Source organism: Triticum aestivum, chromosome 1D (assembly GCF_018294505.1).
Source record: "Triticum aestivum cultivar Chinese Spring chromosome 1D, IWGSC CS RefSeq v2.1, whole genome shotgun sequence".
NCBI lineage: Eukaryota > Viridiplantae > Streptophyta > Magnoliopsida > Poales > Poaceae > Triticum > Triticum aestivum.
The window spans coordinates 249,544,924-249,617,012 of NC_057796.1; the positions used below are offsets into that span (position 1 = coordinate 249,544,924).

Here is a 72,089-nt window from a genome sequence, read left to right on the forward strand (position 1 = left end):
AGCCTCTGTCCTGCGGATCATCCAAGGTCACCAAGGCCTTCGTCAGGTCCTACAAGAACCTACATTTCTACTGGATCCTTGGCGCTGGCCACTTCGTAAGTCGCAGCACACCACATTTCTACTGGATCCTTAACTGAACATAATATGCTTTGCTTATTTCTCGTGTGATCTGTGGTGCTTGGCAGGTGCCGGCCGACCAGCCTTGCATTGCGCTGAGCATGATCGCTGGCATAACCCAGTCTCCAGCCAGCTAGGTGAGGAGACCCGGATAGAGCAGATCCTGTCTGTCGGATAGGAAAAGGAAACTGACGATAGAAGTATAAAAAGAAAGGCTGCGTACTTTAAAGGGCGATGAAATTGATTGTAAGGTGCGTTGGTGTGTGAGTGGGGTTAAAGCTCGTCCGTTTTATTCTCCGAATAAAAGATGACACCTTTTAGAGCTTCTTTCACAGTTTTAGTGTGAAATTTATGTTTCCCTTTTCTATAGATATTTGTAAAAATGCGATGTTCACACATCTCACACAACGGTATAAAAGGCCAAAAGGTATAAAATCAAAATGGAAAGAGCATCTCCAACGACAGCCCTATTTTAGGGCACCAAAAAGCTGTTGCAGTAAAATTTGAGGCACCGAAAGGTGAATTTTAGGGCATTCAAAATTGTTCATCTCCAACAGCTGCCCCAAAATAGGGCACTTCAACATGCAAATATTTTTTTTGAACATCCAAACATTGCAGAATTCACTTCCAAGTTCAAACATTCAAAGTTTTGAACATCCAAACATTGCATAGATTAAACGAACATCCAAACTAACTCCGACGGACAACCTCCCCGTCAATGTCGTGGGACTCGTCACTCTCCTCGCCATCACTCTCACGCGCAAGGTCATCCCAATCAACGTCGAAACCCTCATCGTAGGACTCCATCTTCACCACCTATGAAGGCCATTCTTCTTGACCTCCGCCTTCTTCTTCTTCTCATGATCACACTTCCAGAACCATTCCGCGTCCGCCTGCATGAGGTGCGGATTCTTGCTCGCAAACCACGCCATCGCCGTCTCATCGCTCACCCGTGTGTTCCTCTGCTCCAGGACGATGCAAGTCTCCCTCTTCATCGGGCGGGACTCAATGTTCATCAGCGGCCCGATGAACTCTGCATCAGCCAGCGACTCGATCTCTAGGAAGTTGAGCTCATGCCGCGGCTGGCCGAGCCTCCATGTGGCAATGTCGTAGGCGTGTACAGCCATGTCCGCCGTCTCGAAGGTGCCGACCCAGTACTGTCGTCCATCGCACTGAAACACGACGCCGAAACGACTGAATCGTCGCGGCCGAACGCCATAGTAGCCGGACTGGCCCTTCGTGCTTTTTGGCGCCATCAGGCTGTGCAGTGGCGGATGTGGCGGCGGAAGTGGGGTGGTGGCGGTGCGGTCGATTGGAAGAAGGGCGGTGGATCCAGACGGCGGGATGGTGCAACAATGGCAGTGGTGGCCAGATCTGGCCGGATTCGGTGGGACGGCTGCAGCGTAGTTTCCGTTTGTGGCGGTCATGGGATCCAGACACCTTCCCTAGCTTTTGTATAGAAATTATTTTTTATAGACCATAGACAGAAACCAGCTTTCTAGCAACTAAAATAGGGTTGAGATCCTCTGTAGTACCGTACGGTGTTGTAGTGCGGATGACATGGGCCACGTCCCACATGGCAGCTACCTTCCCCCAGGAGTAAATTGCATAAAACCACCACTTTGAGGGCTAGGTTTGCGAAAAACACTAGGATACAGTTTCTCTGCAAAAAACACCACATCTTGCGTAATTGTTCTGCAAAAACCACTGATCGGCGGATTTGGCTCGGTTAAGTGTGTTTATGACAGATGGGGCCCCTTTTTCGCTGACATGGCATACCGTTTTGCACAAAGTGCGCTGGATGGGTCAAAAAGCAAAATCACCCCAACATTCTTTCCCCTAACCGCCCAGGCCCTTGCCCCGTCTCCCTGGACTTCGTCAACCTCGCTCCCGAGCCGCCCGAGGAGAGGATCCCGCACGCTGCTGCAAGTAGGAGCTCGCCGGAGCAGACGAAGCCGGCGAACTGCGGAGGAGGGTGCACCATGGTCCGGTTCTTGGACTTGAAGTCGAACACCCACAACGCGTGCCCGCCGCAGCGTTCCTCGAACTCGATGGCGCCAGTCACCACAACGCGCCCGGCGCTGCCACCGCTCGACTGCGCATGCCGTGCTGGCCTCGAGACCAGGCGGGTAAGTGCCCACCTCGAGCCAGCCCCGGCGCTCCCCGCTCCACTCCACCACGGCAGCGTTGCCCTCGATGCACCACGCGGCTGCGCACCACCACGTGAGTCGTCGCCACCTCCGGCGAGGGAAGCTGCGTTGTCGCCCCGATTTCCCCTCCAGTTTCGCCACCTCATCCGGGTCCGGCGAGGGATGCCGCGCCGCCGCACCGATTTGGCCTCACGCGCGAGGAGACGCCTAGCGCGGGCTGCCGGATCCGGCGAAGGATGCCGCACCGCGGCCCCGATCTGGCCTCCAGGCGAGAAGCCGCCCAACGCCGGCTACCGGATCCGGCGAGGGCTGCCGCCCCCTCCCCTCGATTTTGTCTCCTGCGCGAGGAGGCGCCCGACGCGGGCTGCGTTGACCGACCCAACCAGTGGCGGATGCACGTGGGCTGATTGCATTTTTTATTATTTAGGGGTGTCTATGTAAAAATCTATGGACTAGTTTGTAAAATTATATTAAAATTGACCTGGCACGAAATGTTACGCCACGTAGGCAAAAAAGGGCCCCATCTGTCATAAACACACTTAACCGAGCCAAATCCGCCGATCAGTGGTTTTTGCAGAACAATTACGCAAGATGTGGTGTTTTTTGCAGAGAAACTGTATCCTAGTGTTTTTCGCAAACCTAGCCCTCAAAGTGGTGGTTTTATGCAATTTACTCTTCCCCTAGCTTTTGTACAGAAATCAGTTTTTAAGACCATAGACAAAAACCAGCTTTCTAGAAACTAAAACCGATGGTTTCCTAAAAAAACGATGGTTTAAAAAAAAGATCTAAACGGGACCCTAAAATCTGAAGCTAATCCAAACAACCCCTTATGTCGGATGGTTTGGTCGGTCTGTGCTGATCGGATGGAAAATTTATTTCAAGGCTTCCACAAAGATTCGATGATTCCGGAGAAAAGATGTGTTTCTACTGGTTGTTGTAAAGATGGACACATAGTTTGTTCAAGATTTATATTGAGTGAGAGCAATGCAGTCATGGTGTGCTGAGTGAGAGCAATGCAGTCATGGGAGCCTTAAACTGAGCCTCAATTCCCTTGTATCTAAGGTTTTTGGGGCAAATTTTATGGGTTCCCTTAACTAAGAAAACGGTTGGCGGGAAGAAACTTTCAGCTACAGTGCCTTGCTTCCTCGCCGAGCTCCATTCCGGCCATGCCCACCGCCCCCAACTTGTGGGGAGTGTCCCTCGCCGCCACCGCTCCAATTTCAACACGGAACCGCTCCCGCTGACGCTCCTCAAACCGCTGCCTGCTGGCCGTCGCCACGTCCTGCCGCAAGGCGGTTGTAAAATCTGCCGCGCTGGAGATGAAGGGCACCGTGCGCTCGCGGCCTGCCCAGCAGCTCCTTGCCAGCTCTTGTACTAGCGCGGCCGGCTAGGACTCCTACACTAGACTATTGATTCTTGCACGCCCATAGCCCGAGACGCTGCAGCGGGTTCCTGAGGCAAGCAGGCAGCAGGAAACAACGAATCTGTTGAATAGGGTAGCCAACAACAAACAGAAATGATCCTCTTTTCTCTAGTGTGCAAATAACTTTAAAAGTTGGTCGTTGGATGAAGCCAATCCGACAGTGCAGAGATGGCAAATCCAAGTACTACTGGCCGTTGGATATCATCTACATTTCACCAGATTCTACCACATGCATGCATGTACAATCTAGAAGACTCCATGTTGAACTTAAGCATAATGCACAAACCTCAAACACACAGGCACTTCTCTTTTGTTCTCTAGAATCTTCCATATCTTAATTGCCCAAACTTTTTTTTCTAAATGAATTGTCACTTTTTGTTTTTACCTTTACAATGCATAATTCCATGAATCTTAAAATAGATTTTTTATAAAACTAATTGATTTTGGATGAGATGAACTATAAGAATTAAACGAACATCTACATCATGCATATATGACTCAAATTTTACATGTTATAGTGTGATATTTATTCATAATTTGGTTGCCAAATCTCATGCGTGCAATGCACGCGTACCTTACTAGTATAAACAGAACGAAAATCATCTTCATCTATTTGCAGAACCTAAAATCCACGCACCCTCCAAGTGCAAGGCTCATAAAGAAAGGTTGAATAATCCATCAAAGAAAAACATGGTTCACTTATAATAGTAACATAATTAGATTCAAGTGACAACACATTTCGCCTTCAAAATAACTTATCCGATAATCCAAGAAACAAAGCATGGTATCAATCAAATCAAATTCAATAAATGACCATACATGGCGCAATTACAATAAGATAACTTATGACATCTATCAACCACCCTCCATCACCATATCACCGGCTGCAAGCTTATGACTCGAATGACACCGTGTGCAAGGCTCCAGGACACTCAGCTTAGCTGTAGGCGGGACTTGATCCTCAATGAACCTTCTTATAGCCACGACCGCTCTAGAGGCTTCCTCGAGAACAGTCTTGCTAATGGGCCTACACTTATTTTCCTCGAGAACAGTCTTGCCAATGGGCCTACACTTATATTCACCACAACACCTATCACTACCATCAAGGGTGTCCAACACAAGCAGCTCAAGTGAGACTGCCTTCTTGACAATGCAACGTGTGAGCTCACCAAGCTCTTTGCAGAGCTGAACCCTATGATCTCCACACGTTTGAGTTTGAGGCGGACATGGCGGTCTTCGGGCAGCTGCCTCAAATGTAGTGAGGAACCTCCAAAAACTGATTCACGATCCACATATTCCTTATCCTTAGATACCTGAATGAAGATGGAAAAAAAAAAGGAAATTGAATCGATGGACGGACCCAACTGAGTAATAACCAACCCAACAGAATGAACGAACAGTGACTTACATCCAAGAACAAAGTCTCCAAGGAAGGAGATGCATCCAAGAAAGAAGCCAGGTGAAAATAATCATCGGATTCCGTAATTTGAATATTCAGGTGCTTGAGGTGGATGAATTTTGTAGGCAGCATTGGTGTATTAACCACCTGCACAACAAATATATGTCATCTTCAGATTATTAACAATTATCTCATCCGAAATAAAGTCTTATGAGTAGTATTACCTCATCCTCTGAACCTATTTCAAGAGTCTCAAGAGTTGGCATAATGGACGGCAGCTCAGCAAGAGCATAACCGATGACGTTGGGAAAACACATGCACAAGTCCTTCATGCACAATGCTTCTGAGAGTGAGAGTTTTATATTTTCTCCACTAGCGTAAATATTGGAGAGATTTGGAGCTTTGCACTCTATCAATTGAAGCATCCAGCATGAAAAAACACTCAGGCACCTGAGCCGCTGCAGCATGCAAGGTATCTTCAGGAAAATTATCTCCTTGCAATCATAAAGTTTCAACTGCTCCAAAGCAGGGGAGTTGGAAAGAAAGCACCCTACTTCATCCCCAGTAATACGCACAGAACACAGATGCAGAGTTGTTAGGCTTCTCAAGGGGCCAAGTTCAGCCATGGGACGGAAGGCACTACGGCGAAGTTCAAGATAACGAATTGAGTTTCTAACTCCATCAGATAAAAGTGAGCATGGGAAGTTGTACCTTTTATATAGTCCAAGGGTGAGCTCCTCAATCCCTGGTGTGACAGCAAACTGGAGCCAACTGTCGATATAAGGCAAGGTACGGTCATCATCAAATATATCAAGCTCCAATCTCTTCAAGCCAATTCCTGAGTGGTTTCTAATTATGCTGTCAATTTTGCGGCTAAAATTTCCTCCACCTCCCTTGGACTTGGAGCAAAGCGTTTGCCAGTCCAAGGTGAGGTTGGGATGACACCTCCAGGAATGTAGAAAGGCGCGAGAAAGGCAAGCAGCACGAGCAGCATCACGCATTGGCATTAGGGAATGTATACGATGCCAGATGTCCTGCATGCAATGGAACTCCAATCATCAGAGAAAGAAAAACAGTAGAACCACATGGAGTATTGTCTACCTCAAGTAGCTCTCTATGATTGCACATGGTGCGCTGTGTTACATATGTAGATGGTGCAATTGTTGTAACAGTAGTAGGTAAACTACGCATTGCACGGAGAAATTTTCTTGACAGTGTCACTAGTGGCTTTCTGACAATTATGGTATCTATTCTTACCTGCATTAGAGCACAGAGTAATCAATGATACAACTTTCTGTGCATTTGTGTCAACCAAAATGCACAGTGATGTATTATTGTGCAATAGCATGTTATAAACTGGTCAGCATAGCAATGAAACAGAACTATGCAACTTCTGCATTGGGTACAAATAGAACACCTAAACCAACAGAATCCCATGAAAGAGAATCAAGAAGTTTTGCTAAATACGATTAAATAGAAAAGGACGTCATGAAATAACACACAATTCAAACAGTCATTTGTTAATCAATGTCCTAGCACGAATAGTGAATCCAAAGGATAAAATTTTCTAACTAGACTTAATATGCGAAATAATGTTCACAGGAACTTTGTTACAGCACAACATTTCAGCATCGCAGCACTAAGAGCATCTCCAATAGATGATGTAGATGTATAAATAACTGATTTTTCCATCACTTTGGCCCAAAAACTTGCTCCAACAGATGATGTAGATGTTTAATTTTTTACTCAGATTTTGCTCTGGATGTAAAATACGTCACTTGGTGATGCAAATTTGCATCACCAGCCGCCGCCCGAGCAAAACACGAGTAAAAGCCTGCACGCCCAACTACCTCTGGAAAGTTCCCGCCGCAGCCGCTCCTCCACCCCGGTGGCCACTGCCTCCGCTCCGCCGCCTTCCCCCGGCCCCGCCGCTTCACCCTTCCAAACCCGGAGGACCGCCGGAGCCCCGGCGGGCCCGCCGGTGCTCGACCCCGAGCTGCCATGGCCATCTCCGCGGGAGCTCCAACCCCCGCCTCAAATCCCGCATCAAGTTTGGTTCAAACAGAAGCAGGTGACCATACAGATATAGATGCAAACTGAATAACAAGATACGTAGCATTTTTCCAGTACTGAACGATCTACCTCTGCTGTTTGGTGGGTGGACTCAGGTATATGGTCACCTGCTTTCACAGTATTGAAATAAGAACTTAGACAAAGGGTACACTAACATTTTGCAGTGTCTACACTCGTGTAAGAACTCAAAACGAAGTTACAATCAATTATTCATAGCTGAAACATGCTGTTGCTGCAAGCTTCCGAACCTGATAGAATAGTGTATTCACTGTTTGGTAACCCCTTTGGTGCATTGCAGGTTGTGATTATGTTGTTCATTGATAAAGAAAATTATTGTGTGCTCTTAAGTCGTCAGTCAAGATTTGTACCTCGAATATGGAGTTGTCTTGCTGGTTTAATATAGATGCAAAATAACTCCTCTTGTCTTATTTACCTAAATTCATACATCTTGTGCATATTGTTATGTGTTTAGTTGCATCCTCTTTTTAATTTTAGTGCCTGTTTTGGATCGAATAGAGGGAATTAAAGTTGTTGATTCAGCAACTATAAACTATGTACGACTTTATGTGGCGGACATCATCCAAATTGTAGAGAGGGCCAATTTAACAGATCATACTTTGCATTTGTGGCCACTGCATAAGTGGTGCAGTTTGGTGTTTGATTAGGACGTGAGTGGTGAGCAGAATACTAATTAACCGATAAGTCCAACGTTTTAACCCAAAATTTTCTAATTAGTTAGTTTGGTGGCATCAACCTGAAATTCTTTTTGTTCAGCATGTATCCAAGGTTGATGAGGATACTGAGAAATTGGGATATTGTTTTCCAGAAATGCTGTCGACTTGAAGATGGATCTGGGATATTGCATGAGCTACATCACAACTTGAGTTGGCTCCTGCTTTTGCTACAGTATACAGGGCAGCATCAAAGATCAACGGGTATATTATGCACTACTTCATGCGGCATTTCTAAATTTGATGCATGTTCCATCTGTGAATTTCATCGTTGCTGGGTCGCAGGTGTTCTGGTTGGCGTTCTAATAGATGGCAACTGGCTTTGTTCCGTAGATCCGTGTGGTCAGCAGAGTGTGTGCTGCGGTGGAACCCGTCCTCCAGTAGCCCGGCAAGGCAGTCATGCTCACACCCCCGCAAGCTCCCTCCTCCATGCTTCCGTTCATTCCAACCACGACGTCATCTCACCTCTCCTTGATCTCACAACGACGTAGCTTAGTCCACGCCGTAGCATGCAGCTCTAGTTCTCCGTTGCTGTGTAGTTGGTGTTCTTGTGGACGTTTCCATGATGAGTATTTTGGTAGATAGAAAATGGCATTTGCTCCGTAGCGAAGCACATGTGTAATACATATTTTCTTAAATTTGAATATACCTCAATCTTTTTGTCCCATTGCAACGCACAGGCATATGTGCTAGTCATACTTAAGCTATTAAGTCTGACCATTTTTCATACTCTTATCAAACAAATATGCATTGACATGATTAGGATTGCTCAATCTTATGTTCTAATCATCTGCACTTGGCATGGCTCCCAATTGTTGTATCAGGGATCACATGTTACAGTTGTTGGACCTAAGAGGATAATGGAATTTATTGATGGCTGCCATGCCTTATGGCCCTTTTTTCGAGAAACCGCAAAAGGTGCGTTTCATTTCATGAAAAGGGAGGTGGAAAAAGCCTCCTAGGAGGTGAGTTTTACAATTGGCGAACATAAAAAAGCAACCATATTGCTAGGCTGTACCTTTTAAGGAAGCTAGATTTAATGGTAAGTGCATCAATACAGAAGCAGCTGACAATAATTTGACATACTCTATGCTTAAAGATATACATTAAATACATATTTACGGGGAGAAGACAAATGCAATCTCAATATGTTTAAGAACAAGTGCTATATAACTGACTTCAGAAAGACTGGTGGGGCTGTTAGTTCAAGGCTGGACAGCTCACATAAGATCCCAGGCTGTTATAATTATATTGTATGCTTTATCAGATACAGCACCTTTATTAACTACTATCAAACAGCATAAGCAGTCATATGTGTCATTTTAGAGCATCTACAACCACGATTACCTATTTTGCTGCCCTATACACCTGCGGGCGCATCCGGGCGTGTCCGCTAGCAGTGCCTGGACAGAACCCATTTTACCCCCTCCATAACCACAAACCACAAAAGTCGGAACCCTATTTCATATAAACCCATGCATAGTACGTAGATCATAGGAGATTAGCATAAAAACTTAGCAACTCGGACATCGGACATCGCATTAGTTCATCCAAAAGGGCTGGCGGAGTTCAAATTCAACCTGAAACAAAAATAAAAACAACTAAAATATAAACATAGCAATGGGGGGCGGCCGAAGTTCACCACTTCTTGGCCAGGCCCTTGCCCTTGCGGCCGGCGGCGCGGCGGTCAATCCCCTCCGTGTACGCGTCCGCGGCAGGGATCGTTGTCGTTGTCCGTGCTGGTGGTGCCGCTCTCCGACGCCGAGGAGATGTAGCCAAACAGGAGGCAGATGGCGCGGGCCTGCTCTCCCGCGTGCCATGCCGCCTTCGCCTTGGTGCTCTCCTTCTCCCTCGTGAGGCGCTGGAAAGCTTCGAGCCCGAGCTGGAGCGCCTTCGTGTTTTTTGCGCCGGAGGCACCTAGCGTCGGACTTCACCATGGTCAGCAAGCGCCGCATGACCTCGCGGAGGAGCACCTCCTCCAAGTTAACGGGGACGGAGCGTGCGCGTTGGCGGGAAGAGCCGGGCTACGCCGCGGTCGGGCCACCTTCGCCTCCGATCCGGCATGCGCATCCGCACAGCAGCCGCGGGCACGAGCACCCCGCGGGCAGGTGCCAGAGTAGAAGGAGAGACTGCCGCCCTGCTCCGGATCTGGAGCGGCGTAGAGCGGGACAGGCGACCGCGGCCCGCATTGGCGCATCGCAGCGGCAGGACCCAGAGGAGCTGGCGGCAGACGCGACAGAGCTCGAGGTCTCGCCGGTGTCCAAACGCGAGTGCTGGATGGCGATGTGGAGCGTGAGCTTCTCATCGTCCAGCGCGTCACTGCCGGAGCCAGCGTCCTCCTTCACGAGGCCGTCCCAGTCCATGGGATCGTCTCGTTGCCGGAGTCATGGCCGGACTTGGCCATGGTGGAGGAGGCAGAGAGATTGGGAGAGGAGGTGGAGAGGACGGGAGGGGAGGGGAGAAGGCGAGAGGACTGAGAGTGACTAGGGTTCGTCCGTCCAAGCATTTGGGCAGGCTTTAAGGGCGTGTTTGGTTGCCTGCATGAGGCCCAACCAGGCCCGCGCGGGAAGGAAACGGACTGTTTGGCTGGCTGCATACACTGTTGGGCCTGCATAGCACGGAACTTAAAGCACCTCTAGGCCTGGCTCGCTGGAAACGCTCAGATCGGCAGTTTCTTGCGAGCCAGGCCGAGGCGAACGCAAGCAAGCAGGCCCTTGCACGAGTGGAGACTGGAGGGATGCGAGGTGATTACGTTCTTCAACCTCCGGTAAGCTTCTCTCTAATCTCCTCTCTTCCTTGTCCCTCTGATCTACACAGCGGTGCTTCGATTCGAGGTAAGCTCTACACAAAAGAGATGCACCTCGATGCTACGGTTCCATTCAGGCGATCGGTTCATAGTTTCGTCGGCCGGAAGTTCTTTATTTCGTGTTCCCGTTTGGAGCTATTCTAGACGAATTTTGTCAGATTCATCGCACACGATCGGTCGTTTGAAATTTCCTTTGACCAGCAGCCTAATCTCGCAGTTCCGCACAACATTCGTGTCATAAGTTTTGGTTTCGACGATCGTAGCTTCATCTCTCCTTGAACAGCAGTCTAGTGCACTCACGCCACCATGTCGAGCTCCTCTGTCCTCTGCTCAGAGCCCTCCTATTCGTCCCTCTCGACGCCGATGCCCTTCCCCTTGATCTCCTTGCCCGCGTCCTACTACACTAGAGTCGTTTCCGGCGTCGCTCATCTTGGCCTCCCCTCTCTCGTCCCACTACACTAGAGTCGTTTCTGGCGTCGATCATCTCGGCCTCCTCTCTCGTCCTACTGCACGAACGATACCATGGCGCGAGCATTGCATTCTCCTCGTCTGTCCACTGTCTTTGCGCGAGCACCGCAACTAGTTCGCCGCCTATGTTGATCGTCGTGCCGCCGACGGGGTCGCTCGCCCACGACTCCATGCTCGTCATGTCGGACACGGCGCCACGGCCACTATCCACCGCAGTCGCCATGGTCCGGCGCACACTGCATTTCTTCTCCCCCTTCCTCTGCTAGCTCTTAATCCTGTGTGCTAAGTGCAAGTGCTAGCTCTTAATCATACCCCATGCGGGCAACCAAACAGCGTGTAGTTGTATGCGCCGAGACAATGCAGGCAACCAAACAACGTGCCAAAGTTGATCCCCTAATGCAGGAAGTCCATATGCAGGCAACCAAACAACTTGCAGATGTCGCATATGAGGTTGTTTTTCCATAGCCAGGCTGAGTGGAGAAGGGTAAGCAATGCAGGTACTGTAGCCGACGGCAACCAAACACGCCCTAAGTGGCATGGTTGGGTGCAGTTTTTGCGTCCGGGCAGCCCACCCGGGCATTTGGGGCGGGTATGGGGGGTCCGGTTGTAGATGCTATTAGTACCCTTCATAGATGATAAAATAGAATGTGCATAGATAATATTAATGTGATGGTGATTACCAGCCTTTGAACAGAGAGGTTAGAACAAAGCAAAGCTACCACTCACTCCAGTCGTCATTGTATGACGTTAGGACAACATGCCAATGCACGCACGCACTACAGATCTGATGTCCGAACTTGATAATTGGAGGGCGTAAGTCCCTAGGGGTGTATGACCGTGACCAATTGAATGAAGCACTAAAAGTAAAAGATAAATACTTCCTCGGTATCAAAATATAAGACGTTTTTTGGTCTAGATTTAGACTTAAAAACATCTTATATTTTGATACAGAGGGAGTAATACACAGCTACCAGTGTCCTATGAATTAGTGTGGTTACAGCAGTCGCAGCGAAATTAAACTTGCAATATAAGGCATCATCAGAATTTTATGCTGCAGTACCTCTGGAAGGTATGGCATTGAATATGTCAATGTTTCGCCATTTTGAGAATCACCATCGCCAACTTGTTGATAGAGCGAGTCCTTTCTTCTATTCACTCCATCTGCAACCCAACAAGCATGGTTAATACAGTACTTAATAGCGCATCTAACATTTATGTTTTTGACGAGAAGACTGCATGGTGCAGCATTTCATTGAAATTAGAGAAGAGTTTTACAGGGGTATAGCAACTAGCAAGTTACCCAGGATACAAAGTTAGGAAGAGTTTTACAGGGGTCCAGCCACCTTATTAGAGTCTGAACCCCGTTACTAGCCTACCAACAGCACAAATATTAATCTGGTTCCCTAGGTCTGTGAATCATTAGGGCCACCTAGTATGCCGTAGGCATCTAACATAAGAGAGAGGGAGAAAGAGAGTATAAACAGGCAACAATCTCTTGAAATCTCCTCCCATAACCGAATTTTTAGTACGAAAGTGTGTGGACTCACCTAGTATGCGGTAGGAAAAAAGTCTTTTAGAGCTCTTTTTAACGAACAAACATGGATATGGTTTAAAAGGAACTCGATTGGGACCTAACCGACCCAAAAGACAGTTCAATCTCAAACGGATTAAAATGTACTCTCTCCGTCCGGATTTACTAATCGGAGAAATGGATGTATCTAGATATACTTTAGTTCTACATTCATCTACTTTTATCCATTTCCGCAACAAGTAATTCTGGACGGAGGGAGTACGTAGTGTCCATCTGACACTAATCTAAACAATCGATTACCGAACTTACTACAGATAAAAAGAGAGCCATTTTTCATGACTGAAGAAAACAGGAACTGAGTGAAACGAATCAGAGAGAAGGCGAGCGAGTTGAGGCTTACTCCGGGCTAGGTTTTGGCGGCGACGCCCCTTCTGCCCCATGGTAGTAGACGCCGGTATCTCACCCCCAAGGGATCTTCTTGTTGCCAAGAAATAACTTCGGATCCGTTCTCTCTCTCCGACTCCGATCTACCCCTCTTCTGTATATATAGTCCGTCCTTGTCCGTCCTCCCGTCCCAAACTCGAACGAGTAAATCCGCTCAATTTCCTTGTGATTTCTTGCCCGATCCGATCCCCGCAAAATTCCGCCCATACATAGCCCGTCTAATCTGGGAAATCCTGCTGAGGCCCGCGCCAAGCTCCTCCGCACCTCCGGCGTCCTCTACCGCGACGGCTGCTGGGTGGAGACACGAGGGAAGGCAGCGGTCAGCTAGTGTCATTATCTTCAGATAACGGACGATCAGGATCAAGGTGATCGGACGGCTCACGTGGCTCGCCTTCCTCCGAACGTTTTACCGGCTGCTGTACCATTTCCAGATTAGGCCTCTTTGGTTTGAAGGAATTTCATAGGAATTCTAGAGGATAGGATTTTTATAAGATTTTTTTCCTTTAGAGTCCTTTGCTTCATAGGAATGGATTCCTATTTCTACATAGGATTGGTTCCTATCATTCACATTTCATAGGAAAATAAAAATGAGCCTAGACTCAATGAAAAAATTCCTTTGTGTCAACCAAATGACATCTCGTTTCCTATTCCTACTCATAGGATTTGAGATATATGTCATCTCATTTCCTACAAGATTCCTATTCCTACGATAATCCTATCCTATGAACCAAAAGAGGCCTTAACTGTTTCGTTGTCGCGGATGATTAGATGAGGTGCTTAGTAAAATAAATCGAGTTTTTCTTTAGTATCTATGTTTATTTTTATAGGATGGTTGCTTAATTAAGTGTATACCCTATATAAATAAGCATCAATGCGTAAGAAAATTTAGTTTATTTTTCTAAGCACCTTGCATTGTACAAGGCCTTATAAGCGAGCTCCCCCGCTTCCGTAAAAGCAATTCTGTTTTTGATCTCCATTCTGTGAACAAACATACATCTTATGTTGTACTCTAGCGATCGACGGAAGGAGTAATATACATCTAACGGAGGAACTTTACCCTCTCTAGCGATCGACAAACCCTAGCTTTCCCCTCTCGCAACCTCGTGAATCTAGATCGGGGCGTGACAATTGGTATCACGAGCATGGTTTTTCCTTGGTAGCGTGACAAATCGGAGAGGCAGCCATAATTTAACCTTCATTTTGGCAGCGGCAGTGGCGATTTTCCCGCCCTTCCCTCCCTTCTTCGACGGTGGTGATTTTTGGGAACGGCGTAGGAGGCAGAAAGCATCAAGCGGCGTTGGTGGCGGTAGACTAATTCGGCAGCAACTCACGGGACTCGCCTAGTTGCTTGAGCACATCGCTCAAGTGTGAAGTCCCAAGGTGACACCGAGTGGTGCTGCGCTCAGGGGCGTGGATCTACGGTCGGAAGAATAGAAGTCTCGGTTCGGGTTACCGGTTAACTCTGGTAGTAAAATTCCTCTCCGAGAGCTTCTGTCACCATTGGGTGTTCGAAACCTAGTTTGGACAATGCGGAAGTGTCGGGTCTCTTGTCCATGGAGGGTGAAGTGGTCCAAAATTGCGAAGAAACAACAAAACTGTGTGAGAAGGTCGAGGGCATCCATAAAGATCTTAATGTAGTTAACATGAAGTAAGACACCATGGCCACAATGATGAGTGGCATTCAAGATGCAGTTTCTGCTCTTAGTGCTCGGCTAGCAACCATGGCCGATGTTTTTAAATCATTCAGAGCTACTGACGCTTCTACATCTGCTCAGCCAGCTCCAACCCCAACCATGGATAAAAAGGATATTACCAAATCACCTGCATGAGCAGAGCAAGCTCACAAACCTGTAACTGACTGTGAGAGTCTGGCTTAATAGGATGATAGACTACTCATATCAATAAGAAATTTTTTCTTTTTCAGGAGCCCATTCCAAAAGAACTTTAAAGTTAAGTGTGCTCAGCGTGGAGCAATTTCAAGGTGGGTGATCGTCTGGAAAGTTGGTCCCAGGTGCGCACGAGTGAGGACAAAGTGCGCAGGAAGATTAGTGTTGATTTGTGGGGTCAGTCTAGATCCCGCCAGGAGTAACGGCCAGTAACCGACGGGTGTGTCCACGGCGTTACAAGTTGGTATCAAAGCTGACCCTCGCGGTTACATAGATGTTTGCGGGTCAGGTGCGCGGTCATCTTGTGCATGACGTGTGTGGCCCATCGTGGCACACAGCATGGCACATGTGCCAGATTGAACACACAGGCGTGTGCCAAGAGCGAACGTTCCTCTGGCTTGACAAGGACGTCGGTTCCTTTGACTAGGGGTGTATGTGAGAGTCCGGCTTAATAGGGATAATAGACTACTCATATCAAGAAGGAATTCCTTCTTTTCCAGGAGCCCATTTGGAAAGTTAAGTGTGAAGGAAATATGCCCTAGAGGCAATAATAAAGTTATTATTTATTTCCTTATATCATGATAAATGTTTATTATTCATGCTAGAATTGTATTAACCGGAAACATGATACATGTGTGAATACATAGACAAACAGAGTGTCACTAGTATGCCTCTACTTGACTAGCTGGTTGATCAAAGATGGTTATGTTTCCTAACCATAGACATGAGTTGTCATTTGATTAACGGGATCACATCATTAGGGGAATGATGTGATTGACTTGACCCATTCCGTTAGCTTAGCACTTGATCGTTTAGTATGTTGCTATTGCTTTCTTCATGACTTATACATGTTCCTATGACTATGAGATTATGCAACTCCCGTTTACCGAAGGAACACTTTGTGTGCTACCAAACGTCACAACGTAACTGGGTGATTATGAAGGTGCACTACAGGTGTCTCCGAAGGTACTTGTTGGGTTGGCGTATTTCGAGATTAGGATTTGTCACTCTGATTGTCTGAGAGGTATCTCTGGGCCCACTATGTAATGCACATCACTATAAGCCTTGCAAGCATTGCAACTAATAAGTTAGTTGCGGGATGATGTATTACGGAACGAGTAAAGAGACTTGCCGGTAACGAGATTGAACTAGGTATTGAGATACCGACGATCGAATCTCGGGCAAGTAACATACCGATGACAAAGGGAACAACGTATGTTGTTGTGCGGTTTGACCGATAAAGATCTTGGTAGAATATGTGGGAGCCAATATGAGCATCCAGGTTCCGCTATTGGTTATTGACCGGAGACGTGTCTCGGTCATGTCTGCATAGTTCTCGAACCCGTAGGGTCCGCACGCTTAAAGTTCGATGACGGTTATATTATGAGTTTATGTGGTTTGATGTACCGAAGGTAGTTCGGAGTCCCGGATGTGATCACGGACATGACGAGGAGTCTCGAAATGGTCGAGACGTAAAGATCGATATATTGGACGACTATGTTTGGACACCAAAAAGGTTTCGGACATTTATCGGAGTACCAGGGGTTACCGGAACCCCCCCCCCCCCCCCCCGGGAACTAATGGGCCTTGTTGGGCCTTAGTGGAGAGAGAGAGGGGTCGGCCAGGGCAAGAGGCGCGCCCCCTCCCCTTGAGTCCGAATAGGACAAGGAAGGGGGGGCGGCGCCCCCCTTGCCTTTCCTCTCTCCCACTCCTTCCTTCCCCCTACTTCTTGGACTAGGAAAGGGAGGGGCAAACCTACTTGGAGTAGGTTTCCCCCTCCTAGGGCGCGCCACCCCCTTGGCCGGCCCTCTCCTCCTCCCCCCCTTTATATACAGAGGAGGGGGCACCCCATAGACACAACAATTGATCTCTTGATCTCTTAGCCGTGTGCGGTGCCCCCCTCCACCATAATCCACCTCGATAATATCGTAGCAGTGCTTAGGCGAAGCCCTGCGTCGGTACAACATCATCATCGTCACCACGCCGTCGTGCTGACGAAACTCTCCCTCGACACTCGGCTGGATCGGAGTTCGAGGGACGTCATCGAGTTGAACGTGTGCAGAACTCGGAGGTGCCGTGCGTTCGGTACTTGATCGGTCGGATCGTGAAGACGTACGACTACATCAACTGCGTTGTGCTAACGCTTCCGCTTTCGGTCTACGAGGGTACGTGGACAACACTCTCCCCTCTCGTTGCTATGCTTCACCATGATCTTGCGTGTGCGTAGGAATTTTTTTTGAAATTACTACGTTCCCCAATAGTGGCATCCGAGCCTGGTTTTATGCGTTGATGTATTATGCACGAGTAGAACACAAGTGAGTTGTGGGCGATATAAGTCATACTGCTTACCAGCATGTCACACTTTGGTTCGGCGGTATTGTTGGATGAAGCGGCCCGGACCGACATTACGCGTACGCTTACGCGAGACTGGTTTTACCGCCGTGCTATGCACACAGGTGACTAGCGGGTGTCAGTTTCTCCAACTTTAGTTGAACTGAGTGTGGCTACGCCCGGTCCTTGCGAAGGTTAAAACAGCACCAACTTGACAAACTATCATTGTGGTTTTGATGCGTAGGTAAGAACGGTTCTTGCTCAGCCCGTAGCAGCCACGTAAAACTTGCAACAACAAAGTAGATGACGTCTAACTTGTTTTTGCAGGGCATGTTGTGATGTGATATGGTCAAGGCATGATACTATATTTTATTGTATGAGATGATCATGTTTTGTAACCGAGTTATCGGCAACTGGCAGTAGCCATATGGTTGTCGCTTTATTGTATGCAATGCAATCGCCCTGTAATTACTTTACTTTATCACTAAGCGGTAGCGATAGTCGTAGAAGCAATAGTTGGCGAGACGACAACAATGCTACGATGGAGATCAAGGTGTCGCACCGGTGACGATGGTGATCATGACGGTGCTTCGGAGATGGAGATCACAAGCACAAGATGATGATGGCCATATCATATCACTTATATTGATTGCATGTGATGTTTATCTTTTATGCATCTTATCTTGCTTTGATTGACGGTAGCATTATAAGATGATCTCTCACTAAATTATCAAGGTATAAGTGTTCTCCCTGAGTATGCACCGTTGCGAAAGTTCTTCGTATTGAGACACCACGTGATGATCGGGTGTGATAGGCTCTACGTTCAAATACAATGGGTGCAAAACAGTTGCACACGCAGAATACTCAGGTTAAACTTGACGAGCCTAGCATATAACAGATATGGCCTCGGAACACTGAGACCGAAAAGTCGAGCATGAATCATATAGTAGATATGATCAACATAGTGATGTTCACCATTGAAACTACTCCATCTCACGTGATGATCGGACATGGTTTAGTTGATATGGATCACGTGATCACTTAGAGGATTAGAGGGATGTCTATCTAAGTGGGAGTTCTTTAAGTAATATGATTAATTGAACTTTAGTTTATCATGAACTTAGTCCTGGTAGTATTAGCATATCTATGTTGTAGATCAATAGCTCGCGTTTAGCTCCCCTGTTTTATTTTTGATATGTTCCTAGAGAAAACTAAGTAGAAAGATGTTAGTAGCAATGATGCGGATTGGATCCGTGATCTGAGGATTATCCTCATTGCTGCACAGAAGAATTATGTCCTTGATGCACCGCTAGGTGACAGACCTATTGCAGGAGCAGATGCAGACGTTATGAACGTTTGGCAAAGCTCAGTATGATGACTACTTGATAGTTTAGTGCACCATGCTTTACGGCTTAGAACCGGGACTTCAAAAATGTTTTGAACACCATGGAGCATATAAGATGTTCCAAGAGTTGAAATTGGTATTTCATACTCACGTCCGTGTCGAGAGGTATGAGACCTCTGACAGTACTTTGCCTACAAGACGGAGGAGAATAGCTCAACCAGTGAGCATGTGCTCAGATTGTCTAGGTACTACAATTGCTTGAATCAAGTGGGAGTTAATTTTCCAGATAAGATAGTAATTGACAAAGTTCTCTAGTCACTATCACCAAGTTACTAGAACTTCGTGATGAACTATAATATGCAAGGAATAACAAAAGTAATTCCCAAGCTCTTCGCGATGCTGAAATCGGCTAAGGTAGAAATCAAGAAAGAGCATCAAGTGTTGATGGTTGACAAGACCACCAGTTTCAAGAAAAGGGCAAAGGGAAGAAGGGGAACTTCAAGAAGAACGGCAAGCAAGTTGCTGCTCAAGTGAAGAAACCCAAGTCTGGACCTAAGCCTGAGACTGAGTGCTTCTACTACAAATGGACTGGTCACTGGAAGTGGAACTGCCCCAAGTATTTGGCGGATAAGAAGGATGGCAAAGTGAACAAAGGTATATTTGATATACAGATTATTGATGTGTATTTTACTAGTGTTCGTAGCAACCCTCGGTATTTGATACTGGTTCAGTTGCTAAGAGTAGTAACTCAAAACGGGAGTTGCAGAATGAACAGAGACTAGTTAAGGGTGAAGTGACGATGTGTGTTGGAAGTGGTTCCAAGATTGATATGATCATCATCGCACGCTCCCTACACTTTCGGGATTAGTGTTGAACCTAAATAAGTGTTATTTGGTGTTTGCGTTGAGCATGAATATTATTTTGATCATGTTTATTGCAATACGGTTATTCATTCAAGTTAGAGAATAATTATTGTTCTATTTACATTAATAAAACCTTCTATGGTCATACACCCAATAAAAATGGTTTGTTGGATCTCGATCGTAGTGATACACATATTCATAATATTGAAGCCAAAAGATGCAAAGTTAATAATGATAGTGCAACTCATTTGTGGCACTGCTGTTTAGGTCATATTGGTGTAAAGCGCATGAAGAAACTCCATACTGATGGGATTTTGGAATCACTTGATTATGAATCACCTGATGCTTGCGAACCATGCCTTATGGGCAAGATGATTAAAGACTCCGTTCTCCGGAACAATGGAGCGAGCAACTGACTTATTGGAAATAATACATACTGATGTATGCGATCTGATGATTGTTGAGGCTCGCAGCGGGTATCGTTATTTTCTAACCTTCACAGATGATTTGAGCAGATATGGGTATATCTACTTGATGAAACATAAGTCTGAAACATTTGAAAAGTTCATATAATTTCAGAGTGAGTGGAAAATCATCGTAACAAGAAAATAAAGTTTCTACGATCTGATCGTGGAGGAGAATACTTGAGTTACGAGTTTGGTCCTCATTTGAAACAATGCGGAATAGTTTCGCAACTCACGCCACCTGGAACACCACAAGTAATGCTGTGTCTGAACATCGTAACTGTACTTTATTAGATATGGTGCAATGATGTCTCTTACCGATTTACCACTATCGTTTTGGGGTTATGCATTAGAGACAACTGCATTCACGTTAAATAGGGCACCATCTAAATCCGTTGAGACGACACCTTATGAACTTTGGTTTGGCAAGAAACCAAAAGTTGTCCTTTCTTAAAATTTGGGGTTGCGATGCTTATGTGAAAAAGTTTCATCCTGATAAGCTCAAACCCAAATCGGAGAAATGTGTCTTCATAGGATACCCAAAGGAGACAGTTGGGTACACCTTCTATCACAGATCCGAAAGCAAGACATTCGTTGCTAAGAATGGATCCTTTCTAGAGAAGGAGTTTCTCTCGAAAGAAGTGAGTGGGAGGAAAGTAGAACTTGATGAGGTAATTGTACCTTCTCCCTTATTGGAAAGTAGTTCATCACAGAAATTTGTTCCTGTGACTCCTACACCAATTAGTGAGGAAGCTAATGGTGATGATCATGTAACTTCAGATCAAGTTACTACCGAACCTCGTAGGTCATCCAGAGTGAGATCCGCACCAGAGTGGTACGGTAATCCTGTTCTGGAGGTCATGTTACTTGACCATGATGAACCTACGAACTATGAGGAAGCGATGATGAGCCCAGATTCCGCGAAATGGCTTGAGGCCATGAAATCTGAGATGAGATCCATGTATGAGAACAAAGTATGGACTTTGATTGACTTGCCCAATGATCGGCAAGCCATTGAGATTAAATGGATCTTCAAGAGGAAGACGGACGCTGATAGTAGTGTTACTATCTACAAAGCTAGAATTGTCGCAAAAAGGTGTTCGACAAGTTCAAGGTGTTGACTACGATGAGAGTTTCTCACTCGTATCTATGCTTAAGTCTGTCCGAATCATGTTAGCAATTGCCGCATTTTATGAAATATGGCAAATGGATAAACAAAACTGCATTCCTTAATGGATTTATTAAAGAAGAGTTGTATATGATGCAACCAGAAGGTTTTGTCAATCCTAAAGGTGCTAACGAAATATGCAAGCTCCAGCGATCCATCAATGGACTGGTGCAAGCTTCTCGGAGTTGGAATATACGCTTTGATAAGTTGATCAAAGCATATAGTTTTATACAGACTTGCGGTGAAGCCTGTATTTACAAGAAAGTGAGTGGGAGCACTACGGCATTTCTCATAAGTATATGTGAATGACATATTGTTGATCAGAAATAATGTAGAATTATTCTGCAAAGCATAAAGGAGTGTTTGAAAGGAGTTATTAAAAGAAAGACCTCGGTGAAGCTGCTTACATATCGAGCATTAAGATCTATAGAGATAGATCAAGACGCTTGATAATTTTTTTCAATGAGTACATACCTTGACAAGATTTTGAAGTAGTTCAAAATTGAACAATCAAAGAAAGAGTTCTTGCCTGTGTTACAAGGTGTGAAATTGAGTAAGACTCAAAGCCCGACTACGGCAGAAGATAGAAAGAGAATGAAAGTCACTCCCTATGCCTCAGCCTTAGGTTCTATAAAGTATGCAATGCTGTGTACCGGACCTGATGTGTGCCTTGCTATAAGTTTAGCAAGGAGGTACCAAAGTAATCCAGGAGTGGATCACTGGACAGCGGTCAAAATTATCCTTAGTGGAATAAGGATATGTTTCTCGATTATGGAGGTGACAAAAGGTTCGTCGTAAAGAGTTACGTCGATGCAAGCTTTGACACCGATCTGGATGACTCTAAGTCTCGATCTAAATACATATTGAAAGTGGGAGCAATTAGCTAGAGTAGCTCCGTGCAGAGCATTGTTGACATAGAAATTTGCAAAATACATACGGATCTGAATGTGGCAGACCCGTTGACTAAACTTCTCTCACAAGCAAAACATGATCACACCTTAGTACTCTTTGGGTGTTAATCACATAGCGATGTGAACTAGATTATTGACTCTAGTAAACCCTTTTGGGTGTTGGTCACATGACGATGTGAACTATGGGTGTTAATCACATGGTGATGTGAACTATTGGTGTTAAATCACATGGTGATGTGAACTAGATTATTGACTCTAGTGCAAGTGGGAGACTGAAGGAAATATGCCCTAGAGGCAATAATAAAGTTATTATTTATTTCCTTATATCATGATAAATGTTTATTATTCATGCTAGAATTGTATTAACCGGAAACATGATACATGTGTGAATACATAGACAAACAGAGTGTCACTAGTATGCCTCTACTTGACTAGCTGGTTGATCAAAGATGGTTATGTTTCCTAACCATAGACATGAGTTGTCATTTGATTAACGGGATCACATCATTAGGAGAATGATGTGATTGACTTGACCCATTCCGTTAGCTTAGCACTTGATCGTTTAGTATGTTGCTATTGCTTTCTTCATGACTTATACATGTTCCTATGACTATGAGATTATGCAACTCCGTTTACCGGAGGAACACTTTGTGTGCTACCAAACGTCACAATGTAACTGGGTGATTATAAAGGTGCTCTACAGGTGTCTCCGAAGGTACTTGTTGGGTTGGCGTATTTCGAGATTAGGATTTGTCACTCTGATTGTCGGAGAGGTATCTCTGGGCCCACTCGGTAATGCACATCACTATAAGCATTGCAAGCATTGCAACTAATGAGTTAGTTGCGGGATGATGTATTACGGAACGAGTAAAGAGACTTGCCGGTAATGATATTGAACTAGGTATTGAGATACCGATGATCGAATCTCAGGCAAGTAACATACCGATGACAAAGGGAACAACGTATGTTGTTATGCAGTTTGACCGATAAAGATCTTCGTAGAATATGTGGGAGCCAATATGAGCATCCAGGTTCCGCTATTGGTTATTGACCGGAGACGTGTCTCGGTCATGTCTGCATAGTTCTCGAACCCGTAGGGTCCGCACGCTTAAAGTTCGATGACGGTTATATTATGAGTTTATGTGTTTTGATGTACCGAAGGTAGTTCGGAGTCCCGGATGTGATCACGGACATGACGAGGAGTCTCTAAATGGTCGAGACGTAAAGATTGATATATCGGACGACTATGTTTGGACACCGGAAAGGTTCCGGAAGGTTTCGGACATTTATCGGAGTACCGGGGGTTACCGGAACCCCCCGGGAACTAATGGGCCTTATTGGGCCCTAGTGGAGAGAGAGAGGGGCCGGCCAGGGCAAGAGGCACGCCCCCTCCCCTTGAGTCCGAATAGGACAAGGAAGGGGGGGGCGCCCCCTTGCCTTTCCCCTCTCCCACTCCTTCCTTCCCCCTCCTTCTTGGACTAGGAAAGGGAGGGGCAAACCTACTTGGAGTAGGTTTCCCCCTCCTAGGGCGCGCCACCCCCTTGGCCGGCCCTCTCCTCCTCCCCCCTTTATATACGGAGGAGGGGGGCACCCCATAGACACAACAATTGATCTCTTGATCTCTTAGCCGTGTGCGGTGCCCCCCTCCACCATAATCCACCCCGATAATATCGTAGCAGTGCTGATGAAACTCTCCCTCAACACTCGGCTGGATCGGAGTTCAAGGGACGTCATCGAGTTGAACGTGTGCAGAACTCGGAGGTGCCGTGCGTTCGGTACTTGATCGGTCGGATCGTGAAGACGTACGACTACATCAACCGCGTTGTGCTAACGCTTCCGCTTTCGGTCTACGAGGGTACGTGGACAACACTGTCCCCTCTCGTTGCTATGCATCACCATGATCTTGCGTGTGCGTAGGAATTTTTTTGAAATTACTACGTTCCCCAACAAAGTGTGCTCAGCTTGGAGCAATTTCAAGATGGGTGACTGACTGGTAAGTTTGTCTCAGGTGCGCACGAGTGAGGATAAGAAGCACAAGAAAGACTAGTATGGATCTGTGGGGCCAGTTTAGATCCCGCCAGGAGTAACAGCCAGTAACTCGCAGGTGTGTCTGGAGCGTTACACTGACGGACTGCAAAAGATATTTGAGTTGGAGCAAGAGAAAACTAGATTGTTGGCAACACAAGTGCCACCAAATCTAGCTCCTCTCAATATCAACACACGTTCAACTCCACCTAGTTCTATATACCTAAGAGATTCATCCCCACTATCCTATTTATCTTAACATGCAACCTATCCACATCATCAAGTAGGTCCACCATGTTAAAATGCTTTCTCACTAAGTCTTCATGCACATGCTCCCACTAACTCTTCATGCACATGCAGACTTGCCACAAGTAACCAATAGGTTTTTTTATGCACCCTCAAGAAGCCACATCATTCTAGGTTTCTTTTGCTATCTATATATGTATTGATGTCATCCAATCCACTCTAGAGATCTAGCACGAGTCCCTGCTCAACCATTTGGTTAGACTTCACGTGTTGTTAATGCTATTGTTTGATCCCGAAAAGCCCAAACGACCATCTATTCTCGTTCCAGTTCTCTTGTGCTTTCTGTTCATGTCTCTTTTACTCCTAATGGACCACAAAATTGTGCTAGATGACTTCATTACCTCGAACATCCAGTGTTCCAAACAACCTTATAATCCCAGTTTGACTCCGTTGCATACAAAGAGGTAGCTCATCAAGTTTTTTTTTAAGAATCCACTATTCCCATGCAACCTTTTAATCCCAATTTTGTTCCATTGCATACACCAAGGTAGTTAATTTGCCTTTTATGATGGAAATATGCTTCACCTAATGAGGAATCATGCATGGTTGCACACCAGACAAGACAAACGAAAGAATTTAAGCTTCCTTGGTATATTGTGATGAATGGCTGCAATACACTACACATGGTTGATCCGGTGAGAAGCATGATTTACTCAACAATGATCCTCATGATTTATAAGCAATCTTTTTTAATAGAAAATCAAATTATGAGTGAACTCATGTTTTTCTAAGTACTGAACATTTGTACTTGTCATCGTTATTTTAGGTTTAGCCAAGGGTTGAGATATCTCCACTGTCTCTACTCAACGTAGTTTTCATCTCATGTCACTTCACTGATATATTGTCAATGTAATAAATTAAAAAAAACTCACACTCATTTTCAGCTTTTTCATCAATTTTTTCTTAGATGCTTACTCTAAACAATATTTCTTTCAGACAAAGTTATTTGTCATAAAATTATACTATGTTTCATAAACTTTCTAATGTTTTTAAACATCAAATTATTTGTTAATAGTTCCGTGGCAAAGCGCGGCCGGGTGTCATCTAGTTTTGGCAACATTTCAGTCCAAGACATTTACTCAGGACTCCTATTGCACCAATTAGAAAACGGCACACCAAGATTTCATAACTTCCAGCCACCACTTGTCAGAACACCATGAGAGGATTATTACAGAGAGTATGAAAGAGAAATGATAACAAAATTTCTGAAGTTCATTGCTAAGGGACCCAGAATGGAATTCCCAAGGTTTGATGGCACTAATCCAGGAGGATGGATTAGGCAATGTGACAGACATTTCCAGATGACAGGAGCACCAGCTGAGTACAAAGTGATTTAGCACAACTCTATGCAACTGGAAGAGGCTTAGAAGATCAGGGCTACTCAAGAAGTAGCTCGTGTGGTCCCAATTTTATGCTAAAATATTACATAAATTCTCAGCCTCTACTTCATATGATCTGGATGAAAGGTTTAACACATTCAAGCAGAACAACCTGACAGTGGAGCAGTATATTGAGCAATTTGAAGACCTTATGGAAGTTGTTCAAGAAGAAAATCCAAATAGCACAGAACAATGGTTTGTTAAATGTTATGTAAATGGGCTAAGATCTCACCTGAAATACCAGTTTAGGCCCTTGAGACCCACAAATATCATTGATGTTTACTCGTTAACTGTTGATTTAGAGAAAGGAGCACTTGCCAAAGCAAAGTATACTCAGTTATCTTCCTCTGGCAAGTATGCAACTTCTTATACAAAATAATTCACCAGCAACCTAGATAAACCAACTAAAACAAAACTTCCAATAGTAACTCAGAGACCAAGGGAACCAATAAAATGTTGGATATGTGGGGACCAGTGGCACCATGGACACAAATGCAAGCAGGCTCCAGTTATACATCTGTTAACTCATGAGGACCCCATAGAAAATCAACAACTACCAGAAGAAATAGAACAATAGGAACAAGAGGAGAAATCACAAGGGGAAGATCACTGCATGAATATACCCCTTAAAGCTATGCAATCTAAAAATGTTTGTTCTATTCCCATAGTACTAAATATTGGGGGCAAATAAGAAATTCACTTGTGGACTCTGGTAGCAACTCTACCTATACTAAACTTGAAATTTGCTCTCCAAACAAGTTGTACAATTATCAAGGACGAGACTAAAGTGGTGTCTGTAGCTGGGGGAGGCAAACTCTGGTCAAGATCTTATATACTTTTCACTTCCATTACTGCCGGTACACATTTATTTCAGCAAGCATTCGGAATTTTAGATCTCCCTGGCCATGACATAATACTGGGTTGTGACTGGCCAGCAAAGCATAGTCCAGTATCTTTTAGTTACAACCAAGACAACTATCTCTCCTAAAGGACAAAAGACACTAGTAACCATTCCAACTTGTGATAACATATCTACAACAACAGGCATTGAGCTTTGTGAAGTGAAAAATGTCAGAAGGGGGAGCTCCTACATTTTGTACTCATACATGACACTACCCTCAAGATCCCCTCTGCAGCTCAGTTGTCAAAAATAACACAGCTACCGGAACAATACCAAGAATTTTTCAAATAACCTACTGGTCTTCCTCCAAAAAGGGATTGTGACCATACCATTCCACTCAAGGAGGGCACTATACCTCCAAATACAAGACCTACAAAATATCTCACCTGCAAAAGGATGAATTGGAAATACAAGTGAAACGTTTACTCATGTCTAGGATCATAAGAGAGATCCACAATCCCTACTCTTCTCCAACAATCCTAGTAAGAAAAAAAGATGGATCCTAGAGGTTGTGCATTGACTATAGGTGATTAAATGCTGCCACAATAAGAAATAAGTACCCAATACATGTACTTGAGGACCTCCTAGATGAACTCCATGGAGCAACGGTTTTCTCCAAACTGGATCTTAGATCTAGTTACCACCAAATCAGAATGCATGACAAGGCTATCCCTAAAACTGGATTTAGAACCTACTTTGGGCACCATGAGTTCCTAGTCATGCCCTTTGGGCTAACTAATGCCTCTGGAACCTTTCAATCCCTCGTGAACAACATCTTTGCAGATGTGTGAGGAAATTCATATTGTTTTTATGATATCTTGGTTTTCAGCAACACACATGAAGAACATGTGGACCATCTATATGTTGCTTTGGACCTTCTCAAAGAACACAAGTTGTTTGCCAGCTTTTCAAAATGTGTGTTTGCAGTGCCCCAAATGGATTACCTTGGACACATAATTTCTGCTGAGGGGTTACTACTGACCCCTCAAAGGTTGCTGGTTAAGGGCATTCCTTGGTCTCTGTGGCTATTACAGAAGATTTGTTAAGGATTTCGGCACCATTGGTAGGACCTCCATGATGTGTTGAAGAAGGAGCAATTTTACTGGACCGAAACACAAGGGACAATATTTCAACAACTCGAAGTAATTTTTACATATGTGCCCACATTGGCTATACCTGATTTCTCAGAGCCTTTTGTGTTAGACACTGATGCTTCAGGTACTGGTATGGGAGTAGTCATGATGTAGAGGGGGAGACCTGTAGCATACTACAACTCTAGCTTATGCCCAAGAAATGTTGCACTTATCTACCTATGAAAAGGAGACCCTAGCAATAATTGAGGCATTAAAAAGGTGCAGACGAAATTTCCTTGGAAATGAATTGATCATTAGAACTGACCATCAAAGCCTGAAATTCATGACAGACCAAAGGATATCCTTAAGTATTCAACACAAATCAATGTTGAAGCTACTGGAATTTAATTTCCACCTGGAATACAAGAAAGGAAAATAGAATATTGTGGCAGATGCATTGTCCAGAAGAAACTCCTTAATGGCCATTTCCCTAGTTACTCCTAAGTGGATAAAAGTTGTCGAAAACTCCTCCGGACCACGCACCTAGGCAACACGCTGTCCACCTCCATCACCTGCCTCCGTGGCGACGACCTCTCCCACGCAATAGTGGCACTGCGACTGCCCGCGGTCGCATTGGAGAACATCCGCCTCAAGATCTTGCTGGCTACCAGCTAGGTCAAGCCAGTACACACAACGTCCGTCGTGCGACATAAAACAACGAACTTATAAAAAACACAATCATCTTAAGGAAAAGACGAAAACAACCACGAAACATACCGACTTGACACACACCGGCTAGCACAAGCTAGGCTTGGCGGCCGGGTCCGTTAAACGATGAGAGAGCACACAGCCGGGCGTACGGGCATGCTCGACTCAAACAGAATGACTCAACTGGCAGGAGCGAACCACCCCAACAGAGAGGGCCCCTGCCCGCAAGTCAGTGTCAGGGGCGGCACGCATGACCCGCCTATCATGAACGAACGAGCCTGGCAAGGGGCGAAGACGCTGATAGGCGGGCATAGCCGGCCCATCGCGTGCGGGGCCATGGCAACGCAAGGCCCGTGAGTCCGACCACCCAACTAGAGCCCAAGTAGAGACGATGACGCTGATAGGCCAACAAAACCTGGCCGTCTAGCCCTAGGGGGCGGGATGCATGCCTCCACGCGCGAACCGGCGGGGGCGACGAACGCCCCGCCTGTCGCGACTGAACTAGCCCAGCGCAAAGCGATGACGCTGACACGCGGGTCTGGCTGGCCCGTTGCGCACGGGGCCATCCCAACGCAAGGCCCATGAGTTGGACCCCAGCGAGAGACAAAGACGCTTACAGGACAACGAAACCTTACCACCTAGCCCCACAAGGGCGTGATGCACACCTCTGTATGCGAGCCGGCGTAGGCGGGTGCGACACCCCCCTCCTATCGCGACTGAACTAGATCGGCGCAAGCGACAACGTCGACATTTGGTCCTGGCTCATGCGGGCAAAACACACCGCGACCCACCCGTCGCGATCAAACATGCCCGACGTAGGTCGAAGACGCCGACTGATGGGCCGGGTTGGCCTGTCGAGCGCCGGGGGGGGGGGGGAGGGGAGGGCGCGCGCGGGCGCGACCAGAACCGGCCCATGGCGGTTGCCCCGCGCGCGCCCGCGATCCACCCGTCATGGAGCTCCGAAGCGGGTTGTCCGGGTGGGGGCTGTCCGGACAGATCGGATGGCACAGAGAGCCCCTGAAAGACCTCGCAGCACGCAGGACGGTGAGGGTACTCTTGCCCTCGAATAAGACAGGTACTGCAACATTATTTATATATATAGGAGTATTATATATACAAGTAGTAAACGTAGTACAATTACAACATACGGAGTATATGATTATGATATATATTCCACAACAGGAAACAGCGATAGTAAACTGAGACTCAAACCGACACGTACACACGCGTGGATATTAGTAGGAGTAGAAGATAAACGCACTACCATCCACAGAGGTAGTTTTATTCTGTTATTTGTTTTTTGCAGGCTGTTTTATTCTGTTATTATACGAAGTAACTACTCGACAAGCTACCTACCCATCGAGATTGACAACGACACTCACACTTCAAGCGTATACATACGTACGTACCCAGGGCCAGGAAACAGCTAGAGAACTTTCCCACGCAACTGGCTTCGAGCAACCTGGAATCCATGGCCGGGGAATACATGGTCTCAGGCGTCGGACCATGTGACGGGCACCTCGCCGATGTTGCTGTCGAGCCCGAGCGCCTTCCACACGGCTTCGGAGGTGTCCACGATATTGGTCTTGCAGCCGTGGTTGGAGTCGCACTCGTCCACCACCTTGGCCTGCACGGTGCGCCCGTTATGCTTGCTGGTGATGTTGATCATCTTGCCGCACCGGCGTCCGCCCGCGTACCACCTCGTCGACAGCGCCACGATCATGTCCTTGTTGCTGTGGAACTTGCCGTCGCACTCCGACGGCGGGCCGCCCTCCTGGCCCTTCTCGAAGCCGTTCACCGTCATCACGCCTGGGGTGCCGCCGCGGCCGCCGCCGCCACCGGTGCCGCCCGGCGAGGGGCAGTGGGGCTTCTTGTGCTTGTGCTTGTGCAGCATGCCCGGCACGGAGTCGTCCTCGCTGGCGCACGGGTCCGGCTTGGCGTGGTGCCGGGCCACGGCGCACGTCGACACCTGCAGCAGGATTACAAGGATGGCCATGACTACAAGCTTGGCGTTTGCCATCGCTAAACCTCCTGCCTGGTAAGTACTAGTAGCATTTGCTAGCCTAGCTTTGCACTTGACTTGGCGTGCGTACTTGGTTCTGATCAAGCTGCTTCGAGGAGTTTATATAGGCGCATGCACGAGAACCAGCTGCAGTCCAAGCACGGGATGCGCCGTACTTAATTAGTCACACGTGTGCATGGCGGCATTTGTGTGGCTCCTAACCTGTCCGGTAAGAGACCCCAAAATAATCGTTTTGTGTAGATAGATGAGTTTTGCTGAGTAGGATACTCGCTCGGTGTTCTCGATACAGAACAAAAATGGCTGCGTTAGAAGACAACTGAATTGTAGAGAAGAGTTCGTTTGGATTACGTGGTGTCGCTGGTGTTACAGCGGTAATAACCGAGGGCAGAACAGAGCAGGTCGCTCTTGGCAGAGAGATCGTACCAAGGAAATTACAGGATCCAAGCGGATTAATCGTCAGGTACTACGATAATACATTAATACTACTAGATAACAGAGTCAAGTGTATGGTAGTTGTTGGTGAGTCCAATGTGTAACTGTTGTTTAATAATCACGTGAGCCGTCTTAGGGATGTTACACCAAAAACTACGATACACATTGGACACGCGAGAGCTTGCACTTCATGAAAGGGAGAACGAGATTTTTTATGTCAGAATGGGATTTTCAAAGAAATAATTCAACAACCTCAGCTTGCACATAAGCAAGAAAACAAACTACTCCAAAATGCAATAGCTACTACTCAAACATCTCTTGAGCCAAAAAAAAAACTCATCCTAAATAGACATAGCCAACCATTTGGCATGAATGGTCATCTATATAAAAAACAATGAACAAAAAATAGACATAGCCAAACCGCAACGACCTAGGATGACATGCTCTAGGAGGGCCACTTCTCACGGCTGCATGTAAACATGTTGGGAAGATGCACCGGTTACGCTCCTTCCAAAAATTCCGAGTGAAATCCATAAAACCACCATAATGCATGCATCATTAGCAAAAAAAAAAAATGCACACCGCATATTTGTGACAAATTGCACATAACGCAACTTGACAACATAGTTTAAGAACAGGACTGGACCGCCGGTCCGACCGGAAAAATCCCCTCCGCCGGGCATGAACCTGGACTCCGCGCCCGGCTCAGATGGTTTGCCGGTCCGCTTCTTCCAATCTTCCATGAAGCCCGAGGTTATTGGCCATGTTCGAGGAGCTCTATGTGGGTGTCCTCGACATTTCCCAGCAAAATGTTGGCATTATCTCCCTAGTTCCTAAGGTGTCTGGAGCCTCTGACATTTGCGAGTTCTGGCCGATCACTGTCATTAATGTGATTCTCCGAATCTTGTCTAAGGTGCACGCCAATAGCTAGGGCGCCCCCTTGGCTGATCGTCTAACTCATCCAAACCAATCGGCTTTCATCCAAGGTTGTTTAATCCTCGATGGGGTCCTCGTTTTTCACGGGGTCCTCCATGTGGTGAAAACTAGGCGTCGGAAAGCCGTGTTCCTGAAGATTGACTTCCATAAAGCCTATGACATGGTCCACTGGTCCTTCCTTCAGGAAGTTTTGCTCTGGAAAGGGTTCACTGACCGATGGGTGACCAGAGTGATGTAGTTGGTCTCCAGTGGACGCACGGCGGTCAACATTAATGAGCAAGTGGGTCCCTTCTTCCCCACCTTCTACGGGGTTAGATAGGGCTTTTTCCCCATTCTGTTTAACATGGTGGTTGACACTCTTGCTGTCATCCTTGACGCTGCAAAGCTAGCCAGCCATATTCGAGGGGTTGCCCCACACCTCATCCCTGGCGGTGGGGTTTCCCTCCTCCAGTATGCCAATGATACGATCATGGCCAAGGGCTCGAACCTTGATATTGTGAACCTCAAGCTCCTCCTGCTGTGTTTCCAACAGATGTTTAGCCTCACCGTCAACTTCACTAAAAGCGAAGTCATGGTGTTAGATTATTCTGATGGCGAGAGGCTTAGCATCGCCAATCGTCTGAACTGCCCACTGGGATCCTCCCCCACGTCCTACCTGGGGATCCCCATTAGTGATTCCTGGCTCTCTATTTCCGATCTTCGGTCGTCTGTAACCAAGATCTAGCAGAGGGTTGAGCCTTTGCAGGGCAGGTGGCTCTCCAAGGCTTCTCGAACGATGTTGATTAACTCGTCCTTGTCGAGCATCCTCATGTTTATCATGAACTTGTGTAGCCTACATGAAACCCTCCATCATGAGATTGCCAAATTCCAATCAATTTTTTTGGGCAGGTGATGGCAATATGCAAAAATACCATATGTTACGGTGGACAGAAATATGTAAACCCAAGGACCAGGGTGGCCTTGGATTATGCCGTAGAAGCGCATGAACATCATTTTGTTGACCAAATGGTTGTGGCGCATTGCTAATAAAGATGGGGGACTATGGTTGGACATTATCTGGGCGAATACCTTCAGGGCCAATCGTTGGCCTTCTGCCAACGATTGTGAGGCTCCCAATTCTGGCAATGCATAATCTAACTGCTCCCTATCCTTTGGATTGGGTTGTTGATCTCGGTGGGGTCCGGATCATCGACCCCTGTTTTGCTTTGATCGTTGGGCTGGTGCCCAGCCCTTCACAACTAGATTTTTGACTCTGTTCTGCATCTGATGTCCCATATCTCGGTTAAGGCCCTGATGGATCTAGGGAACCTAGCTTTCCGTCATGTTTTCAGCCCCCTTGAGGTCATGGCTTGGGATGATCTCCTGGACTATGTCGCACTTCAACATCGAGCCTTGAACTGGATGCGATCTCTTGGCGCCTTGAGAGTTGTGGTCATTTATCCATCAAATCGCTATATGGTGCTATTACGGTTGTGCCTGGACTGGATCCTCTGTCCCAGCTCTGGTCAGTCAAGTTGCCACTAAAAAACTGGATTTTCTTGTGGCAATGGATTCACGATCGAGTTCCTTCAGGCTGGAGGTACTCAAACATAATGGGCCGGGGGACAACACATGCTTCCTCTGTGACACGGAGGGAGATTCTAACCACTTCTTCTCCACGTGTGCCTCTGCTCAATTCCTTTGGAGCTACTTCCATGAGGTTCTTGGTGGTGGTTGGTGCCATTCAAACTTTCCGGATCTCTTCGAGGAATTGCTAGCTTTCGTGATTGGGACACACCACATTAGGTAGCTGGCGAACTGGAGGCTTGCTTGGACGCTTTGGACAATTCATAATAAGCTTGTCATTGAGAGTTCTCCCTGAGAAGGCCTACTAATGCTATATTTAAACTCTATGGTTTCTTGTAGCTCTGGAAGCCTCTTAGCCGCTCCTTCAACCACGACGCTGTCGATGTTGTGGCAGCTGGTTTCCGAACGTTGGCGCTTCGTCTGTTGCCACCCTTGTCGCCCCCTCCCCGGATCCTGACGTTGGCGCTTCGTCTGTCGGCTATGATTTTGTTACGTACATAGTGGCAACACTACAAACACATATTATTCGTCTTTCTCTTGAATGGGTGTGTATGTGGTCAATAAAGGGGACTGATCAAAAGAGCTCGAAGGAGACAAATATCAAAGGTCTATAGTTCCCAAACATTAAGCCACAATGAAACTCTATGTATCATCACTTATTTGGCATAATCCCTTCATGTTACAACCAAAGTTTTAGTAAACAATGATTGAAATAAAGTGCTTAAGAGCCTTGAGGATGAGATAATTGTGGGTGTGTTTATGAGCATTAGAGCATCGTGTTTTTCGACATGCTTTTCACTCCCTAACCTTTGTTTTTATGGCTCTATCAAAGAAAACTCTTTTGTGCATTCCCGGCAAGCAAGTGTTGTCTAGAATAAATAGAATGCAGTGTTGCAAAGTTGTTTTATCTAGTAGATCAAAGACTTTGTGTTGATTATATTTGCTTCACTAACACTTGCACAATAACCATGCCACCGCTACAGATATGCTAAGTTTTCAAGTCAGGAAGCGGAGGGCTATCTAGGCATACCGATCGTAAGTGAACCAAAACCTTCTCGTTATTTTGGTTTAAACAACTGAGTTCCTTATGATTCGGATTTCTCTCTATGTTGCTCGAGGACGATCAAGTTTAATCTTGGGGGAGTTGATCATCCACCCTTGTTTAAAGTGAGATATTTCATTTAAAAAGAGATATTCGCTCTGATATTGCTACTAATGACTAATGAATGCAAAATATTCCCTAAATCCTATCTTTGATGTGTTTGTTGGGGAACGCAGTAATTTCAAAAAAATTCCTACGCACACGCAAGATCCATCTAGGTGATGCATAGCAACAAGAGGGGAGAGTGTTGTCCACGTACCCTCGTAGACCGAAAGCGGAAGCGTTATGACAACGCGGTTGATGTAGTCATACGTCTTCACAATCCGACCGATCCTAGCACCAAACGTACGGCACCTCCGTGTTCAGCACACGTTCAGCTCGATGACGTCCCTCGTACTCTTGATCCAGTTGAGGCCGAGGGAGAGTTTCGTCAGCACGACGGCGTGGCGATGGTGAAGATGAAGTTACCGGTGCAGGGCTTCGCCTAAGCACTATGACGATATGACCGAGGTGTGTAACTGTGGAGGGGGGCACCGCACACGGCTAAGAGATTATCTGTTGTGTGTTCTAGCGGTGCCCTCCCCACATATATATAGGTGGGAGGGGGAGGGAGCAGCAGGAGGCGCGCCCTAAGTAGGAGGAATCCTACTTGGGGCCTAATCCTATTCGGCCTCCCCCCTTTCCATGTTTTCCGGAGGGAGAAGGAAAGAGGAGAGGGGGGAGAGAAGGAAAGGGGAGGCCGAATTGCCCCCTTCCTTTCTCTCCTCTCCCTTTCCTTCCCCCACCCTATTCGGCCATATATGGGGCGCACCAGCCCACTAGGGGCTGGTCTGTCCCGCCCTAGGCCCAATAAGGCCCATATCTTGGCCGGGGGTGCCCGGAACCCCTTTCCGGTGACCCGATACGTACCCAGTACCCCCAGAACACTTCCGATGTCCAAATACTATCGTCCTATATATGAACCTTTATGTCTAGGCCATTCCGAGACTCCTCGTCATGTCCGTGATCTCATCCGGGACTCCTAACAACCTTACATCAAAACACATAAACTCATAATACCGATCGTTATCGAATGTTAAGCATGCGGACCCTACGGGTTCGAGAACTATGTAGACATGATCGAGACTCATCTTCGGTCAATAACCAATAGAGGAACCTGGATGCTCATATTGGCTCACACATATTCTATGAAGATCTTTATCGGTCAAACACTCAAACCGCATAACAACATATGTTGTTCCCTTTGTCATCGGTATGTTACTTGCCCGAGATTCGATCGTCGGTATCTCAATACCTAGTTCAGTCTCATTACTGGCAAGTGTCTTTACTCGTTCCATAATGCATCATCCCGCAACTAACTCATTAGTCACATTGCTTGCAAGGCTTATAGTGATGTGCATTACCGAGAGGGCCCAGAGATACCTCTCTGAAACACGGAGTGACAAATCCTAATCTCGATCTATGCCAACCCAACAAACACCATCGGAGACACCTGTAGAGCATCTTTATAATCACCCAGTTATGTTGTGACGTTTGATAGCACACAAGGTGTTCCTCCGGTATTCGGGAGTTGCATAATCTCATAGTCTGAGGAACATGTATAAGTCATGAAGAAAGCAGTAGCAATGAAACTGTAATGATCATAATGCTAAGCTAACGAATGGGTCTTGTCCATCACATCATTCTCCTATGTGATACCGTTCATCAAATGACAACACATGTCGATGGTTTAGGAAACATAACCATCTTTGATAAACGAGCTAGTCAAGTAGAGGCATACTAGGGACACTTTGTTTTGTCTATGTATTCACATATGTACTAAGTTTCCGGTTAATACAATTCTAGCATGAATAATAAACATTTATCATGAAATAAGGAAATAAATAATAACTTTATTATTGCCTCTAGGGCATATTTCCTTCAGTGTTTCCATAGGAAATGGGCTATAAAGGGAAGAAATCATGTGGAATATACAAGGGAATGGAAATGAAGAAAGAAGAAATCGCCAGGAGGTCCACCTGCGAAGACAGGGCAAAAGACGGCGTTCCATATGAGCGCTTGCGCCCGTATGGTGTAGAAACCGAGGAAGATTTTCTACCTAGACAACTTTTATAAACGGGACCCCATCGAAATGTCAACAGGGGAGCGTCGACAGAAGTGAGAACAGAACCATCTTCATCATCATCCACAAACCCTAGCCGTCGCCATTTCCATCTCCATAGCCACCATCACCATCATAGTGCTTCCTCATCTAGTTCATACTTGTAATCATGCATCGCACACGGCATCCATTGTAAGCCATATTTGCAATCAATTTATCTTCAAGATGTGTTCTTGAATGTTTTCTTCTCGTGACGTGACCTCCATGTGTGAGTAGTTCGGTAAGGTATGGGACATAGGCCTTGCAACTGTATGTATTTATTGTGGGGGTCAATGGAAGGACTTTGAACTAACATCTCATATGTGTGAAATAAAAATTTCCATAGATGTCTCTTGTCTTGTGTGTGATCTTCTTCCCCGCAGGTACCCAGGATCATGGAGATCAAGCACCAGTGAGGCTAGGAGCAAGGAGACCCTGTAGTGTTATACGGAACACCAATACAGTAGGGTAACATGGATCCTATCATTGGGAATTCATGAGGTGTAGTCATTAAACACCCAAAGCTCTCGTCTGATTTCATTATCTTAATTATTGAGGCAACCCCACGCGACGGATAGGGCCTCCAGTAGGACAACTGATTCTTGATGCAGGACTCGTGCCAGTCAAGATGTTATTTCCATCTCCAACGTATCTATAATTTTTGATTGTTCCGTGCTGTTATATTATCATTCTTGGATGCTTTACAATCATTTTATAGCAACTTTATATAATTTTTTGGGACTAACCAATTGACATAGTGCCCAGTGCCAGTTGCTGTTTTTTGCTTGATTTTTTACTTCGCAGAAAATCAATACCAAACGGAGTCCAAACGCAGCGAAATTTTTTGAAGAATTTTTCTGGGCCAGAAGACACATGATGGGCCAAATAAGTACAAGAGGGGTGCCCCGAGGGGGGCACAACCCACCTGGGCGTGCCTGGGGGCCCAGGCATGCCCTGGTGGGTTGTGCCCACCTCCGTGGCCTCCTGCACCGCCTCTTTACTCTATAAATACCCTAATATTCCAGAAACCCTAGAGGAGTCGACGAAAATCAATTCCAGCCGCCGCAAGTTGTCACGGGATATCCACGGCCACCTATGGGACCAGGAGGCCCCTTGCTGGTTCGGCAGGGGGATGGCGCGTTGTACAAAGAGCGGAGCAACGCACGGCACCACGACAAAGATCACACGAGCAATTTACCTAGGTTCGGGCCACCGCGAGGCGTAAGACCCTACTCCTGCTTTTTTGGGTTGATGGTGGAATGGTAGTGGTGAAACGTAGTACACTTTGCCCGACAGGGGAACCGTAGGGCAGCAACGACTACACACGTATGGTGGTGCGGATTACTCAACTCTCTAACCCCTCCTACGGGTGCCATGGGCCTCCTTTTATAGATTAAGGGGTCACCACAATGGCAAAGTGGTCATTATCCACTGATATGATAGCAAACAGTGCTATCATACCTAACTCTATGGGCTGACAGGGTGCATTAAATGCACCGCTTAGTGTCACATCACTGGTTGCCCGGCAAGGCTTACCGGGCTGTCTTGCCAGCTCCGCCCCTGTTCCCTTGACACGTCGCAGGACGGGTATCATTTGTAGGCTTCTTCTGTAGGAAATGGCTGCCATGTGGCGAATGGCTGCCACTTAATCACCTTGCGGCTTGACACCGCACTGATCGACGACGTGGGTCGTGCTTGAGTGGTTGGTGGGGTGGTTCAACCCTCGTGAGCCCCAGCAGACCTTGCCGGGGAGCCTTGATTGCTCGCTTTTGGTGGTGGCCTTGCCCCTTGCCGGGCTCGCCTGCTCGGCAAGGGAGGCCCTTCTCTTGCCGATACCTTGCTCCTCTGGCTTGATCTTGGTTTTTCTAAGCCGCATATTGGCTCTTCGAATCTCTTGGTTCTTCAATCTCTGACTTGAGCTGGTGCTTCAATCTTGACCTTGTGCCTGTGCACAGTTGGGCAACGGACCCAGGGTTTGTTGCACCAACAGAAGCCCCCGGGTCTGCCCCGAACACGCTGCTGAGCGTCGTCGGGGTAGGGCCTAATACGTGCACAGGCGGGATCGCTGAAGGGGTTGGCCCCTTGAGGTTTCTTTTGCTGCTTCATTAGTCTTGATTTCGGGCCATTTTCCGGTTTCCCCGCGCGTGGTGTAAATACAATAGTGGTGGGGCTGCTGCAGTGATGGCCCATGAATGACTTTAACGCAACGGGTGGAAACTGCCAGTTTACTCTTCCCACCGCGCGCCCTTATCCTTAGCCATGTATGCTGCATGCATCGCGCGCACGGCGTAGGTAACGGAGGCGCGTGGCGCGGGAGAGCATCTTGAGGTGGGTTCGTCCGCCTTGAATTGGTGGAGGAAGACGGTGGCCGCCCGTTGATGGAGCAGTCCCCCTCCTCGTCTCGCCTATAAAAGGAGGGGCGGAGGATGTCGGAGTCATCCATCTTTGTAAATTTCTCTTCTTCTTTCCTTGTCCTCTGCTTCCACCGATGATGCCGAAGAGAGGAGCCTGGGGTCAGCCCCGGGCTTCTGCTTGGGGCCTCCCTCGAACCTAAGAGGGAGGTTCGGGCGGCGCGGCGCTGACGCGGGAGTGGCAATCCCGGTGCGCTTGCCACCGGGTCGCCCGTAGCCTTGACTTCAGTGGGAGGGGACGTGGCCAACACCACGTCACGGCTCGAGGTGGGCACGACACGTGGTAGTCGACCGCTCCTCATTCTTCTTCCTTTGGCGGCATCGGGAAGGGGCCATAGGAGAGATTTGCCGCTGACAGGGACGAATGTGGCTCCTCCTGGGCGCGGTCGTCTCGTCGAACAGGGAGGCTCCTTGTCTTCTCACACGTCTTCAAGACGTGCGGTGACTTCTAATGCTAGGGCTCCCGGGGACGACCATGCTCTCTGTGGGAAGGTTTAGAGAGCATGGTGGTCGTGCCGAGGTCTTCGGGTGGTAGTGATGTGGACGGCAATGGCAACCCACGACGCGTCAAGAACGGGGACGGCCATTCTGACGAGTCGTGTTTGCCGGTGATTCCGTGCCTCCCATCTGGCCCTCCGGCACCGTCACCATCCACGCCTGCCCTCCGGTTTCTTCCTCCTTGCTGGGGAGAGGCGCTGTCCTAATCCTGGGGAGGCGCCAAATCCCAGCTGTGCCCGCCTCCGGTCCCTTCGACCTCTTCCTGTAGGGGATGGACAAGGGAAAAGGCGTAACAGGGAACTTATCTTTTTTCGATCTTAAAATTGTAGGCAATTGCCAAATTTTAATTCAAATAATGTAATCTCTCAAGTCCATCTTTGTGTTGTGTAATGCTTGTACTTGTATTAGCATATGAATGAAAAAGATGAACCTTGCCGGGAACCCGTGCATGTGTATGTCCATGCAGAGGTGGAGTGCCTCTTCAATAAAAATAAACGAGTTTTCCCCGGCAGGATATCCTGCCGGCACCCTATTTGTCTGTCGGGGAACAGATAGAGGGGCCAACCCCCCGCCAGCTCCTTTTTATCAAAGGCTACTGTGACCATCCTGACTAAATCAACGTTCGAGTCATGGCCGGGAGCACCTAAGTTTCAAAAGAGAGGCGAGGTTTTCTCATGCAAAGTTATAGCCTTACAGAACACTAATGGACAAGAGGCAAAACTTATATGTTCGGCTTTGCCGGGGATCGCTGTGTCGCGCAATCTTCTTATCCTTGTCGAAGCCAAGTTCACGGCAGGAACCTGCAACTCCATGTAGATGAGAATGAATGCAGGATGCAATCCTATCTATATGCATATGCAAATGCTCATGAAATGCTTATGCAGTGATCTTGGTGTGCTCATGCATGCATGCATGCAATCTTAGGTGGGGCCCCCTACAACACTTCTTTATTTTCTCTTGCACGGGGTCATCGCCCCGACTTTGTACAAGGGGTTACATGCAGCTGAGGCAAGGCCTGTACAAAAGGGTGGCTGCCGGGCAGTGCCCGACATCCTCGCGCCTTACAGGTAGTACTTACGGAGATGCTCAATAGTCCATGAGTTTTGCAACTGGGTGCCATCTCCGATCTCTAGACGGATCGCGCCGGGTCTGGTGACTCGTACCACCCGGTAAGGGCCTTCCCACTTCGGTGATAACTTGTTTGTACCCTTGGCAGACTGAACGCGCCTAAGGACAAGGTCACCTTCCTCAAAACACCGGGCATGAACCCTGCGGCTGTGATAGCGACACAGGGCTTGTTGGTAGCGTGCAGCATGCGTAGCAGCCCGGAGACGGTTCTCCTTGAGTAGCACAGTGTCGTCACGCCGGTGCTGACCTTGCACTACTTCATCGTAGGCAAGCACTCGAGGGGACCCGTAAATGAGTTCCATGGGGATAACTGCTTCTGCCCCATAGACCAGGGAGAAGGGAGTCTGCCCAATAGCTTGGTTAGGTGTCATTCTGAGGGACCAGAGAACTGTCGGGAGCTCCTCGATCCACCGCCTGCCGTGCTTCTACAGCGTATTGAAAGTTCTTGTCTTGAGTCCACGTAGCACTTCAGCGTTCGCCCTCTCAGCTTGTCCATTGCTCCAGGGGTGTGCCACAGAAGCGAATGAGATCTTGCATCCGAGGGTACGAACATATTGCATGAAGGCGTGGCTCGTGAATTGGGTGCCGTTGTCAGTGATGATCCTTGACGAAACTCCAAAACGACACACCAACTCTTTCAAGAACTTGATAGCCGACTGAGCAGTCACCTTTCTCATGGCAGTCACTTCCGGCAACTTTGTAAACTTGTCAATGGAAACGAACAAGAATTCAAAGCCCCCGATTGCTCGGGGAAAGGGGCCGAGGATATCGAGCCCCCAGACCGAAAATGGCCATGATAAAGGGATTGTCTGAAGGGCTTGGGCAGGCAGGTGTGTTCTCTTGAAATGGAACTGGCAGACTTCACATGTCGTGACGAGCTTGACCGCATCTTGGAGGGCTGTGGGCCAATAGAATCCTTGCCGGAATGCTTTCCCAACTAATGCCCTTGATCCAATGTGTGAGCCGCACATTCCTCTGTGAATCTCAGCCAGCAGTTCCTTTCCATCTTCCCGGCAGACACACTTCAATTTCACACCGTTGGGCCTTCTTCTGTACAGAGTGTCATCAACAAACTGATACATATTGGCCCTCTGGGCTGCTTTCTCAGCTTCATCTTGGTAGTCGGGAAGTTCTCCGGTTTGGAGGAAGCGGACGATGTGCCTTGCCCAAGTTGGAGCCTGGGGCTAACCAACGAGGACTAGTGGCACCTCCTCTGCTGCGGGAGCACCAGCCCCGTTCGCGGGGTCCATAGGCCCGACTGGAGGGGGTGGTCCGGCAGGCTGTGAGTAGTTGTTTCCGACAGGGTCCCTGCCGGGAGCGGACGGCTCGACCGGGAGAGGCTTACCGTAGTCCAACTTTCTCCTTTTCCGGGCCATTGTGGCTGGTGACACGGAGGGCTGAGAGAGATGGAGAACAAAAGTTCCTGGTTCCACGGGAAGCTTCTGCGCAGCACACTGAAGGAAATATGCCCTAGAGGCAATAATAAAGTTATTATTTATTTCCTTATTTCATGATAAATGTTTATTATTCATGCTAGAATTGTATTAACCGGAAACTTGATACATGTGTGAATACATAGACAAAACATAGTGTCACTAGTATGCCTCTACTTGACTAGCTCGTTGATCAAAGATGGTTGAGTTTCCTAGCCATAGACATGAGTTGTCATTTGATTAACGGGATCACATCATTAGGAGAATGATGTGATTGACTTGACCCATTCCGTTAGCTTAGAACTTGATCGTTTAGTATGTTGCTATTGCTTTCTTCATGACTTATACATGTTCCTATGACTATGAGATTATGCAACTCCCGTTTACCGGAGGAACACTTTGTGTGCTACCAAACGTCACAACGTAACTGGGTGATTATAAAGGTGCTCTACAGGTGTCTCCGAAGGTACTTGTTGAGTTGGCGTATTTCGAGATTAGGATTTGTCACTCCGATTGTCGGAGAGGTATCTCTGGGCCCACTCGGTAATACACATCACTATAAGCCTTGCAAGCATTGTAACTAATGAGTTAGTTGCGAGATGATGTATTACAGAACGAGTAAAGAGACTTGCCGGTAACGTGATTGAACTAGGTATTGAGATACCGACCATCGAATCTCGGGCAAGTAACATATTGATGACAAAGGGAACAACGTATGTTGTTATGCGGTTTGACCGATAAAGATCTTCGTAGAATATGTGGGAGCCAATATGAGCATCCAGGTTCCGCTATTGGTTATTGACCGGAGACGTGTCTCGGTCATGTCTACATAGTTCTCGAACCCGTAGGGTCCGCACGCTTAAAGTTCGGTGACGATCGGTATTATGAGTTTATGTGTTTTGATGTACCGAAGGTAGTTCGGAGTCCCGGATGAGATCGGGGACATGACGAGGAGTCTCGAAATGGTCGAAACGTAAAGATCGATATATTGGACAACTATATTCGGACTTCGGAAAGGTTCCGAGTGATTCCGGTATTTTTCGGAGTACCGGAGAGTTACGGGAATTCGCCGGGGAGTATATGGGCCTTATTGGGCTTTAGGGGAAAGAGAGAGGGGAGGCTGCGCCCCCCCAAGGCTTAGTCCGAATTGGATTAGGGGGAGGGGCGGCGCCCCCTCCTTCCTTCTCTTCTCTTTTCCCTTTCCTTCTCTCCTACTCCTACTACTTGGAAGGGCTCCTAGTTCTACTAGGAAAGGGGGAATCCTACTCCCGGCGGGAGTAGGACTCCCCTAGGGCGCGCCATAGAGAGGGCCAGCCCTCCCCCTCCTCCACTCCTTTATATACGGGGAGGGGCACCCCTTGGAGACACAACAATTGATCTCTTGATCTCTTAGCTGTGTGCGGTGCCCCCTCCACCGTAATCCACCTCGATCATATCGTAGCAGTGCTTAAGTGAAGCCCTGCATCGGTAGCATCATCATCACCGTCATCACGCCCATCGTGCTGACGGAACTCTCCCGTGAAGCTCTGCTAGATCGGAGTTCACGGGACGTCATCGAGCTGAACGTGTGCTGAACTCGGAGGTGTCGTACGTTCGGTACTTGGATCGGTCGGATCGTGAAGACGTACGACTACATCAACCGCGTTGTGCTAACACTTCCGCTTTCGGTCTACGAGGGTACGTGGACAACACTTTCCCCTCTCGTTGCTATGCATCACCATGATCTTGCGTGTGCGTAGGATTTTTTTTTGAAATTACTACGTTCCCCAACACACACTTTGACAGGTGATCAGCTACGCTGTTTTCCGCATGGGGTACGTGCTCTGTTTGTAACCCGTCAAAGTGCTCCTCCAATCTCCTCACTTCCTCGACGTATGCTTCCATCAATGGGCTTTGATAATATTTGTTGACTTGGACTACAAGCTGTGAATCTCCTCGAATGATCAACTTCTTGATTCCTAATTCTGCTGCAATCCTGAGCCCGGCAAGGAGCCCCTCATACTCAGCTGTATTGTTGGTGGCTTCTTCCTGAGCACAGTGCATTTGGATGACGTACTTCAAGTGCTCCCCGGAGGGGGCAACGAGAAGCACGACAGCCCCTGCACCTTGTAGGAAAAAAGCACCATCGAAATACATAATCCATTCTTGGGGTGATTCCTTGCCGGGGAGAGCTGTTTCTGTCACTTCCTCATCAAGGGTTGGCGTCCATTCTGCAATAAACTCTGCCAGCGCCCTGCTCTGGATAGTTGACGTGCTCTCAAACTTCAAACCAAAGCTGGATAACTCCAAAGCCCACTCCACTATTCTGTCGGTAGCCTCAGGGTTTCAAAGTATCCTTTGCAGCGGAAAACGAGTGACAACCGTGATCTCATGGGCTTGGAAGTAGTGGCGCAGTTTCCTTGAGGCTATGATGAGGCCAAAAATCAACTTTTGCATGTTAGAGTACCTTGATCTAGCCCCTTGTAACAAGGAGCTGACGAAGTACACTAGGCGCTGCACCACTTTATTCCTCGCTGCGTCCTTGGGGTTGTTCTCGTTACCGTGCTCATCGATGTTCTGATCCCTTTCTGATTCTGCCGTGATCTGTCCACTTTCTGCCTCATCCACTTCTCGCTGTGCTACCAAGGCCGCACTGACCACTTGGTTGGTTGCCGCCAAGTAAAGCAGCAATGGCTCTTGGGGTTTGGGTGCAACCAAGGTAGGCACAGATGATAGGTAAGCCTTCAACTCCTGCAGAGCTGCATCTGCTTACGGGGTCCACTTCATAGGCCTTGCATTCTTCAAAATTTTAAAGAATGACAAGGTGCGCTCGGCAGACTTCGAAATGAATCTACTTAGCGCGGCAACGCATCCCGTCAGGCGCCTCACATCCTTAACTGTCCTTGGTGCTTGGATCTACTCAATGGCCTTGATCTTGTCGGGGTTAGCTTCGATCCCCCGATGGGACACGAAGAAACCAAGCAACTTGCCAGAGGGGACACCAAACACACACTTCTTTGGATTAAGCTTCAAGTTGATCTTGCGCAGGTTAGCAAATGTCTCCTCCAAATCCTAGATAAGAGTGGTCTTATCCTTGGTTTTGACCACTATATCATCCATATAGGCTTCTATGTTTCTATGCAACTGTGGCTCAAAAGCAATCTGGACTGCCCTTGCAAAAGTGGACCCGGCACTCTTTAATCCGAATGGTATGCGGAAAAAGCAGTACATACCACATGGGGTGATGAACGATGTCTTCTCCTCGTCTTCTTTGGACATGAAGACCTGGTGATATCCAGAGTATGCATCCAGAAAGGTGAGCAAATCACACCCTGAAGTGGAATCCACAATTTGGTCGATGCGCGACAAGGGAAATGGGTCCTTCGGGCAAGCCTTGTTGAGATCTGTGAAATCAATGCAAAGCCTCCATTTCCCATTTGCCTTCCGGACTACCACTGGGTTTGCTAACCACGTAGGATGCAGTACGCCTCTGACCAAACTAGTTGCCTCCAGTTTCTTGATTTCCTCGGCAATGAACTGTTGCCGCTCCAAGGCCTGCTTCCGGACTTTCTGTTTGACAGGTCAGGCATGTGGGCAGACAACAAGGTGGTGCTTGATTACCTCCCTGGGAACACCTGGGATATCAAATGGCTGCCAGGCAAACACATCGATATTCGCCCCAGGAAGGCAATGAGCGTGCTTTCCTATTTCTCATCGAGAGTGGCACTGATGGTGAAGGTTCCATCAACGCCAGCCAGCCCTGCCGGGACGTTCTTCACTTGGGGTGCAGCAACCTTGGATCTCTTGCTGTTGGAACACTCCGGCACATCGTTAACGGGTGTCGTGCACTCGGAGGGGGCACGATTCCCGGACTCCTTTCTGGAGGTCTACAATCCCCTTTTCTCCCTTTCCTTTCCTTGGCGAGAGCCGTCGCTGCCGCTGCCGCTGCCTCTGCTGCGACTGCATCCCGATACATCTTGTCTACGTAGATAATTACATCCTTCTCATATGATGGGATAGTGATGACTCCCAGTGGCCCTGGCATCTTCAAGGTGTTGTAAGCGTAGTGGGACTTCGCCATGAACTTGGCCAGGGCCGGGCGCCCAAGAATCCCATTGTACGGCAGGGGAGATCGACCACATCAAACACAACCTTTTCAGTCCGGTAGTTCAGCTTTCTCCCAAACGTCACCGGCAACATAATCTTCCCCTTGGGACGGCTCTTGCAGGGGTTAACCCCTTGAAACGTGCCCGTAACCTCCAACTCTTCTTCTCCAATCTGAAGCTTGGTGATAACTGCTGGGGAAATCAGATTCAACCTGGCCCCGCCATCCACTAACATCTTTGTGACCTTGAGGTTGCGGATTGTTGGGGAGACCAACAACGACAAGCACCCTACCGCAGTGGTGCGTCCAGGGTGAACCTCCTCATCAAAAATGATTGGCGCGGGACCATTTGAGTGGTTTCCGGGCCTCTGGTACTGGCTCCACAACATTGACCTCCCGTGCCCATTGCTTGAGGTAGCGGTGAGAGGCGTGCAAGGATGCACCCCCATCAATGCATAGGGCATCAGTGGCTTTCTGAAACTCCTGCTCACTGGTTTCCTCTTCATACCCTCCATCACTCACATCATCGCAGATTTCCTTCTCTTGGCCCCTGGCGGGCTTTCCTTGGTTCCGAAAGGGTTTGCCGAGGCGATTCGCTTCACCGCCTTGGCCCTTTCCACCAGCGGCATTCTGACCTTTTTCCTTATCATGCTTATCATATTGCTCTCTGTCTCTTGACAAGTTGCTCAACCTGGTAGCACTCCTGAAGGTCGTGGCCCTTTGTCCGGTGGATCTTGCAACACGGGCCATCGCCTTTCCCGGCTTTCTCGGCGGCAACGGCTTCTCGGCAGGCTGTGCAAGTAGCAGCTTCTTTGTCGGGGGCCTCAGCCTTGGCCTTCTTGTCGGTGCTGGGTGTGCCTGAACCTTCCATAGTCATCACTGCCTTATCTCTCGGTTTCTTGCTGCGCTTCTTGCCCTTCCTTTGACTGGTTGATTCATCTCATCCTCTGAAATGCAATCTTCCTCTCCAGGCAATTTCCTTCCTTCCTCCATCCGAGCACACTTATCCACCAGTGTGTGTAGCTCCTTCACAGTCTTGGGCAACCGCACATTCATCTTAGAATGAATGCGACGGTAGCGCACGTTAGACTGGAAGGCTGCTATAACGGCCGCCGGATGGATATTTGGAATATTCTTATGACTTTACTAAATTTTGTAAATACTTACGAAGAGTTTCTCCTTCCTTCTGCTAGAGAAGTTGCAAGTCGCTGGGCCTGCCGGGCTCTTGGTGGCCACCGGTGAAGGCACCGATGAACTCGTGGCACAGGTCCGCCCATGACGAAATGGAGTTCTCCGGCCGGTGCATCAGCCAAGAACTCACGTTGGACTTGAGGGCCAAGGGGAAGTAGTTGGCGAACACCTTCTCATCTCTTCCCCCGGCAGCTTGAAAGGCGATGGTGTAGATGCTCAAGAATTCTGCCGGGTTTAGCCTCCCGTCGTACTTCTCGGGTATCTCTGGCTTGAACGTGCGAACGGACGGCCAACAGACTTGCTGCAGCTCTCGTGTAAAGGTAGGTCAGCCAACCTCGAAAGGCAGACACCCGCCGACACCGAGCGCAGGCTCGTCGATGTTGAAGCCGCCGCACCCGTCGGTCGGGCGGGGGTCGTTGTGACGCCGATCGATGACGACGCGCGTGTCTCCCCGCCGCCTATCCTCCAGGGCTCGACGTTGGCCTGGACGTGCTCGAGGGTCAGAAGAGGCCATCGAGACGTCGTCGGGGTCTTGATTCAACTGCGCTCGCGCCGGCTGCCATGGTGGGGACTGCACCGTGGGGACGACCCCCTCTGTTCGCCCAGCAGTGTGAATGGTTGTTGTTGCTTGGGGAGGTCGTGGCGGGCCAGCTCGCCGTGAACCCCCAGCTTCGGCGAAACCGAGCAGGCTCTAGATGGTGGCACGCCATTCATCCATCTGCTTGGCCGCTGGCGGAAACCTCGGCAGCAACTGAGCTCGCGCCATAGCCTCCGTGGCAGTGCTTGGCATTGATGTTGATGACGTCGACCGCACCGTCGCCCAACTCCTGACGGTGCCAGCAGTGGCGACGGTGGGTGTGTCGCGTCCACGCTGCTGTGGGACGACCACCTGGGCAGCGGGCTCACGCAGCAGCGGTGCTCGGTGGTCAGCGGCTCCATCGAGCGCAGCGGTCTGGTCGACTCGTCCGGGAGGAGGCTGATGTCTACTACGCAACCTTCTTCTTGTAGACGTTGTTGGGCCTCCAAGTGCAGAGGTTTATAGGACAGTAGCAAATTTCCCTCAAGTGGATGACCTAAGGTTTATCAATCCGTGGGAGACGTAGGTTGAAGATGGTCTCTCTTAAGCACCCTGCAACCAAATAACAAAGAGTCTCTTGTGTCCCCAACACACCCAATACAATGGTAAATTGTATAGGTGCACTAGTTCGGCGAAGAGATGGTGATACAAGTGCAATATGGATGATAGATATGAGTATTTGTAATCTAAAAATATGAAAACAGCAAGGTAACAAGTGGTAAAAGTGAGCGTAAACGGTATTGCAATGCTAGGAAACAAGGCCTAGGATTCATACTTTCACTAGTGCAAGTTCTCTCAACAACAATAACATAATTGGATCATATAACTATCCCTCAACATGCAACAAAGAGTCACTCCAAAGTCACTAATAGCGGAGAAAACCAAGAGATTATTGTAGGGTACGAAACCACCTCAAAGTTATTCTTTCTGATCGATCTATTCAAGAGTCCGTAGTAAAATAACACGAAGCTATTCTTTCCGTTCGATCTATCATAGAGTTCGTACTAGAATAACACCTTAAGACACAAATCAACCAAAACCCTAATGTCACCTAGATACTCCAATGTCACCTCAAGTATCCGTGGGTATGATTATACGATATGCATCACACAATCTCAGATTCATCTATTCAAACCAACACAAAGTACTTCAAAGAGTGCCCCAAAGTTTCTACCGGAGAGTCAAGACGAAAACGTGTGCCAACCCCTATGCATAAGTTCGCAAACGGAACCCACAAGTTGATCACCAAAACATACATCAAGTAGATCACGTGATATCCCATTGTCACCACAGATAAGCACATGCAAGACATACATCAAGTGTTCTCAAATCCTTAAAGACTCAATCCGATAAGATAACTTCAAAGGGAAAACTCAATCCATTACAAGAGAGTAGAGGGGGAGAAACATCATAAGATCCAACTATAATAGCAAAGCTCGCGATACATCAAGATCGTATCACCTCAAGAACACGAGAGAGAGAGAGATCAAACACATAGCTACTGGTACATACCCTCAGCCCCGAGGGTGAACTACTCCCTCCTCGTCATGGAGAGCGCCGGGATGACGAAGATGGCCACCGGTGATGGATCCCCCCTCTGGCAGGGTGCCGGAACAGGGTCCCGATTGGTTTTTCGTGGCTACAGAGGCTTGCGGCGGCGGAACTCTCGATCTATTCTGTTCCCCGATGTTTTTAGGGTATATGGATATATATAGGCGAAAGAAGTCGGTAAGGGGAGCCACGAGGGGCCCACGAGGGGGGGGGCGCCCAGGGGGCAGGCGCGCCTCCCTGCCTCGTGGCCACCTCGAAGCTTCCCTGACTTCAACTCCAAGTCTCCTGGATCACGTTCGTTCCAGAAATCACTCTCCCGGAGGTTTCATTCCGTCTGGACTCCGTTTGATATTCCTTTTCTGCGAAACACTGAAACAAGAGAAAAAACAGAAACTGGCAGTGGGCTCTGGGTTAATAGGTTAGTCCCAAAACTAATATAAAAGTGCATAGTAAAGCCCATTAAACATCCAAGATGGACAATATAATAGCATGAATACTTCATAAATTATAGATACGTTGGAGATGTATCAGCATCCCCAAGCTTAATTCCTGCTCGTCCTTGAGTAGGTAAATGATAAAAGAAATAATTTATGAAGTGTCAATGCTAGCAGGTGCATAAGTTTGATCAATGATAATTTCAATCACCTTTTCTAGCATCATTATATGTCATAACAGTAGCTCAACTCATAGAACTTTTCATGATCAAGTAACAAGCTATTCACATGTTAAAGTATAGATGATAAACTTTCTTGAAAACTAATAAACCGTGTTATTAGTCATCAAACAATTACAATTCATCTTATTTTCTGGAAGAGTCTATGTCAGAGCTTTGATTTAGCAAATCCCACATACTCAACTATCATATAGTCTTCCATGATTGCTACCACTCAAAGCATATTTTTAGAACAAATAGCATCCATCGAACACAGAGAAAGATAGGGGCTTAATGTTTCGCCTCCCAACTTATTTATCATATAGATAATTGTCAACAATAATAATTCATGATCAAATATATTTGAATGGCCATATATGCTTAGATCTTTCTCCACCACATGATGCTTGCCAACTAAAGAGTAGGTTGGAATGAGAAGGAATACTACTGACTCTTGCATAAAAATAAAAGATAGACCCTTCACAGAGGGAAGCAGGGATTTGTAGAGGTGCTAAAGCTCGAAGCTAAAACAGAGATGAAAATAATTTTGAGAGGTATGCTTTCATTGTCAACATGCGACCAAGAGTTCCCAATATCTTCCATACTAGATACATTATAGGCGGTTCCCACGCAGAAAGGTAAAGTTTTTACTCCCCCTCCACCAACATTCACACTCCACGGCTTGTCCGAAACAACGGGTGCCGTCTAACTATCAACATTCCTGGGGGAGTTTTGTTTAAATTATTTGTGAATTTGTTTTTGATCTTTTGATCATAGGACTGGGCATCCTAGTTACCAGCCATTTTCTCGTGAATGATGAGCGGAGTCCACTCATCGTGAGAATAACCCACCTAGCATGGAAGATACACACAGCCCCTAGTCGCTACATGAGCGATTCGGGCATACAAAACAGATTATTATTTGAAGGTTTAGAGTTTGGCACATGCAAATTTACTTGGAACGGCAGGTAAATACCACATATAGGTAGATATGGTGGACACTCGTGGAAGAAACTTGATTCAAGGAATTTGGATGCACAAGCAGTATTCCCGCTTAGTACAGATATTTTGGCTAGCAAAGGATTCTAAATAGCAAGCACCACATGTTAGAGGATCCATAACAATATAACTTCTATACAAATCTCTCTTCCTTCAATATTATTTCATGAATTGTTCAAGTGACCAATACAAAGTTTGCTAACCTTCAAAAAATTTACCACCTCTACTTCTTATATGTGAAGGCATTACTACCCATGGGAAAGGCATATGAAACATATATAATTTAGGATTTATGGCATTCAAATCATTCAACCATTTACTCATAGGATATAAGTGAAGCACACGAGTAAATGACAAACTACTCCAAAAAGATATAAGTGAAGATCAATGAGTAGTTAAATAATTATGTAGCTATGTGAGGACTCTCTCTCATTTAAGAATTTCAGATCTTGGGATATTATTCAAACAGAAAGCAAAACAAAATAAAACGACATTTCAAGGATAGCACTCATCATGTGAAGAAGCTAAAACTTAGGCTCAACCGATACTAACCGATAATTGTTGAAGAAGAAAGGTGGGATGCCTACCGGGGCATCCCCAAGCTTAGATGCTTGAGACTTCTTGAAATATTATCTTGGGGTGCCTTGGGCATCCCCAAGCTTGAACTTTTGCGTCTCCTTAATTCCTTTCATATCACGGTTTCCTAAATCTCGAAAGCTTCATCCACACCAAACTCAACAAGAACTCGTGAGATAAGTTAGTATAAACCAATGCAAAAACCTTATCATTTTCTACTGTAACAAATCACTAAAATTATTATTCAACATTGCATACTAAATGCCTCTGCATATTTAATACTCCTATCCTCAAATAGAACAAACAAACATATGCAAACAATGCAAACATAACAGCAATCTGCCAAAACAGTACAGTCTGTAAAGAATACAAGATTCATCATACTTCCCTAACTCCAAACATTATGAAATTCTACCACACTGTAGAAAATTTATAAGATCTCAATATGCAAAAAGTTTCAACATTTTATCATATTCTGGCTTTTCTAGGGAATTTTTGCAACAGCGATAAACTTTCTGTTTTGAAACAGCAACATGTATACTTGCAAAATAAGCATGGTAAAGGCTATCCTTGACATTTTTATTGAAAATAGAGATGCAAAAAATTATTATAAATAACAGCAAGCAAATACTAACAAAATAAAATGACGCTCCAAGCAAAACACATGTCATGTGGTGAATAAAAATATAGCTCCAAGTAAAGTTACCGATAAACGAAGACGAAAGAGGGGATGCCATCCGGGGCATCCCCAAGCTTAGGCTCTTGGTTGTCCTTGAATATTACCTCGGGGTGCCTTGGGCATCCGCAAGCTTAGGCTCTTGCCACTCCTTATTCCATACTTCATCGAATCTTTACCCAAAACTTGAAAACTTCACAACACAAAACTCAACAGAAAACTCGTAAGCTCCGTTAGTATAAGAAAATAAATCACCACTTAGGTACTGTTGTGTACTCATTCTAAATTCATATTGGTGTAATATCTACTGTATTTCAACTTCTCTATGGTTCATACCCTCCGATAAAACTCATAGATTCATCAAAATAAGCAAACAACACATAGAAAACAGAATCTGTCAAAAACAGAATAGTCTGTAGTAATATGTATCAAACGCAAACTTCTGGAACTCAGAAAAATCTGCCGAAATAGGACGACCTAGATAATTTGATTATTGATCTACTTCAATTGGAATCAGTATTTTATCACTTTCTGGTGAATTTTAACAATTGTTCTCGTGAGCAGAAAGTTTCTGTCTTTTTCAGCAAGATCAAATAATTATCATCGAAGAAGATCCTATAGGTCTTACTTGGCACAAACACTAATTAAAACATAAAACCGCATCTAACCAGAGGCTAGATGATTTATTTAATACTAAACAGGAACAAAAAGCAAAGAACAAAAATAAAATTGGGTTGCCTCACAACAAGCGCTAACGTTTAACGCCCCTAGCTAGGCATGATGATTTCAATGATGCTCACATAAAAGATAAGAATTGAAACATAAAGAGAGCATCATGAAGAATATGACTAGCACATTTAAGTCTAACCCACTTCCTATTCATAGGGATTTTGTGAGCAAACAACTTATGGGAACAACAATCAACTAGCATAGGAAGGCAAAACAAGCATAACTTCAATATTTTAAGCACATAGAGAGGAAACTTGATATTATTGCAATTCCTACAAGCATATATTCCTCCCTCATATAATTTTCAGTAGCATCATGAATGAATTCAACAATATAACCATCACATAAAGTATTCTTTTCATGATCTACTTGCATAGAAATTTTACTACTCTCCACATAAGAAAATTTATTCTCATCAATAGTAGTGGGAGCAAACTCAACAAAATAACTATCATGTGAAGCATAATCCAATTGAAAATTAAAATCATGATGACAAGTTTCATGGTTATGTTTATACTTTATGGCATACGTGTCATCACAATAATCATCATAAATAGGAGGCATGCTATCATCATAATAAATTTCCTCATCAAAACTTGGGGGACAAAAAATATCATCTTCATCAAACATAGCATCCCCAAGCTTGTGGCTTTGCATATCATTAGCATCATGGGTATTCAAAGAATTCATACTAACAACATTGCAATCATGCTCATCATTCAAAGATTTAGTGCCAAACATTTTAATGCATTCTTCCTCTATCAATTGAGCAATTTTATCGGAATCCTTATTTTCACGGAAGACGTTAAAAAGATGAAGCATATGAGGCACCCTCGATTCCATTTTTTGTAGTTTTCTTTTATAAACTAAACTAGTGATAAAACAAGAAACTAAAAGATTCGATTGCAAGATCTAAAGAGATACCTGCAAGCACTAACCTCCCCGGCAACGGCCCCAGAAAAGAGCTTCATGTCTACTATGCAACCTTCTTCTTGTAGACGTTGTTGGGCCTCCAAGTGCAGAGGTTTGTAGGACAGTAGCAAATTTCCCTCAAGTGGATGACATAAGGTTTATCAATCCTTGGGAGGTGTAGGTTGAAGATGGTCTCTCTCAAGCAACCCTGCAACCAAATAACAAAGAGTCCCTTGTGTCCCCAACACACCCAATACAATGGTAAATTGTATAGGTGCACTAGTTCGGCGAAGAGATGGTGATACAAGTGCAATATGGATGATAGATATGAGTATTTGTAATCTGAAAATATAAAAACAGCAAGGTAACAAGTGGTAAAAGTGAGCGTAAACGGTATTGCAATGCTAGGAAACAAGGCCTAGGGTTCATACTTTCACTAGTGCAAGTTCTCTCAACAATAATAACATAATTGGATCATATAACTATCCCTCAACATGCAACAAAGAGTCACTCCAAAGTCACTAATAGCGGAGAACAAACGAAGAGATTATTGTAGGGTACGAAACCACCTCAAAGTTATTCTTTCTGATCGATCTATTCAAGAGTCAGTAGTAAAATAACACGAAGCTATTCTTTCCGTTCGATCTATCATAGAGTTCGTACTAGAATAACACCTTAAGACACAAATCAACCAAAACCCTAATGTCACCTAGATACTCCAATGTCACCTCAAGTATCCGTGGGTATGATTATACGATATGCATCACACAATCTCAGATTCATCTATTCAAACCAACACAAAGTACTTCAAAGAGTGCCCCAAAGTTTCTACCGGAGAGTCAAGACGAAAACGTGTGCCAACCCCTATGCATAAGTTCGCAAACGGAACCCGCAAGTTGATCACCAAAACATACATCAAGTAGATCACGTGATATCCCATTGTCACCACAGATAAGCACATGCAAGACATACATCAAGTGTTCTCAAATCCTTAAAGACTCAATCCGATAAGATAACTTCAAAGGGAAAACTCAATCCATTACAAGAGAGTAGAGGGGGAGAAACATCATAAGATCCAACTATAATAGCAAAGCTCGCGATACATCAAGATCGTATCACCTCAAGAACACGAGAGAGAGAGAGAGATCAAACACATAGCTACTGGTACATACCCTCAGCCCCGAGGGTGAACTACTCCCTCCTCGTCATGGAGAGCGCCGGGATGACGAAGATGGCCACCGGTGATGGATCCCCCCTCTGGTAGGGTGCCGGAACAGGGCCCCGATTGGTTTTTCATGGCTACAGAGGCTTGCGACGGCGGAACTCCCGATCTATTCTGTTCACCGATGTTTTTAGGGTATATGGATATATATAGGCGAAAGAAGTCGGTAAGGGGAGCCACGAGGGGCCCACGAGGGTGGGGGGCGCGCCCAGGGGGGCAGGCGCGCCTCCCTGCCTTGTGGCCACCTCGAAGCTTCCCTGACTTCAACTCCAAGTCTCCTGGATCACGTTCGTTCCAAAAATCACGCTCCCAAAGGTTTCATTCCGTTTGGACTCCGTTTGATATTCCTTTTCTGCAAAACACTGAAACAAGGAAAAAAAATAGAAACTAGCATTGGGCTCTGGGTTAATAGGTTAGTCCCAAAAATAATATAAAAGTGCATAGTAAAGCCCATTAAACATCCAAGATGGATAATATAATAGTATGAATACTTCATAAATTATAGATACGTTGGAGACGTATTAGAGGCACATGGGCTGCGGCCGCCCCAGCGGCGGGGGCGGCCGGAGGGCGATGGTTCACCCCGTACCGAGCGCCGTTGCTGCGGCTGTGCCCATCGGTGGGGGGAGGGGGTGCAGATGGAGTGACCCCCTCTCCCACACCTGGTGGAGCATGACCGCCAAGGCGTTGCTGATGCCGTTCTCCTCCAACATCTTCAGCTCATGTGTTGGCCGCGGGGGAAGCGGTGATGGCGCCTGTCGGTGTCAAAACCGGCGGATCTCGGGTAGGGGGTCCCGAACTGTGCGTCTAAGGTCGATGGTAACAGGAGGCAGGGGACACAATGTTTACCCAGGTTCGGGCCCTCTCTATGGAGGTAATACCCTACTTCCTGCTTGATTGATCTTGATGAATACGAGTATTACAAGAGTTGATCAACCACGAGATCGTAATGGCTAAAACCCTAAAAGCCTAGCCTGTATGACTATGGCAATGTGTCTCCCCTCCGGACTAAGTCCTCCGGTTTATATAGACACTGGAAGGATCTAGGGTTACACAAGGTTGGTTACAGAGAAAGGGATCTACATATTTAATCGCCAAGCTTGCCTTCCACGCCAAGGAGAGTCCCATCCAGACACGGGTGCAATCTTCAATCTTCGTATTCTTCACAGCCCATCAGTCCGGCCCATGGCTAACAGGCCGGATGCCCGAGGACCCCTTAGTCCAGGACTCCCTCAGTAGCCCCTGAACCTGGCTTCAATGACAAGGTATCCGACGCGTAGATCTGTCTTCGGCATTGCAAGGTGGGTTCCTCCTTCCGAACTCCAAGATAGTCTTCGGATGTATTGAACGTGTCCGGAGCTGAAACACACACACCACACACAACCGCAGAGAGAATATAATATTCCAGGAGTCCAATCCGCTGACAACTTTTTGTAACATGACATCACGTCTGCCCAGTCATAATTTTGAACCGTTTTTCGTCTGCTGCTCCATGTTTCGAGATGCGGTTGCCATTGGCACGTCTTGTCAAAGCAGAGATCATGTCCCCTTATTGCGGGATTCTCATCAATACGGGCGTGGGTAACCCAACCGTGCCGTTTACACAATCCTTGGGAATGGGCGAGTTTTAAGGCGAGTGGGGAGGCGTTCAATATTCACGGCCTTTATAAGGAGATAAGGATTCCCCTCCTTCACCCACGCCTTCTCTTCCTCTCTATCTTTCCATTCTCAAGCTCCAGCGCCCAAGTTCCCATCTTCTCCATCTATAGGAAGCACTCAGCCATGTCCGGATCCGGAGGCCAAGGCAAGTGGATGGTCTCCTCCGTCAAGGAGAAGGACATTATCCAGCTTCGGGCGGCCGGGTACCTGGCGAAAGGAATCGCCCACCGTCTGCCCACCAAAGGGCAAGTCATCCCCACCCCGAAGCCTACTGAGAGGGTAGTTTTCCTCCCTCACTTCATCTGCAGATTGGGGTTTCCACTTCACCTCTTTGTCCGCGGACTGATGTACTATTACGGGCTAGATTTCCATGATCTAGCCCCGAACTCCTTCCTCAACATCTTAGCATTCATTGTCGTGTGCGAGGCCTTCCTCCGCATCCATCCCCTTTTCGGCCTATGGCTCAAGGTTTTCAACGTGAAGCCGAAGGTAGTGGATGGTCAGCACGCGGAGTGCGGAGGCGCCATGGTGAGCAAGATGCCCAACGTCACTTGGCCCACAGGCACTTTCGTGGAGTCTGTCAAGGAGTGGCAGAAGCAGTGGTTCTACATCATAGAGCCACACGGCGCCACTTGGGCGGCGGCTCCCGAGTTTAAGGCCGGAGCTCCAATGCGGCTCACCTCCTGGACGGAGAAGGGCCCCAACTGGTCTACGTCAGATGAGCTGATAGCGCTGCAAACGCGCATTCAGAGCATGGTGGATAAAAACATCAAGCTCGTCGATGTGATGCAGGTGATCCTGGTTCGCCGGATTCTCCCCTGCCAACGCCGAAGCTTCCCTTTATGGGAATTCGATCCGGAGAAGCACCAGACCCTGGGAGGGCTCTTCGGAACTACTCACAAAGATGCCTGGAAGTTGCTCTTCAAGGGCAACGAAAAGCCGCCGGTCATAGATTCGGACCGTGGGCACGATCACACCCATCCCGCCAATGAGGTAAGTTCTTTAAGGCGTACCTTCCACTTGTTTGTTCAAGGAGGATGCCTAACCCTTGCTATATTTTTTCAAGCGTGGACGGAGAGAGCGAAGCGGATCCATAGTTCGGCTCCGCTGCCCGAAGAGCCTGTCATCCTGCTCCTGGCGAAAATGCTAGTTCTGGCGCCCTATAGGCCGCCGGAAAAGAAGGCCAAGGGGGCCAAAGGTGGCCCCCGTCGCAAGGGTGCTTCAGACATGACGTCCGAAGACGAAGTGACCCTTTCCTCCACTGCCGAGGACGACGACGACGACGACGAGGAGGAGGAGAACAACCCTCCCCCCTGATGAGGGAAAGAAGAAGAGGGCGGCCTCCACGAACCTGGAGGTGGAGGCGTCCAGAAAGGGAAGGGTTCCCTCGCGGATAACTCCGCGTGGGACGTCGACAGCAGTCCAGAGCGACGCTCCCGCACTAAGCCTCGGGCCGCATCGTAAGTGCTAGGACTCATATATGCCCATAAATCTAGCCTCTCCTCTTCGTTGTATTGACATGATTAGTTATGCTATTGCAGTCCGGCCCACGACAGCTCCCAACGATCCTTGTCATGAGGTTCGTTGGATTCAAAGGCGATGGCCAGCGAGTCACCGCCGACCGCTCACTCCCCCAAGGCCAAGGACGACACATAGGTGTTGTCCTGAAGGACTTTCCTAGGGCGGGGAGAGGCTCAGGAGGCGCCAGGAGGCGAAGCCTCCATCGCCGGACACCGGGGGGACCCGATCCCCATGGAGACTGGCGATGAGGGCCGTATTCAGCTCGGCCCTCAACCGAATTCGATTCCAGAGACCGATACGGCTCCGGAATCCGGCGCGCAACCTCATTCGAAAGAAGGGGGTATGCCTATTCCGCCGGTGACCCCTGTCCAACTAGGGGCACCGGATAATCTGCTGGAGGCGCTGCGAGGCGCTTACATTGTGGATGAGCACCGTGTTCTTATGGGCACGGTAATTGAAAGGGTTCAGTCCGCCAAGAGTGGACTAACCGAAGCCTCCAGCAGCCTGCTGACAGGTTTTGAGGTAAGCGACGCGAAAAGAGAAAATCCCAATATAGACAGTAGCCCCTGAGACACTGTCCGGTGTTCGGAAAGAAAAGGCCGGACAGAGGATCAATCCCTTATTGTAGGAAACTAACTAAATTTGTCTAAAATGAATACGCAGGCGTCGCTATTAGCCGCAGCCTCGCATACTGTCAAAGTCTCCGGACTGAAGCAGAGACTGGAGCAGGCCGGGGAGGAGCTCGGCCAGGTGAGGAGGCAGCTCCAAGAAAAACAAGGTATGTAATAACCTGTTATATGTTCGAAAAAGGTAAAATGATATGCACTGACCGAAGTGTCATGATATGTACAGAAGCGACGACCGAGGTCGAGGCCCTGAGAAAGGCCCTGGCAGAAGCCGAGGGGAAGGCTGTCAAGGAGCAGGCCGCCCGTAAGGAGCTCAAGGCCCGGGTCAACGAGGTCTAACAGGAGCTCCAGGACGCGGTGAGGAAGTGCGAGACCTTGGAGTGCGATGCATAGGCTCAAGAGACCTAACTCGCCAAGGCTCGTCAGAGCGCAGAGACGGCCCGAAATGAGGCCCAGGGCACCCTCCGTGAGATCCAGGAGGCCAGGAAGCTCGCGGCGGGTAAGGCATTCAGTATGCAAAGCAAATATGTAAGGAGGAAGTATCTTTTACTAACCCGGATTCGAAGTTCTCCAGGGCTTTTGCTGATCTGCCACGTAGTGTGTTCGACGCTGCGGAGTTCTTCCGAGCCGAAGAAGGGAGCTCCACGGAGAAGCTGTTCTGGTCGCAATATCTTGCGCCAGAACATCCGGTGCCCTTCACCGATCAGCTAAAACAGCTGGTCGAGCTGCACAGGGTGGCCGAACTAGCCATGAAGGATTTAATAATCCGGCTGTGGCCAGCCGAAGCTATACCCAACAGTTACTTCGGCCTCGTGAAGCAGCTGGTGGATGCCTATTCTCGGCTGGATGCCGTCAAGCGGTCCGTTTGCATCGAGGGCGCGCGCCTGGCCTTCTCCTATGTCAAGGTGTGGTGGGCGAAGATGGATGCTGTCAAGCTAGCGACCGAAGGGCCGCCCGAGGGCAAGGAGCACTGCACACCCGAGCGATATTTTGGAGACGTCCTAGAGGGGTCCCGCATTTGTTGCGGAGCAGTGTGCAAAAGACGTGATCTTTGATTGAATACATTCGTACTTTGTCTCGCCCTGTATTATGAAACAAAGACAATTTATGTAATATAATGCTTTGTGTTAGATTTTACCTCCTATGCGGCCGTTTTTATTAAATCTGAGAGTTGACCTGTCGTCGGCTTCAGCCCCCACGTAGGTAATACGGGGTTGTTCGGGATGAAATCTAAACACTCTTGATCCAATTATTTGGTCCTTAAAGGAGGTGTTCAGCGCAACGAACAAGGCAATCGGACTATAATGCTTTATCACCCTCACTTAGCCATAGGAGTTTGACGATAAAATTTTAGGCGCAGCCCCAGGTATTCGGAAGTCCGAACTGGGGAAATTTTGTAAACACCTGATTGGGTAAGAACCGATTCATCGCGTAATGCGGAAAAAACCTCTAACGATTTGAGACCTCCGAAGAGCTGACCGGCTCTCGCCGTATCATGACAGTCAGTTTTTGGCTTTCTCTACTGAGGTGCTCATCCGGATGAACCAGGGCACAATCGCAGTAGTTCTCCCTTTACTACCCTAGCCGATATAGCGGAACGAAAGGTAGTAAGCACAGGAGCCGGGCAACCCAACTATTGACCAGAGACATGATTCGGAGCCAATGCATATAGTGCTAAATTCGGGGTGCCGAACTATACTGTAAAAAGTGTTCGGACTTTATTGTCATATTGCGGGGTGCTATAAAGCCCCTGGCAAATGTGAAACATACCAGAGTGTACGGGTGCTATCTGATAAGGTTTATGAACAAAGAATAAAGGAAAACAGAAAAGGAGCAAAGGTAATGAGCTAGGGCCGCAGAATTTGGGCCGCGATATGTTTTCATTGCAATTTTATTAATACATCAAAGCGCATTGATACAAATGGTGCGTTAAGCAACAAGCTATTTAACATGCCAAAAACCAAGGAAGAGCTGCATGTGGGTCCTGAAAACAGGTAGAGTGATTGTTAACGAAACCACCTTGAAATTCCCCAATACGCTTGCGCTTCTTGCCATCTTGGTGTATTTCTCCTTCGAGAGGACCGGTGATCTAGCCATCAGGGAAGGTCTGCGGAAAAGAAACCTAAAAAAGGGGAAAAGGAAACAATGAAAGTATATGTGTCCTGGAGCGGTCGAGCCGTATTGTGGATCATCGGCTAGTTATGCCTCCGTCTATGCCCATGGTATTTTGAGTGCGTAGTTATGTACGCGCGGTACTAGTGCCGCCACCTGATCGGGACTGGGACGGAGGCCGAATTGCTAATCAAGCTCCTGACGAGCCGAGATGTCATGCTGCAGGATGGTCCAGACCCTCTTGACAATGTCCGGGAGCTTGGCCGCCGAATTAAGGTTCCGCTTAAAAAGGCCGCTCTGTGCTTCTGCTGCTAAGGCAGCAGTGTGAAAAACCAAGAAATGATATTTTTTTTAGAAAAGAAGGATTACCAAGAAAATGAGATGAGCGTACTAAACCGGAAAGGAGGGAATATAATAATGCTATTATTACTTTGTCAGCCTATTAGGCTACAAGACCGGACAAGTTTGAAGTCACTGCTGTGGCATGCAAACTGTAAGCACAAGTAAAAAGTCAAATAGAGTTCTCTGAAACCATTCAAAAACATGGACAACAGACATAGATACAAGCCACATATGTTAAAGCGACTTCTCTGAAGCAAAGATATAAGATACACCCCTGCTAGTGACGGCACAGATTTGTTCCTCGGTACGGAGGGAACGTTCCGTGTTTCCATTAACTGTTATGACGCCACGTGGCCTGGGCATCTTGAGCTTGAGGTAGGCATAATGAGGCACCGCATTGAATCGGGCAAAAGCGGTTCGTCCGAGCAGTGCGTGATAGCCGCTACGAAAAGGGACGATGTCAAAGATTAACTCCTCGCTTCTGAAGTTGTCCGGGGATCCGAAGACAACCTCTAGCATAATTGAGCCCGTACAGCGAGCCTCTACACCTGGTATGACTCCTTTAAAGGTTGTTTTTGTGGGCTTGATCCGTGATGGGTCAATACCCATTTTGCGCACTGTATCCTCATAGAGCAGATTGAGGCTGCTGCCACCATCCATGAGGACTCTCGTTAGGTGGAATCCATCAATGATTGGGTCGAGGACCAGTGCGGCTGAACCACCATGACGGATACTGGTCGGATGATCCCGGCGATCAAAGGTGATCGGGCATGACGACCATGGGTTGAATTTTGGGGCGACTGACTCTATTGCATAGACGTCCCTGAGCGTGCGCTTGCGCTCCCTCTTAGGAATGTGTGTGGCATATATCATGTTCACCGTTTTGACCTGAGGGGGGAACTTCTTTTGTCCCCCTGTGTTCGGCTACCTGGGCTCCTCGTCATCATCCTTGCTTTGCGATCCCTTCTCCTTGTTTTCGGCATTTAACTTGCCGACCTGCTTAAAACCCCAGCAATCTCTATTGGTATGGTTGGCAGGTTTATCTAGGGTGTCGTGGATTTGGCATGGACGATCAAGTATGCGGTCCAAGCTAGATGGTCCCTGATTGTTTCTTTTATATGGCTTCTTCCGCTGGCCAGACTTGGAGCCACTGAACCCGGCGTTAACTGTTGTGTCATCGGTGTTGTCGTTATTGCTTCGGCGTTTGTGTCTGTTGCGTCGGAGCTTGCCGTTGCTATTTTTGCCCGCGGAGGTGCCTATTTCACTTTCTGTGTTTTTGCTATGGGCCAGCCAACTATCCTCACCCGCACAGAAGCGGGTCATGCGTGCCGTGAGGGCTGCCATGGATTTTGGCTTTTCCTGGCCGAGGTGGCGGGCGAGCCATTCGTCACGGATGCTATGTTTAAAGGCCGCTAGGGCTTCGGCATTCGGACAGTCGACGATCTGGTTCTTTTTAGTTAGGAACCTAGTCCGAATTTCCTGGCTAACTCTCCAGGCTGTTGGACTATGTGACTCAAGTCATCGACATCTGGTGGTCGGACATAGGTACCTCGGAAGTTGTCAAGGAAAGCTTCTTCCAAGTCCTCCCAGCTGCCAATAGAATTTTTGGGCAGACTGTTTAGCCAATGCCGAGCTGGCCCTTTGAGTTTTAGTGGGAGGTATTTGATGGCGTGAAGATCATCCCTGCGGGCCATGTGGATGTGGAGAATAAAATCATCGATCCATACCGCAGGATCGGTTGTTCCATCGTATGATTCGATGTTTAAGGGTTTGAACCCTTCTTGGAATTCATGATCCATTACTTCGTTAGTGAAACAAAGAGGGTGTGCGGCACCTCTATATCGAGCCGCATCGCGACGTAGCTCCGATGGAGTCCGTCTGCGGTTTTCGGCCCGGCGTGACTAGGTTTGTCGCGTCCGAATAGATAGCCGTCCTCGCGTGTTAGGGCACGTCCTCGCGATCCGTAGATCGATCTTGTATGTCCTGCTCTACTATCCAGGTCTTGATGAAGGTCATATGTGTAACCCCGAGCTGCCTTATCCCTGCCTTTACGGTGAGGTGGGACAGTCTGGTTTTTTGCTCGAGTTGCCGTTTTATCCCGACCGCGCGGTGGTCGGTCCGCCGCATTGCGCGATGCTGGTGCGCGTGCTACCGCCTCGTCATCGAACTGAGGTAGCAATTTGCGCTTCGGGTAACTTTTAGCTGGGCACTTAAGGCCGTATTCCTCGGCTTCCAGGACGTCGGTCCATCTGTCATTGAGCAGGTCTTGATCAGCTTGAAGCTGCTGCTGCTTCTTTTTCAGGCTCCTCGCAGTGGCTATTAGCTGAAGCTTAAAGCTCTTCTGCTCAAGGGGTTCCTCAGGCACGATGAAATCTTCGTTGCCGAGGCTCACCTCCTCCTCGGAGGGCGGATGATAACTACCGTCCTCCGAGTCTTCTTCCATGGCCTGTTCATCGGGGCTGACTCGCCCATCTTCCCGATCGTCTTATTCGGCGGTTTGTTCGTCGGGGTCTTCTGTGTCTTCGGCACCATCCGAAGTGTTATCGTCTCCTGTGCCGGTGTTGCTGTCTTTACAGCAGCGCGATTTGGAGCGGCGCCGCTGATAACGGCGCTTTGGTTGTGTTTTAGGAGGGTGATCCTTCGATGGGTTCTCCTTGTCGTCGCTATTATCTTTTGGTGCATCCACCATGTATACGTCGTATGGGGAGGTGGCCGTCCATCGTCCAGTGAACGATGTGTTTTGGGCCTCCTCTTCTCCGGCAACGTCGTCCATACCGTCGATGTCGTCGGAGTCATAGTCAAGCGTGTCGGTTAAGTCCTCGAGAGTGGCTATGAAGTGGGTGGCGGGTGGGAAGCGAAATTCTCCCCCATCATCAGCCTCCAGTTCAAACCGGACATAATTCGGCTGTGAGTCCCCCGCCAAGGACAGATTTCTTAATGAATTTAGCACATCGCCCAAGGGTGAATGCTGGAAGACGTCTGTGGCGCTGAATTCGAAGGTCGGTAATCGATCAAGTTCGGCATCCGCAGACTCACATGGTTCGAAACTTATAGCCGGAGACGAGTCCGGAATTCCGATGACACAGATGTCGTGTGATGTTAAGGCTATGTGCATGTCCAACGTCGCGGAATCTGCGACCTCCGTGGCGGGGTTGAGCCTCCCGTGCTCGGAGGGTACGGTCTACTCCAGATCTAAAGCCAGAGCAGTTACGAAAGCCATCTCCTGGATGCGGTCCGATGACAGATTTAAGTCATGTTCATCGGGGTGACAAGGGGCGGTCGCCGCGGTCTCAAATCCGTCGAAGATCAAGTCTCCACGGATGTCCGCGACGTAGTTCAATCTTCCGAATCTGACCTGATGGCTAGGGCGTAGCTATTGATCTGCTCCAGATGGCCAAGCTAGATGGCCCGCAGTGCGAAGCTGCCGAACACGAAGATCTGTCCGGGGAGGAAGGTTTCTCTTTGGACAGCATTGTCGTTGACGATTGAAGGGGCCATCAAACCTTTTGGGGACGGCATAGTGGAACTCTCAATGAAAGCACCAATGTCGGTGTCAAAACCGGCGGATCTCGGATAGGGGCCCCGAACTGTGCGTCTAAGGTCGATGGTAACAGGAGGCAGGGGACACAATGTTTACCCAGGTTTGGGCCCTCTCTATGGGTAATACCCTACTTCCTGCTTGATTGATCTTGATGAATACGAGTATTACAAGAGTTGATCTACCACGACATCGTAATGGCTAAAACCCTAAAAGCCTAGCCTGTATGACTATGGCAATGTGTCTCCCCTCCGGACTAAGTCCTCCGGTTTATATAGACACCGGAAGGATCTAGGGTTACACAAGGTCGGTTACAGAGAAAGGGATCTACATATTTAATCGCCAAGCTTGCCTTCCACGCCAAGGAGAGTCCCATCCGGACACGGGTGCAGTCTTCGGTCTTCGTATTCTTCACAGCCCATCAGTCTGGCCCATGGCTAACAGGCCGGACGCCCGAGGACCCCTTAGTCCAGGACTCCCTCAGCGCCACCAGCTCCAACCACGCCCCCAGCAGCGCTCACGTCCTCACTCGTCTCCGCGTCCCCCGCAGCATTAGAGGCTGTGGGCGGCAGGGGCTTCGAGGTGGAAGGGTGGGCTGAAGGGCCGGACTTCTTCTTCTTAGGCGCCATGGTCGATGGCGTCGTCGAAGATGAATATGGTGATGAAGATGACGCGCTGCGTACACTCTCAGGTTCGTGCAAGTGCTCCCCCTACCTGGCGCGCCAAAGATGTCGCGGGATATCCACGGCCACCTATGGGACCAGGAGGCCCCTTGCTGGTTCGGCAGGGGGATGGCGCGTTGTACAAAGAGCGGAGCAACGCATGGCACCACGACAAAGATCACACGAGCAATTTACCTAGGTTCGGGCCACCGCGAGGCGTAAGAGCCTACTCCTGCTTTTTTGGGTTGATGGTGGAATGGTAGTGGTGAAACGTAGTACACTTTGCCCGACAGGGGAACCGTAGGGCAGCAGCGACTACACACGTATGGTGGTGCGGGTTACTCAACTCTCTAACCCCTCCTACGGGTGCCATGGGCCTCCTTTTATAGATTAAGGGGTCACCACAATGTCAAAGTGCTCATTATCCACTGATATGATAGCAAACAGTGCTATCATACCTAACTCTACGGGCTGACAGGGTGCATTAAATGCACCGTTTAGTGTCACATCACTGGTTGCCCGGCAAGGCTTGCCGGGCTGTCTTGCCAGCTCCGCCCTGTTCCCTTGACATGTCGCAGGACGGGTATCATTTGTAGGCTTCTTCTGTAGGAAATGGCTGCCACTTAATCACCTTGCGGCTTGACACCGCACTGATCGACGACGTGGGTCGTGCTTGGGTGGTTGGTGGGGTGGTTCAGCCCTCGTGAGCCCCGGCAGACCTTGCCGGGGAGCCTTGATTGCTCGCTTTTGGTGGTGGCCTTGCCCCTTGCCGGGCTCGCCTGCTCGGCAAGGGAGGCCCTTCTCTTGCCGATACCTTGCTCCTCTGGCTTGATCTTGGTTTTTCTGAGCCACATATTGGCTCTTCGAATCTCTTGGTTCTTCAATCTCTGACTTGAGCTCGTGCTTCAATCTTGACCTTGTGCCTCTGCATAGTTGGGCAACGGACAGGGTTTGTTGCACCGACAAAGTTCCAGAACCACCAGACCCAATCCAGACACCATCACCGAGGGGTTCATCATCCTCATTGGTGCCTCTCCGATGATGCGTGAGTAGTTCATTGTAGACCTACGGGTCCGTAGTTAGTAGCTAGATGGCTTGCTCTCTCTCTTTTGATTCTCAATAAAATGGTCTCTTGGAGATCTATTTGATGTAACTCTTTTTGCGGTGTGTTTGTTGGGATCCGATGAACTTTGAGTTTATGATCAGATCTATGTTTTTATCCATGAAAGTTATTTGAGTCTTTTGATCTCTTATATGCATGAGTACTTATAGCCTTGTATTTCTTCTTCGAATCTTTGGTCTAGTTAGGCCGACTAGATCGACTTTTCTTGCCATGGGAAGAGGTGCTTTGTGATGGGTTCGATCTTACGGTGCTTGATCCCAGTGACAGAAGGGGAAACGACATGTATGTATCATTGCCATTAAGGATAACAAGATGGGGTCTAATTCCTCCATGAATAGATCTTGTCTACATCATGTCATCGTTCTTATTGCATTACTCCGTTTCTCCATGATCTTAATACACTAGATGCATGCTGGATAGTGGTCGATGTGTGGAGTAATAGTAGAAGATGCAAGCAGGAGTCAGTCTACTAATCTTGGACGTGATGTCTATATAATGATCACTGCCTGGATATCATCATGATTATTTGAAGTTCTATCAATTGCCCAACAGTAATTTGTTTACCCACCGTATGCTATTTTTCTTGAGAGAAGCCACTAGTGAAATCTACGCCCCCCGGGTCTCTTCTTTATCATATTTGCCTTCGAGATCTATTTTTATTCGCTTTTATTTTCAGATCTATATTTTGAAAAACCCAAAATACATTGCTGCGCTTTATTTTATTTTGCATTTATTCGAGATCTATTTATCCAATCTATCATATTTTTATCCCGTCAACTCGACAATTTCTGGCACCGTTACCCGAAAGGGATTGACAACCCCTTTAACACGTCAGGTTGCAAGTATTTGTTCTTTGTGTGCAGGTACCATTTTTGTAGTGTTGCGTGATTCTCCTACTGGTTCGATAACCTTGGTCTCATCACTGAGGGAAATACCTACCGTCGCTGTGCTGCATCATCCCTTCCTCTTTGGGGAAATACCGACGTAGTTCAAGCCGCATCACACATCTTGTTGGGTGACTTCTAGTGCACAAATTAAGATCATACCTGGTTCAAACACTAATACATGGTTGTAAGCATTAAGACCTCATAATCGTACCTCTTTTGATTATAGTATTTGAATAACTATTTGCTTGCTTGATCCAGTTAAAAGCTGGAATTGATCCTTCAACATAAGCTTGCTAGAGACCATCGCTCCAAGTGAATCTTCCTCTTGTGGTTTTGATAACCCAGGGTCACTTCTGGTGAAATAGGTCTGGGATACACTTTTTTGTTCCAATACTAGATCACTAAAAGGAGGTATCAATAACCATCTCATACATAACCTTATTATTATGACAAAGGTTGTACCACATCACATGTGATGCGGCTTGAAACTGCATCGGTATTTCCCCAAAGAGGAAGGGATGATGCAGTACACCTATTGTACGTATTCCCCTCAGTTATGAAACCAAGGTTACCAATCTAGTAGGAGAACCAAGCAACACTATGTAAACGGTACATACACACAAAGAACAAATACTTGCGACCCGACGCGTAAGAGGGGTTATCAATCCCTCCACGGTAAAAACAAAGATTAAATTGTATGAGTTTGGAGAAATAATCTAGCAAGAACACAAAATAAAATAAGTAAAGAAAAAGTGCAGCAATATATTTTTGAGTTTTTGGAAATATAGATCTGAAAGCAATATGATAAAAGATAGACCCGAGGGCCGTAGATTTCACTAGTGGCTTCTCTTGAGAAAATAGCATACGGTGGGTAAACAAATTACTGTTGGGCAATTGATAGAAGAACAAATAATTATGACGATATCCAAGGCAATGATCATGAATATAGGCATCACGTCCAAGATTAGTAGACCGAAATGATTCTGCATCTACTACTATTACTCCACACATCGACCGCTATCCAGCATGCATCTAGTGTATTAAGTTCATGGAGAAACGGAGTAATGCAATAAGAACGATGACATGATGTAGACAAGATCTATTCATGTAGGAAAAGACCCCATATTTTTATCCTTAATATCAATGAAACATACGTGCCTCGCTACCACTTCTGTCACTGGGTGAGGACACCGTAAGATCAAACCCATCACAAAATACCTCATCCCATTGCAAGAAAAATCGATCTAGTCGACCTAACTAAACCAAGGATTCGAAGAAGAAATACGAGGCTATAAATAATCATGCATATAAGATATCGAAGAAGACTCAAATCATATTCATGGATATAGATCTGATCATAAACTCGAACTTCATCGGATCCAACAAACACACCGCAAAAAGTCATTACATCAAATAGATCTCCAAGAGACCATTGTCTTGAGAATCAAAAAGAGAGAAGAAGCCATCTAGCTACTGCCTACAGACCCGTAGGTCTATGGTGAACTACTCACGCATCATCGGAGGAGCACCAATGAGGATGATGAACCCCTCCACGATCGTGTTCCCCTCTGGCAGAGTGCCGAAATAGGGCTCTAGATTGGATCTCATGGTTCTGGAACTTGCAGCGGCTGGAATTGTGTCTCGTCGACTCCCCTAGGGTTTCTGGAATATTTGGGTATTTATAGAGATGAGAGGCGGCGGAGGAGACCCCTGTGGGAGCCACAACCCATCAGGGTGCACCTGGGCCTCCTGGCGTGCCCTGGTGTCTTTTGGGCCCCACAGGCCTCCCCTCTTGTGGTTCCTTGGCTCCCAAGTTGTCTTTTGGTCCCAAAAAAATCTCCCAAAAGTTTAGCTGCGTTTGGACTCCATTTGGTTCTCATATTCTGCAAAGTACAAAACAAGCAAAAAAGAACAAGTGCACTGGGCACTATGTCAATAGGTTAGTCGCAAAAAATGATATAAAGTTGCTATAAAATGATTGTAAAACATCCAAGAATGATAATATAGCAGCATGGGACAATCAAAAATTATAAATACGTTGGAGACGTATCAGCATCCCCAAGCTTAGTTCCTACTCCTCCTCGAGTAGGTAAATGATAAATACAAAAAATTTGATGTGGAATGCTGCCTAACATGTTCATCACATATTCTTATCTTTTGTAGCATGGACATTTGGACTTTTAGATGGTTTAAAGCCATAGTCAATATTTGACATGAAGACTTCAATACTCAAGCATATCAACAAGCAACCATGTCTTTCAAAATATCAACACTAAATAAAGTTATCCCTAGCCCATCATGCTCAATCATTGATCCATTCGTGAAATACACTCGAATATTAGCTACACCCAATGCACAAGTATGATCGTAGTGCTCCCTAGTTGGTGCTTTATAAGAGAAGATGGAGACACAAATAAAAAATAAAAAATTCATTAAGTAAATAGATAGGCCCCTCGCAGAGGGAATCAGAGATTTGTAGAGGTGCTAGAGCTCGAAGCAAAAAAAATGAGAGATAATTTTTTTTGAGAGGCATGCTTTTCCTGTCAACGAAAACGACCGAGTAGTTCCCGATACTTCCCATGCTAGATATATCATAGGCGGTTCCCAAACATAAAATAAAGTTTATTCCTTTTCCACCATTCTTTCACAATCCATGGCTAGCCGTATCCACGGGTGCCTTCCATACCAACACTTTCCAAGGAATTTATTATTTGACAACATAAAGTAAATTTCTTTTTCATTTCGGGACTGGGCATCCCTATTACCGCCGTACTCTCATGCAATGATAAGTGAATAAACACTCATCTTGAGAATAACACATCTAGCATGGAAAAATATTGGCCACCCCCTGCCGCTTCATGAGCGGTAAGGGCACAAAAAAGGAAATTCATTTTGAAAATTAGAGTTGGCACATACAAATTTACTTAGAACGGCACGGAAATACCGCATATAGGTAGGTATGGTGGACTCATATGGCAAAACCGGGTTTAAGGATTTTGGATGCATAAGTAGTATTTCTACTTAGTACAAGTGGAGGCTAGCAAATAGATTGAGAAGCAACCAACCAAGAAAACAAAATTCTCATAAACGAGCATTACGCATAACTAACACCGAATAATGCACCACAAGTAGGATGTAATTTCATTGCATAATTATTGAATTTTGTGCTTGCATAGGGAATCACAAACCTTAACACCAATATTCGTACTAAAGCATAATTACTCACCAACATGACTCACATATTACTATCATCATATCTCAAAACTATTACAAAGAATCAAGTTTATTTTGTCCAATGATCTTCATGAAAGTTATTATTATATCCCTCTTGAATATTTATCACTTTGGGACTAGTTTCATATATTGCCATTGCATTTGACAAGGTCAAACAGATTTAAGTGAAGAACATGAGCATAAAAAAATTTATCTCTCAAAATAATATAAGTGAAGCATGAGATAATTTCTTCTAAAATTTACTAACTCTCAAATAATTCTAAGATAAGCATGAGAGTATTTATTCAAAAACTTAAAAGCACACCGTGCTCAAAAAGATATAAGTGAAGCACATAGAGAAATTCCATAGCTTAAAAAATTTAAGTGAAGCACATAGAGCAATTCTAACAAATCATAGCATCATTTTGGCTCTCTCAAATAGGTGTGTCCAACAAGGATAATTGTGACAAACTAAAATGCAAAACAAGCAAAGACTCATATAATACAAGATGCGTCAAGCAAAACTCATGATATGTGACGAATAAAAATATAGCTCCAAGTAAAATTACAGATGGTTGTTAGAAGAAAGAGGGGATGCCTTCCGGGGCATCCCCAAGCTTAGTTGCTTGGTTCTCCATGAATATTAACTTGGGGTGCCATGGGCATCCACAAGCTTAGGATCTTTTCACTCCTTATTCCTTCATCCATCGTGATCTCACCCGAAACATGAAAACTTCAATCACACAAAACTTAACAAAACCTTCATGAGATCCGTTAACAAAACTTGAAAACTTCAATCATACATGGAGTCCTGATATGTCTCCAACGTATCTATAATTTATGAAGTATTCATGCCATGTTTACCACAATTTTGTATGGTTTACGTGCATTTTTTTATTATTTAAATGGAACTAACCTGGACTGATGTTGTTTTCGGCAGAACTACCGTGGTGTTGTTTTTTGTGCAAAAATCAAAGTTCTCTAGATGCAGTGAAACTTTTTGACGTGTTTTTTGGAAGAAAAGAGACACTAGAAGCTTCATGGGATTCACTTGATATCTTGTTGCA

The 72,089-nt window shown here is 47.0% G+C and overlaps 1 protein-coding gene and 1 pseudogene across 1 annotated transcript in view; one reads left to right on the forward strand and one right to left on the reverse strand.

The window, feature by feature from the left end:
* The window catches only part of LOC123181263 (serine carboxypeptidase-like 51), a 3,537-nt gene extending 3,086 nt beyond the window's left edge, over positions 1 to 451 (forward strand). The window contains exons 11-12 of the mRNA XM_044593528.1: positions 1 to 95; positions 186 to 451. The exon at positions 1 to 95 is cut by the window's left edge and continues 38 nt beyond it. Of these exons, the coding sequence (XP_044449463.1) occupies positions 1 to 95; positions 186 to 254 (164 nt within the window). The 3' untranslated portion in view covers positions 255 to 451. The remainder of the gene's footprint in view (positions 96 to 185) is intronic.
* Positions 452 to 4,392: 3,941 nt separating this feature from the next.
* Positions 4,393 to 13,503, reverse strand: LOC123181264 (uncharacterized; annotated as a pseudogene).
* Between the last annotated feature and the right edge of the window lie 58,586 nt (positions 13,504 to 72,089).